The sequence below is a fragment of the Marmota flaviventris genome, chromosome 10 (assembly GCF_047511675.1).
Source record: "Marmota flaviventris isolate mMarFla1 chromosome 10, mMarFla1.hap1, whole genome shotgun sequence".
NCBI lineage: Eukaryota > Metazoa > Chordata > Mammalia > Rodentia > Sciuridae > Marmota > Marmota flaviventris.
The window spans coordinates 36,422,547-36,491,493 of NC_092507.1; the positions used below are offsets into that span (position 1 = coordinate 36,422,547).

Consider the following 68,947-nt stretch of genomic DNA (forward strand, 5'->3'; position numbering starts at 1 on the left):
TTTTTTTTTTTTTTTAATATGTTTTGGGACCAGGATTGAACCTAAGGATGCTTAAACACTGAGCCACATCCCAATCCCTTTTAATTTTTTTTTTTTTGAGGCAGGGTCTCACTAGGGCCTCATTAAGTTGCTGAGGCTGGCTTTGAACTTGTGATTCTCCTCCCAAGACACTGGGATTAACGGCATGTACCACCACTTCTGGCTCCTTTGCAATCTTTAATCTACTTTTTCTAGTTTTATTTTTGGCTTTATAAAATTTCCCATTCTATAGCTGTGAGTGGAAGCTTATAATATTTGTCCTTTTGTGGCTGGCTCATTTCGCTGAGCAGACTCTTATCAAGGCCATTCGTGCTACACCATACATCAGATTTCATTCCTTTTTATAACTCAATAATATCTTATTGTATGTATAGGCTGTATGTTTGGTATCCATTCATTTTTTGATAGACACTCAGGTGTACTCCACCTTATGACTCTTATGAACAATGCTGCTATGAACACTGACTTACCAATATCTATTTTAGTGCCCATTTTCAATTATTTAGGATAAATACCTGGTAGTGGAATTGCTGAAACCTACACTAATTCTTTTTATAACTTTCTTTCTTCCTAATTGTTTCTATCTTGTTTCCTAAAGCTCACCTTTACCTGTAATGGGTAAGAGTTCCATAAGAGTTGTGCACATTCTGTCCAAAATTTCTTATTCTCCTTAAAAATTAATTTAATGCACCCTAAGGGGTGTCTTATTATGGGTTTGATTTACATCATTAGTTTAACAACAAGTGATGTTGAGCATCCTGTCCTTCTAATGGCCATATGCCCATATTATTCAGAGGAAGTATCTATTGAAGTTCTGTGCCTATTTGTTTTCATGGGATGATTGTGTTTTTGTTGTTAAATTGGGGTTTTTCATATATCTTCATTTGATTTAAAAACATGTTCTGCCCTTCTGTGGGCTCTCTTAACTCTCCAATCCATTTTGGTTATTTTATGTGTATGGAAGTGGTAAGTACCGAAGTTGCTCATTACATGTGGACATTCAGATTTCTCCCTCTTGCCCACCTTCTCCTGCTCTTGGGTCAGGGTCAGGTCTCCACCTCTGGGACTCAGACATTGACACTTGCCCTCATGTGCAGCTCCTCCTTTGCTTCCACAGGACTGAGTGTCATAATGGTAATTAGCTCCCCTTTGTCCTCTGCTCTCTGAGCATGGCCAGCATGAGCCCCCCACCCCGTCCCACCTGATGCCAGAAGACTGCCATTCAGCCTGTCCAGGACCCTCCCATCTCACTCTCCTTGCTTCATTCATACTTGAATCAGGCAGTTCATGTTCAGTCTGCCCTCTCTGGTTCCTTCTTAGTGCAGGGACATGGGAAGTCCGGGAAGAATATAGGGAACAGATACAAGAAGTAGAACCCAAGTAAGAAGCCTTAGCACCCAGGCAATCACCAGATGTAAGCATGGTCAGTGAAGCCTTCCTCCCTCAGTATGGCCACTCAGGTTTCAGTTACCTCCACTGGCCCTCCTTCTCAGCTCAAGTCTCTAACTTAATATGATTTAGAAAAAAATCTAGTGTGAGGAACACTAGTCCTTGAATAGAATTTTTTTAATTGATTTTATTTTTTAAATAAATGACAGTGGAATGCATTGCAATTCTTATTACACATATGGAGCACAATTTTTCATATCTGTTTGTATACAAAGTATGTTCACACCAATTCATGTCTTCATACATGTACTTTGGATAATGATGTCTATAACATTCCACCATCATTTCTAACCCCATGTCCCCTCCCTTCCCCTCCCATCCCTCTGCCCTATCTAGAGTTCTTCTATTCCTCCCATGCTCCCCCTCCCTACCCCACTGTGAGTCAGTCCCCTTATATTAGAGAAAACAGTTGGCAGTTGTTTTTTGGGGATTGGCTAACTTCACTTAGCATTAACTTCTCCAACGTCACCCATTTACCTGCAAATGTCATGATTTTATTCTCTTTTATTGCTGAGTAATATTCCATTGTGTATATATGCCACATTTTTAATCCATTCATCTACTGAAGGGCATCTAGGTTGGTTCCATATTGTAGCTATTGTGAATTGTGCTGCTATAAACATGGATGTGGCTATGTCCCTGTGGTGTGCTGTTTTTAAGTCCTTTGGGTATAGACCGAGGAGAGGAATAGCTGGGTCAAAAGGTGGTTCCATTCCCAGTTTTCCAAGGAATCTCCATACTGCTTTCCATATTGGCTGCACCAATTTGCAGTCCCACCAACAATGCATGGGTGTGCCTTTTTCCCCACATCCTCGCCAACACTTATTGTTGTTTGAATTCTGCTTTCTTTCCCTAACAAGTATGAACTTCTCCTTCTGAATTTCTATGGAAGAGACCTTGTCAAAAAGCTGAGGCTACATAGAGCCCTCAACCAGTGGGCAGGTGTGGGACATCAGGGATCCTATGAACAAGGTGACCTGGAGTGGGTGGGCTGCATCTGGTGAGGCAGGGTCCTGGCACCACAAAGCAGATCTCATCTCCTCCTCCTTCCTCTGTAGTGACCTGTCTCTTCTCTTTTCCCAACCGTCCATCTTTTCCCTCCATCTTCTTCCAAGGGAAGATAGGCACTTCATCCAACTAATAATAATAATATTAGTGCTAATATTATTAATGCTAAGTGAAGTTAGCCAATCCCAAATGTGAATGTTTTTTTTTCAACCTCATGAATGTTGTTGCAGGAAGGAGGGAAATTAAGAGATTTGGGTAAGAGATGTACAGGAGAGACACAGATACAAAAATTGGGTGACAGGAAGGAATGTGTTAGGCTGAATATGGCTCACACAATGTACACATCCTTGACCAGGGAGAATGATTATTATGTCCTGTATTATCATAGTGGACACATTGTAATCACAAAGGTCCTTGTACTAGAGATTTGATGTGAGGACAGAAGTAGAGAGATTTAAAGGTGTTGCAGGATTTGAATATTGACCATGGGTCCTGAAGCCCAGCAATGCAGCTCTAAGTAATGGAAATGACAAAAGGAAGAGGCACACTACTGCCCTGGATATGTAGAAACAGCACAATTACTTTGGTTGCATCTCAAGGAAACCCATGATAGAACTTTGATCTTCAGAACCATAAGGAACTAGATTTCTGTCATGCAAAGTCACTGAGGTTGTTGTCATTTTTTAAAATATTGTTTTAAGAGAGAGAGAGAGAATTTTTAATATTTATTTTTTAGTTTTTGGCGGACACAACATCTTTGTTTGTATGTGGTGCTGAGGATCGAACCCGGGCCGCACGCATGCCAGGCAAGTGCGCTACCACTTGAGCCACATCCCCAGCCCCTTGTTGTCATTTTTTATAGCAGCAGTAAGAAACTCATAGATAGACAAACAAACAGCACAAGGGAAAATGATTGGTAAAGGACAGACAGGGTGGTAGGCAGGCAGGTGACCAGGAGATAAAGATACAGGCAGGAGGGTGAAAGTTATAAAGAGAAGCAGGTAGAGAGCCTGGAGTTAAGTGAGAGACAGAGGGCCAACAGACAGGAGGACAGGGGGCAGGAGAGCAGGCAGGTGGGAGAGGGGCAGGTAAAAAGATAGAAAGTTTTGTAATGTTTTGAGCAACCAATAATAATAATAAAAAAAGAAAAGTATGTCATCTACATAAAAAAAAGATAGAAAGCAAGATGTTGGGGCAACAGTCAGGGACCAGAGCAGGTGACAGGTAGCAGCAGGAGGCCCTCAGAGCTCGCCCTTGGCCTCACCAGTATTATTGGAACTTCTTGAGATGCAGGTGGATCCCACTCATGGGCTTCAGCACAAAGTGTGCCAAGGGGAAAGGAACCTGGTGGAATCTGGCAGCAGCTCAGAATGGAGCAGGGTCAGGGCCACAGCCACCTTCATTCATCTCATTCATGCAAAATTGCTTCCAATGCAGTGCCTAGGTCAGGCAGGGACAGTGAAAGAGAAGTGGCCTCAGGCCCCATTCTGATCTGGACAGGCATTGGCCCCTAAGTCATAGCCCGGAGCTGGTCATGCAGGGGCTGCTTTATGGGGCCTAGCTAACACCTTCTTTACAGGCTACTCAAACCTCTACTTCAGACCATTGTTCGCAATCTCCAGACCTTTGACAAGGCCTCCCACACTTTTTTGTGCTAACCCTGATGCTATTTCTGCTCTGATGGGCATAAAATCTCTGTGAGCACACCATCGAACTCAGAGGGACAGTGTCCAATCATACGAGTCATCGAGAGTTAATTATTGAATAATTCACTGCTCCACTAAGTTTCTAGTTTGCCAGTGTGAAAAACATTTGTAGAGTCACATGGGTTGGGGGAGGGTACCACATTCCCAGGGATCACCATGTAGTGGGACACACAGGGACCCAAATTCTCCATCTCAATCCTCCAAATTGGTGGGAAAGAGGAATTTTTTGTCAACCTTCAGTCCCCTTCACCTGCACTTCTGGGGTCTCCCTGACTCCCCTCCCCAAACGCTCATACACCATTCCCTTCAACAGGTAGGAGAGTGTCCAAATGGCTCAGCTCCCTCCACATCTGCTGTGCACTGCTGCCTCAACCACGCCTTGTCTCTCCAGTCGCCCTTCCTAGCTTAGCTCCTGCTATTGGAATCACTGAAATTGCCCTCCTCACCATTCAGACCAGTGACCAGCTGGCTCTCACCCTCTGCTGGAGTCCTTCTCCCTCCCAGGCCCCTAAGCTGCCATCCCTGCTTTATTCAAGGACACCATTATGTTTTGGATATGAGATATCCCCCAGAAGCTCATGTGTGTGTGTGTGTGAGACAATGCAAGAAGATTTAGAGGAGAAATGATTGGGTTTTGAGAGCCTTAACCCAATCAGTGAATTAATCCCATGACAGGATTAACTGAGTGGTAACTGAAGGCAGGTAGGATGTGGCTGGAGGAGGTGGGCATTGAGAGCATGCCTTTGGGGTATATGTTTGTATCTGGTGAGTGGAGTCTCTCTCTGTTTCCTGATCATCATGTGAGCCACTTCCCTCACCGTACTCTTCAGCCATGATGTTCAGCCTCCTCCCAACCCCAAGGAATGGAGCCAGCTATCTATGGATTAGACCTTGAAATCGCAAGCCCCAAAGTAAACTCTTTTCTTGTCAGGTCTTTTAGTCACAGCAGCAAAAAGGTGACTAAAATAGACACACCACAGTCCAGGGCTTCCAACAGTGCCAGAGACATAAAACCTTCCATATGCTTCTCAGTGAGTGAATGGAGACTAGAAAAAAAATGAAGAAAGGAATCATATCTGTCTCAAATGTTGGTGTCTCATCCTGTACAACACCCCTCTACTTTTGTTGCTGAACTTGGATAGAATCCTATATCTCTGTGTTTCTATCTTTGAGCACAATATAGCATAGAAAAACATACACTTAACTTCTTTTGTGTTTGAATTAATTTAGTAGAACTTCAAAAATAAATTGAAATGCAGTGGAAAAAATGAAGGATAAGTATTTCCAGCTAGTAATTGAGCTATCTAATATTCTCCTGCCCTCAAATGGTAGCACCATGATTTATAGTTAATGTCTAAGAGGGAGTTCTCAACTCCAGGAAAAACTTTATCCTAGAGAGATGGATTCTCTAGGATAAAGATAAACCATTTAATACTGGTTCTGTGAAAGTTGGCTTGAAATTGTAGAATTCACAGAATTATTGACTTCTATTAATTATTTAGTAGGTTCATGGCAATGTGTATTTCTCAGGCTGATTCTTGCAGCCTTGGTGGGTTTTCTCAGCAGCTCTTTTGAACTGGTCCTATCCAGCTCAACAGCTATTTCAGGTGTATTTGGGAGTACACATGACATGTGCTCTGTGTTTAGCATCCTCATTCTTGCCAGTGTTTGACTAGGTGGGCCATGACACTATGGTGTAGAGATCCTTCTCCACATGCAGAATTTTGCTGACTGGGAAAGTAGATATATGTAATGAGTAACATGCAGTGAAATATTTTTTGAGCCAGAAGCTAAAACTGTGAGACAACATTCACTGGTGTTCAGCCTTCTACAATGGGCTGAAAACTCTCACATGCATGGCTTCAGTAATAGGACCAGAAAGGCCTGTATGATTCTTCTAAATATATGGAAATATTTCAATGATAAATTGTAGTGGCCAACTAGGGAATTAAACAGAAAAGGTGGTGGGCTCCATTGACAAAGTGGGAAAAGAGAGAAATCCATCCTTTATGACATCTGTAAATTGATAAAAAGAAACACAGGAAGGTTAGTTTACATGATAAAAACTCATTCTGAAAATCCATACTCCAGCAGTGAGGAAAACACCAAAATATCCTGAAATTTGAAATGTTCACTGACATTGATTTTGGATGACCATTGGAAAGGGTGGGTGGAACAAACTCTCCATGATATGCCCTGGAATGCTACTTTGGTACTCAGAGACCCCCACATGATGCCTGCTTCCAGCAAACACCAACAATAGTGGCATACCTGAAGATGTCACAAAGAAACATAAGGAATTATAGAGGGATGTGACCATAGACTCCCTGGTTCTCCATCTCATCCTGCATGACCACATGGAGGACACCTCACCTTAATCCTCCTGAGAAGATGGGAAAGAGGGGCTGGGTCTAGCAGAACCAGATATACAAAAGGGTAAGGGTTAAACATCTGCAGGGAGAGAACCAAGGCCAGGACAGGTAGGGGTCAAGTCCCTGGTTTCAACCCATGAGGGCACAGAATGCCCAGAGGTGGGAGAAGGAGGAAGTGTTGGTCCCAGAGAATTCCTCTCCTACCTTCTTCCCAGGGTCCTCTTATCTCTGGCTTTGGCCATACCTTTGGGTTGTGGTGAAGGGTGTAAGTGAAGAGTGTGACTGTGATACTTGTGAAGCAGATAGGAGACAGTGAGAGACTGATTTTGCCAGAGAGGCCCTAGCCTCTCAGCCAGCAGGAGACCTGCACACAGAAAGAGCCTGGGACCATAAATCATCATCATTTTGATCAAGGTGGTCCTGTTAGAGGGAGACAAGCTGGGTTTGGCAAAATACCTTGGAATGGAAAAGGAACAGAAAACTACCAACTCAGGAATGAAAAGGAAGCAATTATCAGAGTCTTATGGTCTTTACTAATTAAAAAGACAATGCACATTCATTAAATGCCTTCCAAGAGCTTTTGGAGGATGTACATTAACTTACCCAATACTCAGAAGCACCCTCCAAGGAAGACATTATTTATTCTCACTTTTCAAATGAGATCCTTGAGTCTCACAAAATTAATTATTCTGTGTAAGTTTCCATAGCTAGAATGTGGCAGGACTGAGAACATACGCAATGGTGAATGTTTCAACTGGTGGCTTCCTCCCACAGCTGGGGTGTCATCTCTGGTCATCAGTTGCTTTATTCCATCAACCTTAGGGCTCTTCAGAGACTGTACTACATCTGACTCATGACACAGGATTTCTTGATCTCCCTCATTTCACTTGACACCATAAGAAAAGCCCACTTCTCTTTCTGCCTTTGCTTGTTTCTCTCTTTATCCTCCACATCTTAGGGAATGAAATTTTAGGATAAAGTTTTAGGGACAGATACATAGGTAAACATTCATTTACTGAGCTTTTGCTGAAGTAAAGCTCAGTATTTCATAAGATGCATCCTAATTTCAAAGTGAGACTCCTTTGCCATATCAATAAAGGGAGACCCAGCAAGTTTCAGAACTGGTAAAACACATTCTAATCCTCCTTGGTCCCTTGGGAGAGTCTAGGTGAGTGAGTCTGGGAAGTGCATATTTTTGGGTAAGGAACACTCACCAGGGAAGGTGACAGGTTTTGCTGAGTTCTCTGCTCAGAGCTGGTACTGATGGATGGATCCTCAGGGCCTCTTTGATGCACATGGTGGTGTAGGGCATCTGGTCCAGGTAGTCACTGAGGTGAAGGCCATCCTGAGGGCCTGGGCAGACCAGCACCTTGTCCCTACCAGAGGCAGGGCTCTCCCACCTCTTGAGCTCTCACTCACCAGGTGATGGAGTCTCCATCCCCCAGGAGGCTCTGGACCTCCTCCCTGCACTTCTTCTGATGCTCAGGGTGTGTGGCCAGAGCATAGAAGATCCAGGAGATACCACTGGCTGTGGTGTCATGGCCCTCAAACATGAAGGTGTCCACCTCGGCACGCAGGTCCTCATCAGACAGGCTGCTCCCATTCTCCATCTGGGGAGGCCATGGCTGAGAAGGCAGGGTCTATCCCTCCCATTGCTCCTGGGCAAAGCCTCAGGCTTCTTTCTTACACACTCACTTTGGCCAGAAGGAGGATGTCCTGGAAATCCAACCATCTCTTCCTCCAGCTCTCCCTTGTCCTGCTGAGCCTCTGCCTGATCACTTGCTCTGTCCCAGGACAGCAGTTACCAAGCAGAGCAGACAGCAAACCGCCAATAGGTGCATGTAGCCACTGTCATAATCTGAGTGCCCTATAGAGCTCAAGATGCTGGTGGGGGTAGGGATGTGGGCAGGGTGGGAATCCAACACCATCTGATGCATGTGAGACCTCCACTCAGGAGCACAATTCATGGAGCTGCTGTTGAATGTGCTGGGATGGACCTTATTCAACACCCCCAATACAATGGCACAAGTAATCCCCTATATAGCACCTGACACCCTATAATCTGGACTCACAGACAGTCAACTAGGGAATTATGCCAAATGAGTATACCCAGCCCCTGCACACACAGGGGGGCCGGCTCTGCCTGAGGGGTCGTGGCCAGCTCATTTTAGCTGAGTCTGTTAAAGGAGAGAAAACAGAAGGAGGGGACAAAAGCTGTGTGCTCATAGGCCATTGGAGGTCAGTTTATAGATCCTCTCATTACCATAAAAGGCATTCCTTACATGGGAAAGGCCAATTAAGTCCAAGAAGGGAGGCAGAACATACTAGAAATGGGAAGGTCTAACTGGGAGGCATTATGGGTTCTGGGTGAAGATTCACTAAAACTTCTGTCTTACAGCTCCTGTGACCTGCAGGCCTTTAAAGAATGACATAGCAGGGCTGGGGATGTGGCTCAAGTGGTAGCGCGCTCGCCTGGCATGCGTGCGGCCCGGGTTCGATCCTCAGCACCACATACAAAACAAACATGTTGTATCCGCCGATAACTAAAAAAATAAATATTAAAATTCTCTCTCTCTCTCCCCTCTCTCACTCTCTCTTTAAAAAAAATAAAAATTAAAAAAATAAATAAAAAAAAAAAGAATGACATAGCAGCCAGGCTTTCATCCATGTTAGGGATCAGGGATCTGCGGCTGGGACAGGGTGGATCTGGTCAGAAATTAGAGCTTGACTTAAGGCGTGGGTCAAAATCTCACTTTTGTCACAGATCCTTGTGGGTATATATATATATATATATAATGAATGATGGCTTAGTTATTTCATTACGTAAACAGGGAAAAATTAGAAGTTTCTTTTTTTTTATTGGTTGTTCAAAACATTACAAAGCTCTTGACATATCATATATCATACATTAGATTCAAGTGGGTTATGAACTCCCATTTTTACCCCAAATACAGATTGCAGAATCACATCGGTTACACATCCACATTTTTACATAATGCCCTATTAGTGACTGTTGTATTCTGCTACCTTTCCTATCCTCTACTATCCCCCCTCCCCTCCCCTCCCATCTTCTCTCTCTACCCCATCTACTGTAATTCATTTCTCTCCTTGTTTTTTTTTCCCATTCCCCTCACAACCTCTTATATGTAATTTTGTATAACAATGAGGGTCTCCTTCCATTTCCATGCAATTTCCCTTTTCTCTCCCTTTCCCTCCCACCTCATGTCTCTGTTTAATGTTAATCTTTTCCTCCTGCTCTTCCTCCCTGCTCTGTTCTTAGTTGCCCTCATTATATCAAAGAAGACATTTGGCATTTGTTTTTTAGGGATTGACTAGCTTCACTTAGCATAATCTGCTCTAATGCCATCCATTTCCCTGCAAATTCCATGATTTTGTCATTTTTTAGTGCTGCATAATACTCCATGGTGTATAAATGCCACATTTTTTTTTATCCATTCATCTATTGAAGGGCATCTGGGTTGGTTCCACAGTCTAGCTATTGTGAATTGTGCTGCTATGAACAAAGATGTGGCAGTATCCCTGTAGTATGCTCTTTTAAGGTCTTCAGGGAATAGTTCGAGAAGGGCAATAGCTGGGTCACATGGTGGTTCCATTCCCAGCTTTCCCAGGAATCTCCATACTGCTTTCCAAATTGGCTGCACCAGTCCCACCAGCAATGTACAAGAGTACCCTTTTCCCCACATCCTGTACCCTTTTCCCTACATCCTTAGAGGTTTCAAACCAAAGTCCACATGGATATGAAGTTTGTTTTTCAGTTACAGGACAATGTACCTAACAGATTACCTCATACTGTTTTTCTAAAAAAGTGGGAAAAAGGCAAAAAAAAAAAAAAATCCAGCTCACTCAGCTGTTTTACATGTCCAGTAAATATTATTGGTATATGCTAGGTTGTATCCAGGGAGAATGACAAATAGATTTTTTTAGATATTGATTAATGAATTGCCACTTTTTTTCAAGACTTTCACAGACCCAGGACAGGTTCTCCAAAGGGAAGAGATGAAAACTGCTGAGATGGGGTTTCACTCTCACCTGATCTCCCCAGAATCACCCTCAGGTAGTCAGGAAGCTCCCCAGGAACCACAGTGGGCAGGCACTTGGGAACCCATCTACCCATATTGTGGGAGGCCAACCTTACATGTGACTGAGTTACACTCCCCTGCTGGGTGCTGAGGCTCTCAGTCACAGAAATGTGGCAGAGCTTTCCCCACCCTTCTTGGGTGCGAGGGTCGGTGTCTCGTGCATGGGTGTGTCTTGCTATAGCCCCATGGGTGAAGCTATGCTCACCTGTTCCTTTGTAATATAACCCCTTGCCCTATTTAGAATAGAATCTTCCATGGAAGTGCCTTGTGTGTGTCCCCTTCTCTTACTGTGCCCTTGGGTGTGGGCTACCCAGGTGTCAGTCAACCTGCTGACAGTGGACATCATGAAGATAGACTCAGCCCCCTGAAACCTGACCCCTTGCCTCATTTAAATAACCTCTCCTCAATAAAAGGGGTCAGCGCGTGCTCTCGCTCTCTCTCTTTCCGCAGACCCTTAAGGTCAGAGAAGCTGTCACAGCAACCCCAAAGAAAAAGGAATTTGTGTCTCTTGTGTGGCTATTTCGTGCAGCCCAGTTAGCCCAGTTTAACTGGAGTGACCCCTGAGCCTTTTAGTCTTAAGAACAGAAATTAGGTACCATATCAGAATGTATTGCAACTCCTGGTTCTCTTGGACTTGATATCAGTGGAAAGACAAATCTTTAAAAATCATCTTTTATTTCAAGGTTTGAGATTAGAGAGTAAAATGACCACAGGGACATATTTCTGGATCTTTCAGCAGAAGTGAGGGACTTGGAGCTGTTTCTGCTGAGCTGTGGGGGTCAGAGCCTCAGCTCTCTGCATGAGCTTCATATCCTCTACCTCCTCTTAAGTGTGGTCAGCACACAACCCCTTACAGAGCTTCTCTCCCTGCTGCCCCTTACTGAGCTCTGTGACCACGTCAGGGCTGGCAGAACAGGGAGTTGACCCTGTCCCTCTGCTGCTCTCAGGCTGCTTTTTCCTCTTCTTCCTCTAACTCCACACATCATGCCCAGCTCTGTTCTGGGCACTGAGGTTCAGGAAGGGGTCAGTGCACTTGAGTTCAAGGAGCTCACCATGCACATTATGTGGGAAGAGAGCTAAACCTATCTCTTTTATGAGGCTACTCTAACATCAGTTCCCCTCACCTGCAGGACATTGTGCCACAATTCCCCTCATGTGTGTCCAGGACCTTTATTGTTTCAAAATCACCCATTTTGTAAATTCCTTCAGCCTTGGGCTAACCCAGCTAGTTGGTCACTGTGGGGAGCCATTCTCACATGTGACTGGGCAACTCCCGGTTTGGATGTGAGGCGCTCTGGGTAAACTGTGTCGGAGCTTTCCCGACCCTCTCCTGGTGTGAGAGCCTGTCCGTGTGGGGGTGTGACTTGACCACTGACCCTGGGGCCAATCACTGACCCTGACCTTGGAGTGCTGCCCCCCTCAACCTTCATTGGATGGAATTCTCCCCTGAATTTCTTGTTCCCCAATAAAAGGCTACTCCCTGGCGTGCTCTCTCTCTCTCTCCTGCTAGCCCTGAGTAATCCCTGCTGCCCTACCGGGTGGTTCGAGGTGTGAGAGAGAGCCGTCTCGGACCTGGTCATAGAAAAAGGTAACTGAGTCTGTGTGTTTATTTCGATCTCACTAGTTAACTTTTATGCCAAGAACCTCTTTAATGAAACCAGTGTGCTGGTCGCATGGTGGAAGTCTACTCGACATTTTTATCACAGAGCCTGGGGTTGGGTTCTTTGTCTCCCAAATTCAAAGAATGAAATCCACAGACACAAGGGCAAAGTAATAGGATTTATTAGAGTAATATTAAGAAAGCAAGCAGATCTCCCAAAAGCAGAGGGGCCCTAAGAGAGGGATATTCTGAGTGGCCATTTTCTAGGAGTTTATATGAATCTACAGAGTTAAGGGAGCTAGCCCCTACCAAATTCTGGGTAAGGTGCTCAGCAACCACAAGTTCTTCACATGTTCTTGGTTCAATCAGGTTATCATGGCCCTCTTTTTTGATGGGGCTCCAGGAACTGGATGGCAGATGTCTCACTACCATTTTTTTCCTGCTTATGCAGGAGTCAGCCTGACCTTGATGTGGCCTATCTTGTGTCTACAGTTTCTCAGCTCTGCTGGGATTTTGAAGGAGTTCAAGTTTCCTCCCTCTTCATTTTAACCCTTTCTCCTGCCTCAACATCACCCACCCACCCTGGCAGAACAAGCTCTTTTCCTGTGTTCTGACACCTCCTACAATTCATGTCCATTGTCACCACATACAACATATCCCACAGGGAAGGGAATTCCATCACACTGATATCTGCGCACCCAGGGAAGCACAGGACTAGGCACAGAGGATATCGTTGAGAGACTGGGGCAGGAAACACCGGAAAGCCTGGTTCTTTGAGAACAGCTGAGAGAACTAGAGGTGCTCAGCCTGGAAAGAAAGAGACTTGGAAAGAACCAATCCCAGCCCTTCATAGGTGAAGTCAGGTCTTCTTGAGGAAGGAGTGTATGACAGAGCTGAGTAACAGCATGATGGAAAAGCCTCACCTGAGAGGTAAGGTGGATACTCCTTGGAGGTTATGTGCTCCTCATGCCAAAGTCTGTCCTGTGGACTTGCTGCCCAGGCTTTAAGAGCCCCAATCCTTCTACTCCCCTTACCCACCTTCCTATGCTCAAAGAGCCAGTTATGCTCAAAGAGCCAGTGGGTGGGGCCAAATAGGAAGTGCTGGCGGGCTTTGAGCGGCCCCACCTATGCAATTAGTGATGGGCTGCTTTGAACAGCAGCAGAAGCAGGCCAAGCAAGGAGCCCAGAGATGATGTTCATGAATTTGGAAGGGCTCAATGCAGAGATGCTCATGGAGCAGCAGCTTCTGTGTTACTCACTGTACCCCAGTGTCACTGACTTCTGACCCCCACTGCTAATGATTTGGGGTGATTGTCCTACCTATCTGTGGGATAAGAAGGGTAAGGACCAAGCTCAACCTCAAAGTCCAGAGTTGATTAACCTTCTTGATCCACCTTGGGAGTCAGTGAGAGCAAAGCTTTAGCAGCTGACAGTGGTAATGCGTGCACATACCCACGTGCATACACACATGCGCACACACACACACACACTTCACCTTCTCTATATTGTTCACAAATATTTAGTGAGTACCTATTATGTGCCAAGCAGGAGGCTAAGTGATGGGGCGAACCTCCAAGAAAAACAAACAAAAGCCCCAACTTCAAGGAAATCTTAATCCAGATTACCAAATGTTCTGTGGGTGTGACCGCTTATACCAGTACCATGATTTCAGTGATGAGAAACTGATTAGACAGAGGTAAATGATGTGGTCAAGGGAAATGAGGCACTGAGAGTCCAAGATGATGTTAGAACCCTTCTTTGTTGGACTCCCAAAATCCCTGCTCCACCTGCTTCCAAAATGTCCCCTGGGTCTTTTCATATCTACTCATTTGTAGCCAGGAGCTTATCCTCTCTGAGCCTCACTGTCTTTTTTTTTAAATTTTATTTACTTATTTATTCTAATTTGTTATACATGACAGCAGAATGCATTTCAATTCATAGTACACACATAGAGCACAATTTTTCATGTCTCTGGTTGTACACAAAGTAGAGTCCCACCACTCATGTCTTCATACATGTACTTGGGGTAATGATGTCCATCTCATTCCACTGTCTGTCCTAGCCTACTACCTCCTCCCTTTCTCTCTCTCTCTTTTGACGGATCTAAAGTTCTTCCATTCCGCCCATTCTTTCCCCACATCCCCATTATGGATCAGCAAACCAATATCAGAGAAAACATTCAGCCTTTGATTTTTGGGGATTGGCTTACTTCACTTAGCATCATATTCTCCAACTTCATCCATTTACCTGCAAATGCCATGATTTTATTCTCTTTTAATGCTGAATAGTATTCCATTGTGTATATATACCACAGTTTATTTATCCATCCATTTACTGAAGGGCATCTAGATTGGTTCCACAACTTAGATATTGTGAATTGTGCTGCGGTAAACATTATGTGGATGTGTTACTACAGTATGCTGTCTTTAAGTCCTTTGGGTATAGAACGAGGACTGGGATAGCTGGGTCAAAAGGTAATTCCATTCCAAATTTTCCAAGAAATCTCCATACTGCTTTCCAGATTGGTTGCACCAATTTACAGTCCCAACAGCAATGTATGAGTGTGCCTTTCTCCCCACATCCTCTCCAACACTTATTGTTGTTTGTATTCTCAGTAGCTGCCATTGTGACTGGAGTGAGATAAAATCATAGAATAGTTTGGATTTGTATTTCTCTAATTGCTAGAGATGTTAAACTTTTTTTTTATTGATTGGATATCCTCTTCTGAGAACTGTCTGTTCAGTTCATTGGCCCATTTATTGATTGTGTTATTTGATTTTTGGTGTTAAGATTTTTGAGTTCTTTCTATATTCTAGAGATTAGTTCTCTATCTGATATTTGTATGGTAAAAATTTGTTCCCATTCTGTAGGCTCTCTATTCACCTCTTTGGCTGAGAGAAAGTATTTTAGTTTGAATCCACCCCATCTATTGATTCTTGATTTTAATTCTTGCTCTATAGTCTTATTAAGAATGTCAGGGCCTAATCCAACATGGTGAAGATTTGGGCCTACTTTTTCTTTTATTAGGCACAGGGTCTCTCATTTAATTCCTAGGTCCTTGATCCAACTTGAGTTGAGTTTTGCGTATGGTGAGAGATAGGGGCTTAATTTCATTTTGTTGCATATGGATGTCCAGTTTTCCCAGCACTGTTTGTAGAAGAGACTATCCTTTCTCCAATATATGTTTTTGGCACCTTTGTCTAATATAAGATAATTGTAATTACGTGGGTTAGTCTCTGTGTGCTCTACTCTGTACCATTGGTCTACCAGTCTATTTTGGTGCCAATACCATGCTGTCTTTGTTACTATTGCTCAGTAGTATAGTTTAAAGTCTGGTATAGTGATGTTACCTGCTTCACTCTTCTTGCTAAGGATTGCTTTAGCTATTCTGGGTCTCTTATTTTTCCAGATGAATTTCATGACTGTTTTTTCTATTTCTATGAGGAATATCATTGGGATTTTGATTGGGACTTCATTGAATCTGTATAGTGCTTTGGTAGTATAGTCATTTTGACAATATTAATTCTGCCTATCCAAGAACAAGGGAGATCTTTCCATCTTCTAAGATCTTCTTTAATTTCTTTCTTGAGTATTCTGTAGTTTTCATTGCAGAGGTCTTTCACCTCTTTCATTAAGTTGATTCCCAAATATTTTCAATTTTTTGAGGCTATTGTAAATGGGATAGTTTTCCTAGTTTCTCTTTCTGAAGATTTGTCACTGATGTACAGAAATGCCTTTGATTTATGAGTGTTGTTTTTATATCCTGCTACTTTGCCAAATTCATTTATTAATTCTAGAAGTGTTCTGGTGGAATTCTGGGGGGGTCTTCTAAGTATTGAATCATATTGTAGGGAAATAGTGCTAATTTGAGTTATTTTTCTATTCATATCTCTTTAATTTCTTTCATTTGTCTAATTGCTCTGGCTAGTGTTTCAAGAATTATGTTAAATAAAAGTGGTGAAAGAGGACATCCCTGTCTTGTTCCTGTTTTTTTAGAAGGAATGCTTTTAATTTTTCTCCATTTAGAATGATATTGACCTGGGGCTTAGCACAGATAGCTTTTATGATGTTGAAATATGTTTCCATTATCTCTAGTTTTTCTATTGTTTCAAACATTAAGAGGTGCTGTATTTTGCCAAATGCTTTTTTCTGCATGTATTGAGATGATCATATGGCTCTTATCTTTAAGCTTATTGATGTGATGAATTACATTTATTGATTTTCATATGTTGAACCAACCTTGCATCCCTGGGATGAACCCCACTTGATCATGGTACACCATCTTTTTGATATGTTTTTGTATTTGATTTGCCAGAATTTTATTGAGAATTTTTGCATCTATGTTCATTAGAGCTATTGATCTGAAGTTTTCTTTCTTTGATGTGTCTTTGCCTGATTTTGGAATCAGAGTGACATTGGCCTCATAGAGTGAGTTTGGAAGTGCTCCTTCTTTTTCTATCTCATGAAATAATTTCAGGCGTATTGATATTGATTCTTCTTTGGAGGTCTTATAGAACTCAGTTGTGTATCCATCTTGTCCTGGGCTTTTCTTGGTTGGTAGGCTTCTAATGGCATCTTCTATTTCATTGCTTGAAATTGATCTGTTTAAATTGTGTATCATCCTGATTGAGTTTGGGCAAATAATATGACTCAAGAAATTTTTCAGTGCCTTCAATATTCTCTGTTTTATTGGAGTAAACATTTTCAAAATAATTTCTAATTATCTTCTGTATTTCTGTAGTGTCCAGCATGATATTTCCTTTTTCATCACAGATGTTAGTAATTTGAGCTTTCTCTCTCCCTCTCTTCATTAGCATGGCTAAGGGTTTATCAGTTTTATTTATTTTCTTCAAAGAACCAACTTTTTGTTTTGTCAATTTTTTGAATTGTTTCTTTTGTTTCAATGTCATTGATTTCAGCTCTGATTTTAATTATTTTCTGTCTTCTACTGTTTTGGTGTTGATTTGTTTTTTCTTTTTCTAGGGCTTTGAGATGTAATGTTAGGTCATTTATTTGTTGACTTTTTCTTCTTTGGGGGGGTTTCTTTTTTTAATTTTTTTATTCGTTGCTCAAAACATTACAATGATCTTGACATATCATACATTTGATTCAAATGAAGAATGAATTCTTATTTTTCCATATGCACAGATTGCAGTATCACTTTGGTTATACAGCCACGTTTATACAGAATACAACAGACACTAGTATGGCTGTTTGTATAAACATGACTTTTTCTTCTTTTAAGGAATTATCTCCATGCAATGAACTTTCCTCTTAGAACTGCTTTCATGGTGTCCCAGAGATTTTGATATGTTGTATCAATGTTCTCATTTACCTCTAAGAATTTTTAGTCTCTTCTTTGATGTCTTTTGCAACTGATTTTTCATTCAATATATATTATTTAGTCTCCAGGTATTGGAGTAGCTTCAATTTTTTATTTTATCATTGATTTCTAATTTTATTCTGTTGTAATCTGATAGAATGTAGGGTATTATCTCTATTTCTTTGTATTTGCTAAATGTTGCTTTGTGGCATAATATATGGTCTATTTTAGAGAAGGATCATGTGCTGTTGAGAAGAAAGTGTATTTGCTCATTGAAGGATGAAATATTCTATGTTCGTCGGTTAAGTCTAAATTATTGATTGTATTATTGAGTTCTATAGTTTCTTTGTTTAGCTTTTGTTTGGAAGATGCATTCGGTGGTGAATGAAGAGTGTTAAAGTCACCCAGAATTATTGTGTTGTGGTCTATTTGACTCTTGAACTTGAGAAGAGTTTGATGAATGTAGATGCTCCAATTAGGGGAGTGTATATATTTATAATTGTTAAGTCCTGATGGTGTATGGTTCCCTTGAGCAGTATGAAATGTCCTTCTTTATCCCCTTTGATTAACTTTGGCTTGAAATCTACTTTATTTGATATGAGGATGGAAATCTCTGCTTGTTTATGGAGTCCATGTGAGTGGTCTGATTTTTCCCACCTTCAGTCTGTGGATGTCTTTTCCTATGAGATGAGTCTCTTGAAGGCAGAATATTATTGGGTCTTTTTTAAAAATCCAATCTGCCAGTCTATGTCTTTTGATTGGTGAGTTTAGGCCATTAACATTCAAGGTTATTATTAAGACATGATTATATTCCCAGTCATTTTTGTTTATTTTTGGTATTTAACTTGACTTGGTTTCTCTTTTGATTGGTTTCTCCTTTATTGTAATACCTCCCTTCACTGATTTTCATTGTTGTTTTTCATTTCCTCCTCATGAAATATTTTGCCAAGATGTTCTGTAGTGCAGGATTTCTAGTTGTAAATTCTTTTAACTTTTGTTTATCATGGAAGGTTTTTATTTCATCATCAAAACTAAAGCTCAATTTTGCTGGATATAAGATTCTTGGTTGGCATCCATTTTCTTGCAGAGCTTGGTATATGTTGTTCCAGGATCTTCTAGCTTTCAGGGTCTGGGTTGAAAAATCTGCAGATATCCTAATTGGTTTCCCCCTATATGTAATCTGATTTCTTTCTCTTGTGGCTTTTAAAATTCTCTCCATATTCTGTATGTTAGACATTTTTATTATAATGTTCGTTGGTGTGGATCTGTTGTGATTTTGTACATTTGGTGTCCTGTAAGCCTCTTGTATTGGATTTTCCATTTCATTCTTCATGTTTGGAAAACTTTATGATATCATTTCATTGAATAAATTGTTCATTCCTTTGGTTTGGAACTCTATGCTTTCCTCTATCCCAATAACTCTTAAATTTGGTCTTTTTATGTTATCCCATAATTCTAAGTATTCCACTTATGGTTTCTTATCATCCTCAGTGTGTGGTCTGCATTCTTTTCATGATTATATATTTTGTCTTTATTGTCTGAGGTCCTGTCTTCCAAGTGATCTAATCTTTTGGTGATGCTTTCTATTGAGCTTTTAATTTAGCTTATTGTTTCTTTCATTTCAAGGATTTCTGTTTGGTATTTTTTCAGAACTTCTATTTCCTTATTGAAGTAATCTTTTGCTTCCTTATTTGCTTATGTAGCTCTTTATTGAAATAATATTTTGCTGCCTATATTTGCTCTCTTATATCATCCTTTAACTCACAGAACATTTTAATTATATACATCCTGAACTCCTTCTCTGTCATTTCTTCTTTTGTGCTGGCCATGTATTTTAATAATGTAATATCTGGGATTGTTGGGGAGGGCACTTTCTTCCTTTGTTTTTTCATATTCTTTTATGTCTTCCCTTCTAGCACTGTGGATCTGAGGCATTATTGTTTTTACCCTATATGCTTGTATGTCCCTGAAGGTTTCTAATACCTCTCCTTTAAGGGGGAGAACAATGTGAACAGATTCCAATACAAACAATGTACAACTTTAAACCAAATAGCTGCTTATTAAGGTGTTTACAGTTTTGTCACAATATACAGAAATGATGAATTCAATTATTATCTACAATATAAACAGTAGGTTTGCAAAAGGGTCTACAGTTTCTGATGGTGAACAAAGAACCAGGGGTGAGGTATAGGATGAGATGTTAAGGGGGTAGGAGGTGAGGATATAGAGTAATTAGATCTTAGAAAGTGTGAAATAGAATCTAAGAAATTGGTTAGTAGCAGGAGAAGAGAGAGAAAGTAATTTTGGAGAGACAAGTAAGTGGCCAGACAGTAGAGTAAAAAAACAAACATGAATATTATGAAAAGTAAAAATAGGAGATAAAAGAATATAGAGCACCACTGTAATATATTATTCAGACAGCCCAGTCCTCAGTAGCCCAATTATTGAAAAGTACTTGGTTTCACAAATGTTGGGGGTGTGAGGGCGGGAGAAGAGAGAGAGAAAAAAATCTTGAAGAAAAATACAAGGATAGCTTTTGTTGGAGATCAGTATCTTTCCAGCTTCCCTTCTCATCCAATAGGTGGGGTTGTCAGTTACTTGCTGCTATCTCCTCCCTGAGGATGGTGAAGGTTATTAGAGTGGAAGGTTTGGTCTTGGGGGTGTGGGTCCTGGAGGTGGTGTATAGTACTTGCTAACCCAATGGGAGACTCCAGGGTGGGTCTGCTGGTTGGCGTCTGGTCCAAGCCCTGGGGCTGGGTCCTGGGATGGGTCTTTCCTCAGTGTCTTCTTTTGCAAGATGAAATAACAATCCTTTCCCCAAATATCCCATAGGACTTCTCATTCAACTAATATTTCCTGACCTCACAGTCTAGTAGCTAAAATTAGAAAGGTACATCAGTACAAAAAAATAGTGTACAGCTGTACTGGACAAATGCAATGTTCACCAAGAAAAGAGAAATCTTCAAAGAAATAGAGTCTCAAAAGATTAATAGGTGTTTATCAAGTGAGGAATGCTGGGTAGGGAAAGGACACAGAGATCATAAAAGAGCAGCAGTTAACATGCTTATATCATTCTCATCCTCACTTTTTTCATGATTATCTCCCCCAAGATCTAATCAAATGCCCAGAATTCAATAAGTAAAACTTTAAAGATCTTTCAAGATGAATTCCTAGTATATCACTCTCCCAGGGCCATGAGTTTCCTCCTGACTGGTTCCGTCACCCAGGTAAACTCTTAACCTCCTTTGCCTTATCTAATGACAGGTTATTTATTATACAACCCAGGTGGCAAGAATTCTTTTCTTTCTCCCCTAAATCCTGGGCACTGCTGAGCAGTGGAATTCAACCACCTATATACCATCCCACCTAAACTTTCCCCTGTTTTGTGGATATTTTCTGTCCTCAGGGACTCTTGGGCCATCACTCTGGTCTACTTGCCTTATCTCAGTTTTTCACCCACAACATGCAGGACTATAATGGGGAAAAGTCTGGAGTCAGAACCTAGTGTTTAATTGTGGCTGTTTTCTTCTCTCTCTGAATCCTGGGTTTGTTCTTACCATTTTGGGGGCTCATAATATGGTGATAGTTAATATTTAGTGAGCTGTTACTATGTACAGGGCACAGAATAAAGAACTTTACATTCTTTCTCTCACAACAACCATACAAAATTATTTGATTGTCTCTTTTACTCTCATGGTATAGATGGGAAATCCAAAGTAGAAAGAGGTCAGATGCTCACCCAAGACCACCCAGCCAGTAAAAAGTACAGCCAAGATTCCAACCCAGGCAATCTGGCTCTAGAGAATTTACTGTTAAACATTGATGTAGGCCAGGTATGTAGCTCAGTTTTAGAGCATGTGCTTAGCATTTGCAAAGCCCTGGGTTCGATGACCAACACTCCACAAAAAATATAATGTAATAGAGGAAATGATTAGATTGAACCTCTATTCCATATGGCAGCAACAAATTTTCCAGAGAGTATTTCTTGTTTTTTATGTTTCATCCAACTTTTCTGAGTAGCAGGAAGATGTAACAGATTATCTACACCACATATTGGCACAAATGAAAGCTTCACTATCAAGGGAGTCTCCTAGAGAAGATGTATGACAAACTAGGTGACTAGGTGCACATACCCATTGAAAATGATGTTTACAGAGAATTTGGAAGGATATGGGTATAATTTATTTAAAAATAACAAATAATATAGAACTTTATGTAGAGTATGAGCTAAAACCTTGGGGAAATTGTGCTTGCTATTGTCAAGACTTATTAACAAATAAACATCTTCCCACCTTTCTGGTACCCAGACACCTCCACCAAAGACCCCTGGAAGGTTGTAATATGTCTTTATGTTTCCCATAGCATGGAGAAGTAGCTGTGCCTATTGATGCTGATCAAAAACTACTTGCTAACTTGTATAATGAGGAGTTGCTGGTCAAGATTTTCTCCCATTTTGTAGGCTTTCTCTTCACACTCTTAATAATTTCCTTAACTGTGCAGAGGCTTCCTAGTTTAATGGCATCCCACTTGTTGATTGTTGGTTTTATTTCTTGTGATTCACCTCCAAAAATTCTTGCATCATCTCATACAGAAGCTTTCATAAGACACCTCATATCTAAACCATAACACCATAAAATTCACCTATTTAACATTCAACGGTTTGGACATATTATGTAATTCGTTTTTATTGTTGAATACATGTAATAAAGATTTTAAACTTTAACCAGAGTACAATTCAGTGGCACAAATTATATTCACAATTTTGTGTAATCATTGCTGCTTATTTTAAAAACTTTTTAATAACTCAACTAGGAAATTTATAACCATTAAGCAAAAACTCCTCACTGCCACCTCAAGGTGAAGCTGAACTCCTCTACTCCCTGGTAATTTCCACTATACTTTTCTTCTTAAAGTTCAATATAGCAGTATTTGAGCAACTTAAGGTAAATATTGAACAAATAAACCTCAAGATCAAACATACTTTTAACTCTATGAATTTGTATATGCTAGCTACCACTGTATGTCATTATTGGAAAAAAGGAGTACAATAAGACCCATGTCCCTAAAGTGCCCCCTCTCCATTCCCAAAAACCTAGAAAAGTTACAGTGAGAGCAAGTCTGGGATGGAATGTCCAGATAAATATTATTTTGAAGGGCACTGACTTGCTCTTATGTATGCTGGAAGTAAGGCACATTAGTGCTGGTTTAGTCAGCTTTTTCACTGCTATGACTAAGACCTGACCAGAACAATTGCAGAGCAGGAAAAGTTTATTTGAGAGCTCAGGGTTTCAGAAGTCTCATTCCATAGGCAGCTGGCTCCATCCCTCAGGGCTTAAGGGGAGGCTGAAAATCATGGAGGAAGAGTGTGGTGGAGGGAAGCAGCTCACATGATAATCAGAAAACAGAAAGAGACTGCACTCACCAGACACAAAATATACACCCCAAAGGCACCCCACAATGCCCACCTCCTCCAGCCACATCCTACCTGCCTTCAGTTACCACTCAGTTAATCTTATCATGGGATTAATTCACTGATTGGGTTAAGGTCTTCATAACTGAATCATTTCTCCTCTAAACCTTTTTGCATTATTTCACACATGAGTTTTGGGGGGACACCTGACATCCAAACTGTTGGAAGTCACCCCGGCTCCAAAGACTAACTTCCCCATCCCCCAAGAAGAGCTGTCCAATGGTGAGCCCTGCTGGCTCACATGATCCTTACCCACCAATCAAAAAGCACCCCATGCCAACTGTCAAACCCTTCAACCATTAAACTGTTATAACTTTCAAACCACCCCCGGCTCTATAAATATGCAGAGCTGTTCCTCACTAAATGGGCATTTTCTCCGGCGGCAAGCCTTGATCGTTCTTTCACAAACCATAACAGTGCTCTCTGAAGAAAGCTGTTTTCTTGCATGCATGTCAAGTTCCCTGGGATGCTGGTTGCACAATGGAGCAAAGCAAACTAAGTTAATGATGTCACTACCTCTGTAACCTAGTAACTTAACCTACAAAAACCTTGCTCCCTGTTGCAAAAGCACCATGCATAAGGAAGTCCTTGTTCAGCCAGTTGCCACTGGACAAAGAATCATGGGGGAATGGAAGCACAATTTTCTGATGAAGTACTGTTCTTTCTACTGCCCCTAGACCTTCTGGTGAAGTACTTGTCCAGCATATTTCCCCTAGACTTTCTGGTTAAAAACACTTATCCAACCTGTTGCCACTGGATTTTCTCTGTAAGTATTTTTCAATAAACCTTATGCCTCACATCCCATTTCTGGTGATCTCTCAGCAACCTCTCCCACTGCCCTAGCACAACAGGGCTGTGGACAGTATACCATTTTTCACAGGGGTGACTGAGGCTTAGAGAGGTTGCTACTTGCCCAAGCACCACATGAGTCCAAGGGTTATGTTCTAGTCACAGATGTGACACACTTGCAAACAATAGATCAGCAGCCTTTGATCTATAAACAAATTGAACACAAGGCAGTACAATACTCCAATTTCTCTTTCCCATTTAAGGATACTCTCTCTAACTTTCTTGCCACAAGGAAAGCTTAATGTAGGGCAGACAAGAAGGGAAAGCAAATTCCTTTCCATCTTTTTGTTTTCCTAATGACTAAGGTTTAGATCATGTGATCCCAACTCTGAGGAAATTTTTTTTTAATTTTATTTATTTTTTTAATTTTTATTGTTGGTTGTTCAAAACATTACATAGTTCTTGATATATCATATTTCTGAGGAAATTTTTAATCAAATGAATTATAAAGCATTGTTTTTTATGTAATTGATAATTGATTATTTAAAATTATAATTATGATATTATAAAATTAGAATATTTCTAGAATTAAACTCTAATGCACTCTATGCAACTAAACACACCTGCATTTCTTCCTCTAACCTAATTATTTCAAGTGAATTAAAACCTATTGTTAAAAATGGGGAGATGGCAAGAAAAAACAAGTGACCCATCAGAACTATTACCAAAGTAATTAACACTTTGAATAAAATCATTAAAAAAGAAATTGAAAAAGTAATACTTCTGCAAATTTTCTGAGATTATTATAAACACAATACACATGTAAGATTTCCAAGGTACAATCTTTTTTCTAAATTTTTTGTTCTTTTTAGTTATATATCACCATCTCTCCAAGCTGGTGACCTATGCTGGGTTCACAAAATTGGACTATTCCAAAAACTTAAGAAAATGATAAAGAAAGCACTCAAACACACAGAAGTACCTTTTCTAAATCCGGGGATGACTCTGTGACCTTAGAGGTCCGTGGAAAGAGAGCAAACCACTGGAATTCTTTATTCTTTTATAGGGGACACACAAGGGGAGGTTCCATGGAACATTCTATCCCAAAAAAAAGGGCAAAGAGGTAGGATTACAAAGGAACAGGTGGGTGTAATTCAACCCCATCGGGTGACACCCACTCCTGGAGCCACACCTTCCTTATCTAAGAGGAGGTAAAGCCCAATGTATTGCAGGGTGCACTAACTGTTCAGCACCCCTTTACTCAGGACTTACAGGTGTGCACATAGCTTTTGTCGAGAGCAGCTCCTGACAGTCATACATGGTAGTGGAATGTATTTCGACATATCATACATACATGGAGTGTGACTTCCCTTTCTTGTGGTTGTACATGATGTGGAGTCACTCAGGTCATATATTCATACATGGACACAGGAGAGCTATGTCCCATTCATCTATTGTCATTTCAATACCCATCTCCGCCTTCCCTTCATTCCAAAGTACATTCTTAATTGAATTTATTTTGACAATTTCCATCTTTGTATTTTAGCACAGTATCCTTCTCCATATTAAAATTTTAAGAACTACTGAAGCAACACAATGGGATGATGATATCTAGCGACTGTTCCAAATTTCTCCTCTGCTAGGGCACCCAATCTTCTGCCTGGGAAGAAGATGCCTTGAGATCCACTGGCCTCAGTAATCTCATCAGTCCATCTCTCCTCCCATTATTCCTCTTATGCTTCTAATGTGTTGCTTTTCCCAACTTGGATCACTTCAAAACTACTTCTGTGTTGATTAAGAGCAGAACAAAGTGATCACTTCCCACCCTTGATACTTTCATAAAAGTGCTTAGAACTCACAATGAAATTCCTGTGCCCCATCCTATTCATCCATTCTACCTGATGCCTTATTCACCTCCTGAAGGATTCCCTGGCCTTATACTTTCTCTCTTACTGACCCTCTCTTAGAACCTGAAAGTCTTTCTCTTGTCATTTTCCTTCAGAGCAAGCACCAAATTTCTTGTCTTTACAATAACTATCATTTTACTTTTATTCTCTCTTCACCTATGTTCCCACCTGCTGCCTTATACTTATCCCCTTAACAGACAAACTTCTTGGTCTGAAACACCTCCATTTATTAATTGCCCACTTGTTCTGTAGATTCCTGATTTATGTTTCTCACCTGCTCTTTCTTATATCTTCCCTAGATCCAGTATGTCTCCCTCAGTCAAGTGAATTAAACAACTTCATGAAATAGCTTCTGTGTGCCTACCACAAACATGGGCTCTGAGAAAATCCAATAAATGGGGAAAAACAGCATTTGAGCTGCCATACAGTTTTAAAACCTGATTAGAAAAATAAGTGGAAGCCTAGCACAGTGGTGCACACCTATAATCTCAGCTTCTCCAAAGCCTGGGGCAGGAGGATAGCAAGTTTGAGACTATCCTGGGCAGCTTAGTGAGACCCTCTTTCAGTGATTTTTTTTTTCAAAAAAGCTGTGGGTATGTATAGCTCAGTGGTATACCCACTGAATGGCTCACTCTCTTTCCACAGACCTCTAAGGTCACAGAGCCATCCCTGGATTTTGAAAAGGTACTTCTGTGTGTTTGAGTGCTTTCTTTACCATTTTCTTAAGTTTTTGGAATAGTCCGATTTTATGAACCCAGTTTAGGTTGCCAGCTTGGATAGATGGTGACATATAACTAAAAAGAACAAAAAAATTAGAAAAAAAGATTGTACCTTGGAAAATAAGAAGCTCAGCAAATAATCACACCTTGCCTAGTGTGTGTGAGGCCCTGGGTTTGATTCCTGATACTACAAAAAAAAAGGAATACAAAAAAGAAAAGAATAAAATGAATATACAAAGAAATGTATTGTAAGTCTGCATTGGATTGCTGAATGTGGAAAGAATAACAAATAAATGAGAACATGAGTGAATGAAGTGCCAAATGAAAGGCATCAAAGTACATGCTTTAATTGTCCACAAGATAGATTCCCATGGGCTGGGTGGTTAGGGAAGTGTTTGAGGAAAAGGTAAGTCTTGAGGATTACTCGGAGAAATGCAGAAGCCACACGAGGGCAGGTGGTGGGGATGTGGTAGGGGTTAGGGAAGACTGGCTCTTTTTGCTCTTCCTATCTCAGTGAATAGAGACAGATTTCCCTGGGCTTCTTCCCTGTCACACGTGGGTGTCACACAAGGGTGTGACAGGGAAAAAGTCCAGGGAAATCTGGACTTCACCAACTCCCATGAAAAACATACCCCAATATCTCTCCCACACATTCTGGCTTTTTGTCCCTCTGCACACCCTAGTCCAGGCCACCATCATGTCTTATCAGAATACTGCAATAGCATTGGGACTGGTCTCCCGAGGTCCATTTGTGCCACTACCCTCCAATTTATTCTCATAAATGTTAAGGTCTCAGGACCTGGAGTTAGACAGCTTGAAGTCAAATACTGGCCCCATTTCTTACCCTCTGATATCCTCAGGGCAAGTTCCACAATTTCTCTGTGTCTCTGTTTTCATATATGCAAAATGGGACAATAGTAATACCTACCTCAAATATTTCTTATGAAGATTAAATAAGTTACTAGATATAATTTACTTTAGAATAGTGATTTTTTACATAGTAAGTACACAATAAAAATATTTAGCTGATCTACTATCTAACCATGTCATTTCCCATTATAAATCCTATAGTGGATTCCCATTGCCTTAAATAAGGTTCAAACTCCTTAAATGGGCCTCCCAAGTTACTGCAGTCTGACTTTTGCCCTATATGTAGTCTTAACACCTATGCTACTTACTGAGACTTGAAAATCCAGCCATGCTAAACAAGCTAGTTGGCTTGGACTGCTTCATGCTCTGTTCACACATTTTTTTTCTGCCATGTGGAACACCTTTTCCCATTTTGTCCACCTATGGGATACCTGTGGCATTTTAAGGCATATCCCCACTAGACTTTAAGCCACATGAGGGCAGAATCTTGTCTATTTTACTCAGTGGTAAGGGCAATGGATGAGGGAGTAATTGCTCAGTGAATATCTATAAATACACAGATGAAAACATCTCCTTAGCTATGAAACTTTCCTGCATTCTCTCCTGCATCCTTTTGCCTTGTTAGACAGTTTGGATTCTCCTTTGCCTACCTTGAATATCAGTACCATTTATATGATGACTACCTTAAGAGTACATAAGCAGTCCTCATCTCCCCACTACCCTGAGTTCCCAGCATGTAGATGTATGGGGTCTAAGACACAGTGAACATCCTACACGTCTACTAACTGAGCAAATGAGTGAATCTCTGGAATCCCACATTGGTAGGTAGCAATGCTGTCCTGGGAACCAGCACCACAAATGTCTAGATTTTTATCCCATGGTTCCATGTTCCAAAAAGAGTTTATCTCTAAAAACTTACTTATTATTGAGAAATAATAATATTTCCACGTTTTAATGGATCAAAATTATGTGTTTCTGTGCTGAGTTATAACTTTGGTCAAAAGCTTGTTACCTTGCACTGCCATATTTGTAGATAAATGTATAATTTTCTGCAGATTTTGTACAGTATTGAGGTAGTTCCCTGATGCCACTAACTTCCTGTCTCTTGTTTGTCACATGGTAGAAGCCATAAGATGCACATTGGAAGAGGTTGAAGGACTCCTTCTGGCAATCTCAGGGCATTGTTTTCATCAAAGGACGCGGCTCGTTATCTATATTTCTGGGACTTTTCATAATTCCCAGTCCCCTGTACTGTAGGCAAGGCAATTCAATTTAGTGGTAATTCAATTCAGTGCCAAGAGCAGTAAGGAGTCACTGCTCAGCTTTTGGTGTTCAGAATAGGATTTTGAGTTGTGGTAAATATTGAAAGCTGGTGTTTGTCAAGAATAAATAATTTTCAAAATTTATTTATCTTCCATTAGCATGCCCTGTTGGAGTAGCTTATAGATCTTCATTCTCAATAAGAGACAGAGTGAACACGTAGAAAAAGTACATTTCCTATCACATGAAATGAAGATGGAAGGAAAAAGTACACCTCTTGCAGTAAGGTAAGGAGAGGCAGAGGTCAGGTATTTAGAGATAGGAGGGTTTCTTTTTCCCATAGAGACTAAAATCCTACAAATGGAGGTTTGGACAGTATATTATATCAGCTTTCAGTTACTATAATGAAATTCCTGAGTCAAGTAACTTATAAAGAGAAAAGGACTATTGACTTACAGTTCTTTAGTTTCTGGGCCAAGATCAGGTAGCCCCAATTCTTTGGGCCTCTGGTGAGTTGGCACATCATGGTTGAAATACATGGAAGAACATTGGCTGGGGTTGTGGCTCAGTGGTAGAGCGCTCACCTAGCATGTGTGAGGCCCTGGGTTAGAACCTCAGGACCACATAAAAATAAATGAATAAAATAAAGGTATTGTGCCCAACAACTAAAAAATAAATATTTTTTTAAAAAGAAATACATGGAAGAACAAACTGCTCACCTATGAACCAGAAAGCAAAGAAAAAGAAGAAGAGACAGAGTTCTACAATCTCTTCAAGGCATTCACCCAGTGACCTAAAGACCTTCTACTAGGCCCCACCTACTAAAGGTTCACAGCATCTCCCAATATTACAGCCTTGGAGACTAAGTCTTTAACACACAGATCTTTGTAGGACATTCAACTTCCAAGCCATATCATTCCTCTCAATGTCTCTAAAGTTTCATATATATTTTGGGGTTCATATCTATCTTGGCTTCTTTATATCAATACTAGCAACTGCACCCTCCTTGACCACACCTTTACACAATGCAAAATGTGCTCTCTAACCCAAGAGTCCCTAAAATCTAAACTATTACAGCAACGTCCAAAAGTCTGTCTAGGACTGGGGTTGTGTGTGGCTCAGTGGTAGAGTGCTTGCCTAGCACATGTGGGGCACTGGGTTCGATCCCCAGCACCACATAAAAATGAAATAAAGATATTGTGTGTCCACCTACAACTAAAAATAAATAAATATTTTTAAAAGTCTGTCTAAAGTCTCCTCTGAGACCTAAGGCAAAGTCAGCTATGAGCTCCTATATAAATAAAAAAGAAACATTTTATATAATTCCAAAAGGCAATGCCTGTCCCACACAGGCACAAAGTAAATATTAACAAAGAATAGTAAAACAGGGCTGGGATTGTGGCTCAACGGTAGAGAGCGCTCGCCTAGCATGGGTGGAACCTGGGTTCGATTCTCAGCACCACATAAAAAATAAAGGCATTGTGTTGCATCCATTTACAAAAAAAAAAAAAAGGTTCTCTCTCTCTATCTATCTATCTATTCTCTCTCTCTCTCTCTCTCTCTCTCTCTCTCTCTCTCTCTCAAAAAAAAAAAAAAAAAAGAATAGGAAAACAGTAAGGACAGATCAGACTCAAACAAGATTGAAATCTAGCAGGGCAAACATGAAATCCTAAAGCTCCCTGTCTGACATCCATGGTACACTGTGACAGAAGGTGGGCTCCCAAAGGCTTGAACAGCCCTGCAGCCTTGCTAGTTCCAACCCACATGGCCACATTCTCAGGCTGGCTTTGCACACTGCCCATAGATTCCCTTTACAAGTGCCACACACCCTGGTACCACCTCCTTCCTTGGTTCTCCATTACAGCTTTGGCTTTGTTTCTATGGCTCCATTACACGTGGCCTTGTTGGGGACTGCTTTCAGGGACTCTCACCCCACAGCTCACTGCCTTTTGGGAACATTAAACATCCAAACTATAGAAGATAGATAGAAGGAAAAGTTAAAAGCATAGATTTTTGACTTGCTTCCTCTGGGAAGGAACCAGAGTGACAATGGAGTGAAGAAGAGAGAAGACCTGAGCTAACACCTTCAAGCTTCTCATAGGCTACTTGTGTATACTGCAAAAAGTCACAAAGTAACTTTGTTACCTCCAAAAGAACAATGGGAGTGATTCTGGGTGGGAGAAATTGACCCTGGAGCAGAGGGGTTACTTCATCAACTGCTAAGACCTCAGAGGAATTCATACCACCAGCAAGAGCCTGGGTGGGACCAGCTCTGACCCTGAGGACTAACTAGAAGTTCACCAGTCACACCCTGTATTAGCCAGTCAGCACAAGGGACACAAGGACCAGACAAGGCTAAATATCAGGACCCTGAGGTAGAACAATGATCTAAGGTCTTTAGCCCAGGATCACCATGTGGTCACATGAAGGTCACCATATACCCATCATGGTTTGGGCAAGAAGCAGGATACTAAGGTGTCTTGAGTTACCCAGAAGAAACTAAACCAGAAGATTCACAGACACTCTCAAATATCAATGTCCAGGGCTGGGATTGTGGCTCAGTGGCAGAGCACTTGCTTTGCACATGTGAGACACTGGGTTCAATCCTCAGCACCATATAAAAAATAAATAAAAATAAAGATATTGTGTCCATGTCTAACAAAAAATATATATTTAAAAACAACTATAATCAATATCCAATTGAGGGATGGAGGTGGGCAGGAGGTGGAAAGGTCTGGGGAAGCTGGAACATTTACTGATATGGTATAATGGAATATGCAAGAGGCCAGAACTTGGTCCAGGATGAAGTTGCCAGCCTTAGAGACTGTTTTAACCATGTACCTGCCAAATAAAATCCCAAAGACTGGGAGGAGAGTTGGATGGGGTGGGTACTGACAGAGAAGAGAATAGGAAGCTGTAGAGGAAATTGGGTTTATTGTTCAGGGCTGTAAATCCAACATCTGAATCATGCCTGCCTTCGCATAAGTAAATGAACAAATGAATAGATGATGGGCAACACCTACAAAGAAGGCTGAGAGGAGGGACAGAAACTGGGGCCTGTAAAATCCTTGTTCACCATCTAATAGGAAATAAATTCTAAAAACTCACACTTTGTAATTACAGTCTTCTCTCAGTATTCATGGGGGATTGGTTCCAGGACCAACTCCCCCGGAAGGATACCAAAATTTACAGGTGTTCAAGTCTCTGGCATAGTATTTGCATATAACCTAACCACGTCCTCCTGAATATTTTGAATGATCTCTAGGGCACTTGTAATGCCTAATACAATGTAAATGCTATGTATATAATTGTTGTACTGCTTAGGGAATAATGACAAGAGAAAAAGTCTGTACATGTTCAGTACTGATGCAATTTTTTAAAAATATTTTCAATCCACAGAGGATTTACTGTACATATATTATATCATATATTTGACATGTATCAGCAGACTCTTGCTTGTAGAAACTGGTTTCAGCATTGGTTACAGCTGCAGTTGGACCCTGAATAATTCTGCACCCATCAGCTCATAGCTTAGGATCCAGGTACAAAGGACAGAAAAACAGAAGCACTGTGACAGCAAAGATGGTATTTTACTCACTGCTTTATCTCCAGCTTTGAGAACACTGATTCATGTGTTATAAGTGATCGATATTTGTTGAATGAATAGGCTTTCAACAAACTATGTTTAAAACCCTTGATCCACAAGATTTGGGCTTTAATTAGAATAAGATAAATTCCATGCATGTATAATTTTATCAAAATGGACTCTAATGTCTTCTGTAACTAAAACTTAAAATATAAAAATTTCACATAAAAAAGAATGAAGAGAACACAAGACATTCTCTAGAGTACTGAGAAGGGGTGAGAATATCTGGTAGTTGGTTAAAGCATTCTAAAAGTCATTGACTGTTTCTTTAATTATTGTACAACAAGCCACATTCTATGAAGGGCTGACTGTATTTAACAGTTTACTATTTTCTGTGCTCTTGAGGTTGTTTGTTGCATCCAGGGCTGGCAACTTCATGGACTGCGACCTGAACAGTACCCAGGACCCTAAACTTTGAAGGGCATTTGCTTGGTTTAAAGTTTTTCTGTTATCTGAAAATTATAAAACTTTGATCCTACGTTTATTTTGAACTGAGAGCCACAAATTATGTAGTAAGCCCTGATTATATCTGAATGGTGGAAATACTATATGATGATGTATTGTTTTGTGTCTCTTTCCAATTCAGGATTCAGTGCCCTCATATCCACAGTATGAAACATTGTAGACGCTGGTACTAGTCACAAATCGGCGTGAGAAGCAATTGTAAAACATTCATCAGCACACTCTCTATAAGCCCACATGACATACATAAAATCATCATACACCTCCCTTCCCCCTCTCCAGCGCCTATAGCTTTAGATAGGATTCCAGAGTGGGAAGGAAGGTCTTTTTGCATAGCAGCTTATTATTTATTGATGACAAATAGAAAAAAAAAAAAAACAATTAGCTCAGCCTAGGCGTTATTTCAAAATCTAAATTCGGATCTTCCATGATTGAAATACTACACCGCAGAACAGTGAAAGAAATTCGCCTAAAGCAAGATGCGCATCAGTGGATAAAGGGTTAGGAATCAAGAACGCGCTCCTGCCTCCTCTCCCTGGCCTGAGCCGCCCCTCCCACCGTCCTTTCTCCTTCCCCGGGAAATGCAGGGCTGAGAGGCGACAGCCTGAGTGATGCTCGCCAGCTCTGGGCTGGTGAAAGCGCACGACCTCCCTCCCGGTCCCTGGAGCCTGCTAGTGAGCCTGGCGTGCGCAGAGCGATGGAGGCCTCCTGGCTGGAAACGCGATGGGCGCGGCCTTTATACCTGGCGTTCGTGTTCTGCCTAGCCCTGGGACTCCTGCAGGCCATCAAACTCTACCTACGAAGGCAGCGACTGCTGCGGGACCTCCGCCCCTTCCCGGCGCCTCCCACCCACTGGTTCTACGGGCACCAGAAGGTAGTTGGAAGGGAAGGGGTCTTAGGTGGGTGCCAGAGACAGCCTGCGGATGGCGAGGCGTCTGCTGCTTTTCCTATCTCCAGACCCTCGGTCCTGCACGGAGCCCCAGCTCAGCCTGTGACTCTCAGCACCTTTTCAGCAGCCCCACAGGGAAAGGTCATTAGAGAAGAAACAGTGGGGGATCGGGAGGGAGCTATTGAAAAAGCGAGGGGTAACCGCCAATTGCTTCACCCATCTCTTCCATGTATATATGTACTACATTGTAAAATGCCTTCCACATATATTGTTTAAAATAGTATGTTATTATAAACAATACTTATTAATTGCATAAAATGTGCAACATTAAACACAATTGTTGGCACCCTTTAGTCCATTCTAACCAAAGAAAATTAACTTTCTTTTCCAAAGATTCTTGTGAAGCAGGGAGCTATCCCAGCCAACCTCTCAAGAAATATGATTGATTGAAATTTATCAAATAAAGAGGGAGACTGTTGCTTTTGGGTCTCTCCTGTTCTCTAAATCTGCTCCCAGTCCTGATTTTGTTTTTAATTCAACCAATTTTGAGTGGCATTTGTGTGATAGATACTAGAATTACAAAAAACAAAATGGGCCCCTACCTTCAAGGGGCCCAAGTCAGGTACAGACTTAGGCCACCAAAAGAAATGAAAATACAAAGTAGAAAGTGCTTCAATGGAGGCTCATAGAGTCTTGGAGAATTCCTAGGAGAGGAAAGAATGTCTGTGAAGGGCTGTGCAGAATCTTAAAAGGACGGGTGGGGCATGTAGGTTTTCATCTTCTAATGTCTTCTTCAGTTTCTTTCTTTGGTGTTCTATATTATTTTGGTTGTGTGAATCCTATTTACTGCTGATCTAAATGGTCCAGGCTGATTTTGACCCTTTTCTACTACAGCTCCCTCCCCTATAGTATGGCTAACTTCCTCAGTTTCCCATGTGCTTAGATTTTCAATATCTGTTATGCTTTTTATGGAAATAGCTTTAATAGGGCTATCACACACATCTCAGTATTTTCAAATATTAAAATATACCAAGTAATCTATCAGGCCAGATGCTTTTCTGGAGGCATTTCTCCCACAGCCCTCTCCTCCCGCTCCAATCCAGTTAGGCCTGGTACATAGCTGTTGTTCCAGGACCTCCTATTGATGCTGTCCTGTGTCACATCTCATGTCTCCTGGTCAGTATGGCTTCTTTTGTTTCCTATTTATTTCATCATTTTTATGGTTTGATTCTTGGGAATGAGTGAAGGATTTTTTTTTTTGAGCTGTTAAATGGCTATTAACATTCTAATTTCAAACATGAATGGAATTAAGTTTGGCTAGGTATAGAATTCTTTAGAAATTATTTACTCTCAAGGCTGGCATTGTGGCTCAGTGGCAGAGCGCATGCCTAGCATGTGTGAGGCACTGGGTTCTATCCACAGACCACATAAAAGTAAAATAAAGGCATTGTGTCTATCTACAACTTAAAAAAAAAAAAAGAAATTGGTTATGCCCAAGCCAGGGGAGGTGGCTCATACCTGTAATCCCAGCAGCTGCAGAGGATGAGGCAGAAGGATCATGAGTTCAAAGCCAACCTTAGCAACTTAGCAAGGTCCTAAGCAATCAACAAGACCCTGTCTCTAAATAAAATATAGAAAAGGGCTGGGGATGTGGCTTAGCCCCCTGGGTTCAATCCTTGGTACCAGAAGAAAAAAAGAAAAAAATTGTTTATTCTCAGAATTTTGAAGGCGTTATTTCATTGTCTCTACCTTTCAAGATGACTATTGAAAATGCTGATAATTTTCTGATTATTTTGTTTCAGGTTTTAATGTATATGTTTAAGGTTAATAAAATGATGTTTTAATATATGTATCTTGATAGGCATAAGAATAGTAAGGAGATTAATATAGTCAAACAAATTAGCATTTCCATCATCTCATATAGTCACCTTCTCTCCTTTTCTTCCTCTTCTATCCCCTCCCAACTCCTTTTTATTTTCCTTTAGTTTTTTATTATTGCATTATAATCATATGTAATAGTGGGATTCATTTTTTTAAATAGAGAGAGAGAGAATTTTAATATTTATTTATTTATTTTAGTTTTCGGTGGACACAACATCTTTGTTTGTATGTGGTGCTGAGGATCGAACCCGGGCCGCACGCATGCCAGGCGAGCGAGATACCGCTTGAGCCACATCCCCAGCCCAATAGTGGGATTCATAGTGTTATATTTATACATGCACAAAATTTGATAAATTTCATTCCACAGTACCTCCCTCTTCCTGATCCTTTTCTTCTACCCTAAGGGTCTTCCTCCTATTTTTATAAGATTTCCTCTCCACTCCAACCCCACCCCTCCTCACCTTTTTTTTTCCTCTCTCTCTAGCTTCCACATGTGAGAAAAAAAACATATGGCCCTTGACTTCCTGAGTATGGCTTATTTTACTTCACATAATGTTTTCTAGTTCCTTCTTATAAGTGATATGATTTTATCTTACCTCATGGCTGAGTAACTCCATGTGTATCTATATCATGTTCTTTATTCACTTGTCCATTGATGGACACTAAGGCTGCTTCCCTAACTTGGCTGTTGTGAATTGCAATGCTATAAACGTAAATATGCAATTGTTGGTAGGACTGAAAATTAATACAACCACGCTGAAAAGCAGTATGGAGACCCCTCAAAAAACTAGGAAAGGAACCCAGCTATCCCAATTCTTAGTATTTATCCAAAAGAACTAAAATCAGCATACTATATGATACAGCCACATAAATGTTTATAGCTACACAGTTCACAATAGCCAAATTATGGAACCTGACCAGATGCTGTCAATAGACGAATGGATTAAAAAAATGTGATACACACACGTTTTACTCAGCCATAAAAAAAGAATGAAATCATGGCATTTGCCAGTAAATATATAGAACTAGAGAACATCATGCTAAGTGAAATAAGCCAGATTCAGAAAAATCAAAGGTCAAATGTTTTCTTTCACATAGGGAAGTTAGAACACAATAAGGGGAAAAAAGGAAGGATCAGCTATCATAAGGATATGGGGAAGATCAGTGGAGAAGAAGAAGGAAATTGAGATGGAGGGAGGAAGGACTGGAAAGGAGAGGAAAAGCAAAATAAACTTAACAAAGTCATGCTCTGTGCATGTATAAATATACCACAGTGAATTTCAAGTATAGTATGTATAGTATTTATAGAAAGTATATATATATAGAAAGTATATATATATATATATAGACTTTCTATAAATTATATAGAAAGCAAACAATAAAAAATAAATAAACAAGCAAAGGACGATTAGTAAAGGAAGGAAAATAGAGAAAGGGAGGATGGAAGGGAAAGTGGGGGAAATAAGGATTGAAATGGAATAAATCAAATATCATGCTTGTATGATTTTGTCAAAATGAACACAACTACTATGTATAACTATAATGCTAAAAATAGTATACATATATATGGTATATATATATATGCACTTATTTCTTTACATATATATATATATATATGACATATATATGCACTTCTTTCTATGTATAGCTATAGTATGCTACTTTAATTATTTTGGATAAATATCAAGCAGTGAAATAGCTGGGCCATATGGTGGTTCTATTTCTAGTCTTTTGACTAGAAATAAATTATTATGGAGCCTCCATAATAATTTTCTTAGTGGACATATTAATTTACAATCCCACCAACAAAATGTAAGTGTTCTTTTTTGCCACTTCCTCACCAGCAATTATTATTATTGGTATTCTTGATGATTGCAGTTCTAATGGAAGTGAGATGGAATTACAATAAAGTTTTGATTTGTATTTCCCTGATGGCTAAAGATGTCAAGCATTTTTTCTGATATTTCTTGTCCATTGTTATTTCTGATTTTTGAGGAATATGTTTCATTCATTTGTCTATCTACTAATTGGGTTACTTGGTTTTTTTCAGGAGGTGTTAGTTTTTTTTTTTTTTTTTTTTTTTTTTTTGAATTCTTTGTATATTCTAGATATTTATCCCCTGTCAGAAGAGTAACTGACAAAGATTTTCTCCCATTCTGTAGTTTCTCTCTTGACACACTTATTTCTTCTTTTCAGTTTGATGCCATAACATTTGTTAGTCCTTGGTATTATTTCCTGAGTTTTGCAGTCCTGTTAAGGAAGTTATTGAGACAGGACAAGTCCAGCCAGTTCTCTAATTTCCTTTATTTTTTCTTTTTCTTCTTTTCTTCCCTGCAGTTTCTTCAGGAAGATAAAATGGAGAAGCTTGAGGAGACTGTTGAAAAGTATCCTTGTGCCTTCCCTTGTTGGGTTGGGCCCTTTCAGGCATTTTTCTTTATCTATGACCCAGACTATGCAAAGACATTTCTGAGCAGAACAGGTAAGACAAGGGGCAAATCCTCCTAGGAGTGAGATGGACATGACCCACAAGCAGGAACTGAAGCAGAGATTAGTACTGGGTCTTTTAAAAAAACAAAAAACGAGGGGTTTTATTCATGAGGGAAAACTGTGGTTAGGACACAAGCCAGCAGGTGGTCACAGCCTCATAATACTGAGTGTCCACCTGCAGGGTGGGGGGAAGCACGAAGGGAATACACCCAGAAACCCCATTCCACTCCTAGAGACCCAGACACACTCCCAAGTGACTCAAATGACAGGTGGGGACAACAATTAGATGGAATAGTGGCCAGAATGAGGACCTGTGAGACCTGTGGAATGTGGCAGGTACAGAACCCCTATCCATTCAGAAATCTCTTGGACCCCATTTGTCTTCGTCTTCAAGGATGTCTTGAAGGTCATGTGCAAGTGTCTTCAAGGCGGCTTCTAGTTGCTTGCCATATACCCCGAGGCCCCAGCCATGGGGCTCCCCAGGAAAGGCTGCTGCTGGGACACTCTCCTGGGTACTCTCTGGAAGGTTCCCACAGGCCTGGCCCTGAATGGAGAAGCTTCTGGGGCTTCTTGGGCTGGGGAAGTGGGCGTCTTTGGCAGATGGGCATGTACAAGACAAGCCAGACCAGGGGGGGCTTGCCCAGGTTGGGCTTGCCCAGGTTGAGTGTGCCCAGCATGAACACGAGGGCTGCGAGGGCCGGTAGGGGTGGAATTCAAAGTGGTGACAGCCTGGTTCCCAGTACCAGTATGAACACTGCTGCACCCTAAACCAGTTCTTCATGTGTTGCTCCTCTAGGCCGAGGTGGGAGGCCAGGGGCACCAGGGCACCCAGGGATGGAAAGGGGTCCTTCAGGAAGTGTGCTTCTAGCTCCTCCTTCTGCTGCTTGCTGGGGATCAAAATAGGCCAATCCAGGGCCTATGGGCCCAGTATACTGCGAAGGCTTTGGATATTAGCCATGGCAGTGGAGGCTCCATTCAGAGGAAAGGGAGTACTGGGTCTTTATGATACCCTGGAGCAAGTGTGGAGAGGGGACAGGACTCTGACCAAGTGAACTCCTTATGTCCTTCTCAGTCCCTAGTCTAGTTCCCAACTCCAGAGTCCTTTAAAGCTGAGCTGTCATTACCAGACTGGCCTTTGCCCCTCTCATTTTTGTGACTTCCCTTTCATCAATACTCCCGACTCCCATCTGTCCAGAACATAAGCCTCCAGGGGAAATCAGAAGTATCCCCGCCCCTGTAGGCTCAATACATAATTCTGGATGTATATCTTTCCAATACCAGCCCAACCTCTTGATTATGATCCAGTTTTTTTTTTAACCTTTATGTATGTTACTCAACTATGTTCTTTTGGGGGCCATGAATCAGTTGCCTCCTCTACCCACCCCTTTTCAAGGCCTCCACCGTGAATTATGCATAGCACAGAACTAACATGGCCAGTGTTTGCTCTGTCAACTTTGCAAAACAAGTGTCTCATATTCTAACTGTTCTTCATATTCCTCATCCTTAGTAAAACCTTATAAAAGAAAAGAGCCTTTCCCTGAAAGTCTCCAGGTTTCCCATCCCCCTCCTCTGATTTGTCTCAAGTTCAACTCTTAAGAAACTCCATGTCAGAGTCACAAGAGCAACAGGAGGCGTTCGTATCTCACTCTATGGTGACTGCTGGTGTGTCTCATATTTAATATACCTTTCACAAAGGATATATGTTGTGCTACTCCTGTTCTGGAAATGTGGCAATCCTCTGGCAACCACTGTTTCTGTTGGTGGAAGAGAAAATGAGGGAAGAATCTGGGTTTGGGTATCTGTGTGTCTCCCCGGACTTGCTGTTCTCTGGTACTGAACCAAGACCTGTGTTTCCCCCACCTCCCAGGGCTCCCATTTGCTCCCTGTTTGTGGTGAACATGAGCAAATGATAAAAAAAAAAAAAAAAAAAAAAAAAAAACCTTCACTGACTGGTAATGAGTGCTCCCTCTAATGCTGTCTTTTGTTTGTTTCCTCTGCTTGACTCTGCAGACCCCAAGTCCCAGTACCCATACAGGTTCATGACTCCGTGTCTTGGTATGTATGTGCCAACTTGTAACCTGCTTTCCCACTAAGTCCCCTTTGCATGGTAGAGCACTTCAGAGACTCAAATCTGACCTCAAAAGTATCAAGAGTGAGGTTGATATATACTGGGAGTTATCTAGGGGAAGGTCACAGGGGAGCTTGAAGGTCAACTCAGAACTTCCTGGAAAGCCTTCTCATCCATTTCTCTCCTCAAAGTCCCATTTTCAAGGCATCATAGGGATGAAACTGTCTCCTCAATTTCTTTTTTGTTTTAATAGAGACATCACATTTTTATTGTTTGTTTTAGCCAACATTCATTGACTATGTGCATTCCAAGAACTGTTTTAAGCACTTTATATTAATAAAGCTTTTTTTTAATCCATGACATTGCCAATATGAATGAAGCAACTGAAAATGATATAATATATTCCAAACAAGACATAAATTTAAACTAAATCAGAATATCTATATTTTGTTTTTGTGTATCTAACCTACATTACCTTCTCTTTCCTTAAAATTGTAGCTTCACCATTCCTACTCTGAGAGACTCCTTTGGTCTCTCTTGTTTCCTTGGATTTTTTTTTCTTTCTTTTTTTTTTTTTTTGTAGTTCTCTTATTTTCATATGCAAATCAATGAATTTTATTCTGAAGTACAGTTTGGCAATATTCTATGAGCAGATAAATTAAGCTCTTTAGTCATATAATCAATGTGTGTGCTAGACCAGGAAAGAATTAAATGAAAGAATCTAGGCTTTGGATCCAGATCCCCTTAGATTTGAATCCTGCCCCCCATACCAGTAGACTAATTGAATGTGATTTTAAGGAAGTGATTTAATCTCTCTATGCCTTAGTTTCCTCATCTTTGAAAATGAGGATAAGAATCACTGTTATAGCTGTTATGAGACAAATTAATGTGTATTTCTAGCACTTTATGTAATGCCCAACATTGTACCAGAGCCAGACTATGCATCATGAGCTTGGCATATTTTAAGCACTCAATGAATAGTGTCATTCAGACTTTCAGGTCCTTTTAAAAATAAATCCTTAATGAACACTCTGGCAATAGATTATGGTGAGGTATTAGCCTTGATAAGTGTTTACATGTGTGTCATTCATAGACCAGGGCTCAAGAGGGTGGTATCTGGAAATACAGTTCCTAGTGAATTTGTATTTCACTCATTTATGAATTGGTTTACAGTGGAGAGGAGATGGATATTTGTTGTGTTTCTACTGTGAGCTAGGGCAGGACTAGGTTTTGTATCTTATTATACATCTCCATAGAATCTGCATGACACAGTAAGATTGGTATTTATTATCAAAATTTATTATTGAAAAAAAATAAGCCTCAGAAAGTTTAATCAACTTCCTCAATTACTACATAGTGATTTTAGTATTACCACTCTCATTTCATCAGACTTTGAAACTTATCAGACTTTGAAACTCAGGATGTTAAATTCATCCATCCCAGATATAAGCAACAAAACTCGCTACCATCTTAACCTATGAGCCCTTCTTTGATATTATACTATTTCACTCCATGCTATTCTTTATCTTTCCTTTTTCTCTGATCTAATAAGTGGCATGGATTTATGTCTTTTATTTCTCAAGGAAAAGGACTCTTGAATCTAGATGGGCCCAAGTGGTTCCAGCATCGTCGACTACTGACTCCTGGATTCCATTGTGATATCCTGAAAACATATGTCGATATGATGGCCCATTCTGTGAATACGATGTTGGTAAGTAGGGTGGGGAAGTGAAGCTCTGTTGCATTGCAAGGGGCTTCTAACTGGAACTGTATTAGGCATACATTTCATGGATAGTGAAAATCAAAAGTCAATTTCTGAAATTAATCCATGTATAAGTACCCACTGAAAAATAGATGTTTGTGTAAGCTTTTGCTGTTTCTTTGGGTGATTAAAATAATAATGAAAAGATCTAGTCTTCTGACTTGGTGAATTGCTATAGAATCTCAGAATATATATTGATATTCATGCAGTAAGTGCTGTAGGTGACAAGTAAGAAAGCCAAGACCAGCTATGGCAGCTTCTGATTCCAGAGAGACTAAAATTTACCATGAAATATAAATTAGATGTGTGTATATGTAGATAATATGATTGAGAGAGTTCTAGATGGAGCTGGTCAGCATGAACAAAGATTTGTAGGTTGGAATGGATTTGTATGAGGGCCATAAAGAACTAAGCAGAGGATTAAATGTCTTCATTGAAATCCGGATATGAAGTTCCCCTTGTAGATAGTGAAGGATCACTATGAGGTGATCTACACCCCAAAGGAGAAGGAGGTCTTTGCAGAGGAGCATTCCTGGGATCGTTTCTGATTTATAGTTAGCTGTGCCCAAGCTCTACTTTTAAAAAGCTTTTAATTTTTAAATTGTATTTCTTTTAATTGGATGAATAATTCATTAATACAGTTTCATCGTAAATACTTCAAATACCAAAAAGCCAAATTCCCTTCACCATCATCTCCAAAATCATTTCTGTTCCCAAGGAATCACTGTTTCCAGTTCCTCTACTGGCTTCTCAGCCAAGTTCACAGAATCCCATTTAACCCCTGCCTGGATGGTGGTGAAGTCATTGGTGAGGCCTTGAGGCAAAGACCCAAAGACTACCAGGTACAGAGTTAGAGAGGGAAGAGGGCACCCTCTTCCAATTCTGGTGCTGCTCAGCGACCAACACAATTTCAACCTCCATTTCTAGGAGCTATTTCTGCCTTTCCTGTTTCTCAGTCCATTTCCATGAGTTCCTCTCATACTTCCTCCCCCTGCAGAACAGTTCCAGAGTGCACTGAACTTCAAAGACTGCTCTTGCTCTCATCTCTTCTAAACGTAACATTTGTGCTCATTGTGCACACTGTATACATGTGTTGAAATATCACATTGAGCCCCATTAATAGATTCAACTAATGGAAATTAATTAAAATATTTTTTAAAGTAGCTAATTCAGATGCAAGCTACCTGACTAAACAATTGACACTTTGGTATAAGGTTTTCAAACTCTACATTTTATTCAGACTCCTAGTCCTTGGGAACTAGCTTAGCACTTGTAGATGCTCAACAAATGCAGGTTGACTTGAGCTTAAACATTTCCATTTATTTGCATTTTTACACAAAGAATATTTATATTGACAATTACATTTACAACTGGGGACTCTGTGCCAGTTTGGGAAAGTCAGGCAAAGCATTTCAAGCCGTGTGAATAGGTCTCTTTGTGGGGGGAATTCAGGTGGGCACGGGTTGCACCTGGCTGGGAGCCAGCTCCCTGCAACTATTCCACTGCCCAGCTTCTCTCTAGCCCAGTTTCTGAATATAAAATGTTTTTGAAAATGTTGCAAGTATCTTTTAAGTACCGTTACTGTGGCTGAGAGTAGTGGCAGGGTGTCTAGCAAGTTGGGGACTGAAAGTGAAGGAAGGAAACCCTTTGTACTTATGGGGCCTGCACTAGCAATGCCTATTCTACAGAACTCTGATCTATGTGGAAATAGTAACACTTGAAGGACCATTTACCAGATATGCAATTTATTACATGTTTTTTATCACTCAGCTAGATGCATATTTTTCTTCTTCAAGCCCAAAATAAGCACATGGCTCATTTGCTTTCTTAACTTTGGTTCCTGAGGGGTCAAAATTGTGTCTCTTATGTTATAAGGGCAAGGTCAGGGAGGAGACTGCAAATGAAGGCATTTTGATGATAGTGATGATGTTGATCTTGACATCCTCTGCCAGGATAAGTGGGAGAAGATTTGCAGCACTCAGGACACAGCCGTGGAGGTTTTTGAACACATCAACTTGATGGCCCTGGACATAATCATGAAATGTGCTTTCAGCCGGGAGACCAACTGCCAGATAAATGGGTCAGTGACAGGAGAGCAAAACAGATATTTGTTCATCATTATCTAAGTCAATTATTGACACAGTGTCCTAACTTTATTTTCTAGCTCCCTTGATCCTTATGTAAAAGCAACGGTTGAACTCCGCAAAATTATATTTTATCGCATGTACAATTTCTGGCACCACCATGACATAATTTTCAAGTTCAGCCCTAATGGCCACCTCTTCCAAGAGTTAAGCAAAGTGCTACATCAACACACAGGTAAATACATGGGTATTTCTTGGATTTGATTTGCCCAAGTCCATATATCATCATTAATTGTATTGTGGCTATCAAGAGGGATAAGCCTCAGTGTGAACAGAAAAAAATTATTGTTCTTAATGGAGCTTTTATAAGGACACTGCTCAAATGAAATAGAGTTTGAGTCCTTTAGAAGAGTTTGCTACATCCATTGTAGTAATTAGTCTTCTCAGGACTTCTCCTTATGTTATGCAGTTTTTATTATGTGCAGTTATTAATACAAACATAATAAGTGGACACTTAAGATTTAAAAACATATATAACATATAGCTTTTGTGCAGTTATTACAGTAATAATTATAAGTTAAAAGTACTCATGCAATGTAGGAATGGATGGGAGAAAGAGTAGACATGGAAATGCACACAAAAGAAGCTTAATTCAAAAATATGTTTATGTTAGCAAAGTGTAAACTCAAAAATTAGAATAAATTTTTTAAGCAATTCAACATTACTTTTCATAAGTATCATAATAGAGAAAACTCACCCAGAGGTCTATCCCTCATGGACTCCATCATTAACTAGCAGCCTGACTTTGGACAGTTACTGCTTTGTTTCAAAGTCATCTGAAAAATGGTGATTTAAAAATAAACCTATCTCATAGGTTTCTGGTGATGATGAGTGTGCTAATAAATGTAAAAGACTTGGGATGGTACCTGGCATTGGATAAATATTAAATATAAAGTATAGTTACTATATCAAATATCTTTGCCCCCAGGAAACTTTCAAGACTCACCAATACATGCATATTCACACTTACATATACATATAGATACTATAAGGAGAACATTCAGTGAAGCAGGTTAGAAACAATTTAAGATACAAGTGGGCATTACATCTTTATAGCAATAGTCCTCAAATATTTTTGCATCATGGATCACAGAAAATATTAACTTTTATATGGTTATTGGAGTAAATAGGAGTGGATTTGAGGGCAGCTACATATGACTTAGATGATTCTTTACATTTTCATTATGTATAATTATGATGAAAGAACAAAATCAAAATTATTAGAGAAAATATTAAGTGTCCAGGTTGCTGAAAACTTTAAAAACAAAACATTTTCAGTTGTGTATGGTGATGCATGCCATAGTCCCAGTAACTTGGGATGCTGACGCAAGAGGATTGCAAGTTCAAGGCAGTCTCAGCAATTTATCGAGGTGCTGAGCACTCTGTGAGACCCTGTCTCTAAATAAATACAAAATAGGGCTGGGGGTATGGCTTAGTGGTTGAGTGCCCCTGAGTTCAATCCCTGGTACCCCCAAAAAAAAATTTTTTTAAATAACCTGCTGGGGATTTTCATTGTGAGTGTGTTGAATCTAAAAAATCAAGTAGGGAAGAAGAAGTGACATCTTGACAATATTGAATCTTCCTATCTATATACATACACGGAATATTTTTTCATTTATCTAGATAAATTTTATTTTTTTCTTCAGGTTTTTAAAGCATTCCTCATAATAGATTTGCACATCCTTTGTTACATTTATATTAAGTATTATGTTTTTCAGAACTAATGTACATAATATTCTATTTTTAATTCAAATGTCAATTGTTTGTTGATAGTATATAAAAAATCACTTCTATTTATTAACTTCATATCCTACAACCTTGTCATAATTACTTACTAGTTTCAGGTGTTTTTTGTTGAATCTTTGAGATTTTTCTACTATCATATCATCTGTGGATAAACATAGTTCTGTTTATTCTTTCCTAATCTGTATACTTTATATTATTTTGTCTTATTGTATCAGCAAGGATTTCCAGTAAGATGTTGAATAGGAGTGGTGAGAGGAGACATCATTTTTTTATTCCTGACTTCATTGAAAATATCAAGTTTCTCATCATCTATGATATACACTTAGGGGTTTTGTAGATATTCTTTGTCAAGGTGAGGAAGTTTTCCTTCTGTTCCCAATTTGCTGGGATTTCTTTTAAACATGAATAAGTGTTAGATTTTGACAAATGGCTTTTCTGTATTTACTGATTAATCGTACTCTTTCTTCTTTACGCTGTTAATTAATAAGTTACATTGATTGATTTTCAAATATTGAACCAGCCTTGCCCACCTGGAGTAAATACCACTTTTGTTGAATTTTTGCATCTATGTTCATGAGAGATATCAGTCTGTGGTTTTCTTGTAATATCTCTATCTTATTTAGGTATGAAGGTAATGCTGGCTTCATAAAATGAGTTAAAGTATTCTACTTCTATTTTATGGAAGACACTGTATAGAATTCATTTGATTTCTTCCTTAAATGTATGGTAGAGTTCACTAGTGAGATTATCTGGGCCTGTTTTTTTTTTTTTTTTTTTCCTGTTCTGGAAGGTTCTTAATTATTGATTTAGTTTCTTTAGTGGATATAGACCTATTTTAATCTGTCTCTCATGTGAGTTTTTTGAAGATTTTATCTTTCAAGGATTTGGTCCATTTCATCTGGGTTTTTTCTTTATTGGGTGAAGTATTCCACATATGTCAATTAGATTCAGTTGATAGATGATGTTGTTGGTTTTAACTGTGTGCTTCCTGATTTTTCTACACTGGATTTATAATAGAGAGACAGTGAAGTATCCAAATATTCTATCAGTTTTTGCCTCTCGTATTTGGATGCTTGTTGTTATGCAAACACATTAAGGATTTTTGATGTGCTCTTAGAGAATTAACCTCGTTATCATTATAAAATACCTTCTTTATTGGGTACCTTTCCTTGCTCTGAAGTTTATTCTGCCTGGAATGAATATAAATACTCCAGCCTTCGTTTGCTTATTTATTATGGTTTACCTTTCTTCTTTCCTTTACTTTTAATCTGTATGTATCTTTATATTTAAGGTAAGTTTCTTATAGGCAACATATAGCTGTGTCTCATTTTTTATGTACTCTGACAATCCGTCTTTCAATTGGTACATTTAGATCACTGGTGCTTAAAAAAGATAAATGATATATATAGTTGAATTAGTAGCTACCAGATTTATTACTGCTTTCTACTCTTTGTTTTTGTTCTTTGTTCTTTGGTCTTCCATTCTTTTCCTACCTTCTGTGGGTTTTTAATAAAGTTCTTTTTTTTACATTTATTTATTTTTTTAATGTGGTGCTGAGGATCAAACCCAGTGCCTCACACATGCCAAGTAAGCTCTCTACCACTGAGCCACAACCCCAGCCCTCCTTCTGTAGTTTTTAATTCAGTGTTTTCTATGACTCAATTTTTTTCTACTCTGTCAGCTTATCAATCATACATCTTGCTTTTGTCAGTGGCCATACATATCCACAGTTAATCCAAGTCTACTTTCCAGTAACACTACACTACTTCACTGGTAGTGCAAGCACCTTCTGGCGGAGTATTCCCGATTTCTCCCTCCTGTCCCCTATAGCATTACTTGCCATTTATTCCACTTATCTGGAAACTATAATCATTAAATATATTGTTGCTGAAATTACTTGAGACAAACTGTAATCTGTTAGCTCAGTTAAAAATAGGAAAATCAAAAGACCTACATTTTACCTTCACTTATCCCCTAACACTCCTTTCTTTGGGCAGATCTGAACTTCTGGTCTGTATCATTTTCCTTATTGCTGAAGAACTTCTTCTTAACATTTCTTACAAAATATTTTTTTAATATTTTTTTAGAGAGAGAGAATCTTAACATTTACCCATTTTTTTCAGTTTTTTTGGGACACAACATCTTTGTTTGTATGTGGTGCTGAGGATCGAACCCGGGCCGCACGCATGCCAGGCAAGCACGCTACTGCTTGAGCCACATCCCCAGCCCTTACAAAATATTTCTACTGTAACAAATTTACTCAATTTTATATGCCTTAGAAAGTTCTCTTTAATTTTTAAAGATGATTTCTCTGGGTACAAAATTTTAGACAATGGGATTTTTTTTTCTTTCAACACTTCAAACATTTCACTACACTTTCTTTTTGCTTGCATGGCTTCTAACAAGAAGTCCAATGTGATTCTCATGCTTGATCCTCTATAAATAAGGTGTTTTTCCTGTGTTTTCTTTAATGATTTCCTGTTTGTTTTGTGCAGTTTGAATATGCTGTGCATATGTGTATTTTTTTTATATCATCCTATATGGCATACTCTGAGCTCCTTGGATCTGTGGATTGGTGTTATTAATTTTGGAAAGTTCTCAGTCATTTATGGCTTCAAATATTTCTGTTTCTTTCCTCCTTCTCCGTGTGTGTGTGTGTGTGTGTGTGTGTGTGTGTGTGTGTAGAGGTAGGTAGCACCTTCATATTTTTATCCATTTCTTCTATGAAAGTAAATTGTTTTTTCTGTTTCTATTTCAGTCTATTTTGTTACATTTAATTTCCATTTTATTTAAGTTTTAAAATATACGTGAGTAGCAGGAAATAGTCAATTGTAACTCAAAAATATTTCTGCACATCAAAGTTATTTTCCTATTACGCTGGAGGCCTTTGACTTAAACATATGCAGGCAGATTTACTTTTGTGCTGCCTGATGGGAGTTGTAATTATAGATTATTTAGGTAATAAAAGAGTTGGTTCTGATGGGCGTGAGACAAAATGGCCTAGTAGAAGAACTCTTTGAGGAATTTGGCAAGTCACAAGAGTCAAGGCCACAAAGGGGAAACTATTCCAAGGAGAGAAAGAAGAGAAACTCCAGGAATCAATAAATGAGTTACAGAAAGCCTAAAATGCATAGAAACAGAGGAAAGGCAACTCTGAGTAAAGTACAAAGCATTTTACAACCTCAGCCCTCACTCCCCAGCTGAGGGAGGTGAACCCAACCCTGCAAGCCCAAGGTAAAATGGTCTGTTACTTGAAGTATATATCTTCTTAGCGATTGTCTTGTGATATCATGACTTTTAGTACTAAAAACTGAATCTTGTTCAATAAGTTTTGTTCAAATTCTACTTTGTCCAATATCAAGATTACAACCCTGCTTCCTTGTCATGTATGATTGTCTGATATAATCTCACCTATCCTTTTATGTTTAGCCATTCAGAATTACTTTGTTTTAGGTATGTTTCTTCTATGCAGCACATAGTTGGATTTTATTTTATGAGCCAGTTTTAAAATCTTTTTATTTCAATAAGCATATTATTCTCATTCTCATTCATTGAAATGACTGTTATACATGGTCACAATGCTGTCATATAGCTACGTTATCATTACTGTGTGTATTATGGTATAATTACTGTATTTATTTATTAAAGTTGTCATAACAAGTGATCACAAACTAGAACCGATGTTTAGAATAGACTTCTTCTCTATCACAGTTCTGGAGGCTAGAACTACAAAGTATTGGCAGGGCCATGTTTCCTTGGGAAGGCTCTAGAGAAGGCTCTTGCCTTCTCTTTCTGCCTCCTAGTGTCTGCTAATGATCCTTGGCATTCCTCAGCTTGCAAATGCGTCACTATTATTTCTGCCTGTCTTCAAATCGTTGATTTCTCTCTGCTTCCAAATTCCTCTCTTCTTTTAAGAATACAAGTCAGTGAGGTAGGTCCTACTCTAATCCAATACAACTTTATCATAACTTGATTGCTTCCACAAAGACTATATTTTTGAAATAAGGCCTCCTTCACAGCTCTTAGTAGATATGAATTTTGGGGAGACATTATTGAATCCACTATATAGTTTCTTTATACAGCATGTAATCTTTGGTCTTTTTATATATACTGCCTTTGATATTTAAGTTGTTTATATTTTTTAATTTTTTTATTTGTTCTTTTTAGATACCCATGACAGAAGAGTGTATTTTGACATATTATACATACATGGAGTATAAAGATGTTTATGTTTTTGTTCTGAGGCTACCATAGTATTTATTTCCTTTGTAGAATCCTTAGTCTCCTACTTTTCTTTATTTAACCTTTTACTGTTCTAAGAGGTCTAGCTTGCCAGTTTTTGTATTGTGGTAAAATGTATATAATTTAGCATTTGCCATCTTAACCTTTTGCAAGTGTACACTTCAGTGACTTCAAGTATATAGACATAGTTGAGCAACCAACTGCACTTTTAATGAAGTAGTCATCTCTGCAGATTTCTCAGAATGGGTTCATGAGCACAACATTCCCTGAGTTCTTCCATGTTTAAAACAAGTTTTTTTCTATAGCCTTGATACTGGAAGGACAGTTTGTCTACATATAAAATATTTATCTCATACTTCATTTCCTTGAGTTTCTTGGAAATGTTCTACTATTGTCTTGATTTCTTTACTGTTTGTCTCAAGTTTGAGCTAGCCCAATTTTCTCTTCCCTAAAACTCATTTAATCTTTTTGTCAGAAGTCTCTGAGGATTTTTTTCCTCTGTCTTTAATGTCAAATATTTTTACTAGATATATATCACAATTGGTCATTCTGTTCCAATTTTTCCAGGCAGAGACTAGGTCCTTTAATATATAGATTTCAATTTTTTATTTCTAGAAATTTTTCTTGGATTATGGTTTTTAACTATAGCTCTGTTCCATATGTTTTTGGGGTTTTCCTTTTGGTCCCTTCAAACAAGCATGTGTTGGAGGTGGGGGGTTATTTGTTTATTCTTGGTCATTTTTCCATTGTTTTGCCTATCTTCTATTTCACCTGATAATTTTCATGAAGATGATATTTCAGAGGAAAAAAAGAATGATTGATCATTTGAATCTAAATTTGAAATTATCTTAATTATATTGCTTGCCTACTTATATAAACTATATCTTTGGTTTGTTGTATTTTATTTTGGAACTTTGATCAAAAGTTGTCCATTTGATGGAAAAATAAGTCATCTGTGAAAATTAAATCAACTTAAATGTAATGTACCCAGTCTGGTCTCTGAAAAGCCAGCAAAATCTGAAGTTATTCATGGGTCCTGACTTACTTTATAATTTACTTGACTTTGATTGACTTTGCTGCCACTTTGGTAATGGAGAGATATTATTCTACCCAGAAAAGGTAATCCAGGACAGAAAAAAACCCCTCAAGGCTGGAATGAAGCAGGATAACACTCAAAAGAAAAAGTACCAGGATTTCCTGGATATTATCCTTTCTGCCCAGGTAAATCTTCCAAATATCTTAGACTAATTAATCATCCAGTTAACTATGTGTGTAGGTGGATAAGAGGGGATGCGGTGGAGAAAAAAGCAAAGCTGATCCAATAAATTTAACAGTACTTTTAATTGAGAGGTTGGCTCCATGAAGGTTGGGGTAAGGATAGAATTCTGCACCTGTCACTAGACATAGTCATTGAAGACTAAATTATGTATTTGACAGGATTGGGGATTATACAGATACATAGAATTTAGGGAATCAAAGGAAAATGGGTCACATGAGTAAGCATGTAAAAAGAGAAGGAGTTGGCACTGGAAAATCTGGATAGATCTGGGAGTCTGAAGAGAATTCCTTGGGCCTGATGAGTGGAAAGCACTTTGCAGTCTGCTTTTCCTGTCTAATGTTGGTTCTCCTTTATGCTCTGAGTGAGGTATCACTCATAGAATATATTTGTTGAACTGAATAAAAATTGAAACTTTTTTTTAAATCTCTAAGTCTTCCCCTGGAGCCATTAATTTTAATTGGGTCTCCAAAGATCTGTAAACTCGCATTTCATTAAAACATCTCTACTGTACATTCTAGGCTGAAAATGAAGACAGCTTCTCCAATGCTGACCTGCGGTCCGAGGTGAACACGTTCATGTTGGCTGGGCATGACACCTCGGCCGTGAGCCTCTCCTGGCTCCTCTACTGCCTGGCTCTGAACCCTGAGCATCAGGAGAGATGCCGGGAAGAGATCAGGAGCATCCTAGGGGACGGATCTTCCATCACCTGGTAAGATCTACCTCCCTAATCATTTCATTCTAGTTCTCCCCCTGGGATTCTGCTGTATTTTTTGCCCTGGTTCCTTGATAATGACAGTGACTCGTGATATGTGTATGTGGAAGCAGAAGAGGTAGGCTATTTCTCTATTCTTTCTCAAGAAAGCCCCAAGTTAGTGCCTTGTCTTTTGCAAAAATTCATTCATCCAGAAATTGTCATTGCTTTTCTACTCAGTGGTGTATAAAATGACCCATTTCTTTCTTTCACCCAATCTCTGGCACATTGGAAATGAGGACCTGACCGGAGGCTAGCATTTAGAGTTTGAATGGTTGGGCCCAAGTGGGACTCCTGAGAGAACTGAATGAACAGCTGCATCATTTAAGGCTCATTGTGGACACTCTAAACCATCCCCTTGTCATCAATTTCATTCCTCCAGGTGACTTTGGACTTTGAACATGGTATTCAGTAGGAAGATTTAATGTGGGTTCTGCCCTCAGTGAGCTCACAGTCTAATGCGGACACAGAGCTCCATAGAACAAATTGAAATATAGCGTGATAAGGACAATGATAGAGATATGTGCTAGCCACCAGAGAGACTTAGAAGACAGGCACCTAGCCTGGCATGGGGGCTCAAAGTGATTTCCTTAGAATTAGTAGAAGTTAACCACATGGAAAACTTCAACTCTACTTTGCTAGGTTTAAGTGTATCTTGTTATTAATAAAATCCAGTTTATGGATTTGCTCCTCAAATATGCTGTTTGGAAAGAAACAACATGTTTCTGACATAAATCACACCCTTCATCCTGCCTGGTAAAAAGGAGCAGAAAGATAGAAATTCTAAGGGTCACTGAGCCACATGACTAGGAAAACAAACATCGTATTTCATATGAGAGGATTAGCTCAATTGAAATATTTGTAAAGCAAAATTTGAAGTTATAAAGGTATAGTAGAGCTATCATTTTATAAGGAATTATAATGATTTCTTAACACAAATTAAAGGCTTAATTTATATAGCATAAAATACAAAATTGGACAGTCATTTTTATTTTTTGCCAGGGGTGGGGTGGGGTGGGGTGGGGGGTGGTACTAGGGATTGAACTCATGGGCACTCAACCTCTGAGCACATCCCCAGCCTTATTTTTTGTGTCTTATTAAGAGACAGGGTCTCGGGCTGGGGATGTGGCTCAAGCGGTAGCGCGCTCGCCTGGCATGCGTGCCGCCCAGGTTCGATCCTCAGCACCACATACAAAAAAAAAAAAACAACAACAACAATGTTGTGTCCGCTGGAAAAAAAAAAAAGAGAGAGAGACAAGGTCTCACTGAGTTGCTTAGTGCCTCACTTTTGCTGAAGCTGGCTTTGAACTCACCATCCTCCTGGCTCAGCCTCCCAAGCTACCGGGATTACAGACATGCACTACCTCATCCAGCTCATTTTTATTTTTAACTGACAAATATGCACGTGATGTTTTGATACTTGTATAACTTGTGGGATAACTAAATCAATCAGTGGGCATATCTATTAACTTACATACTTATTTTTGGTGATGAGACATTTCAAACCTGTTAGCAGTTTTCAAGTATACCACAAATTGTATGTTGTACTTGCAATGCTACCATAGAATTGCATGATGTGCAATGTATCTCCTGAATTTATTTCTCCTATCTAACCAAAGTTTTGTATCCTTTGACTAGTATCTCCTTGTCCTTAGACCCCTGAAGCACCATTCTACTCTCTGCTTCTAGGAATTCAACTTCTTCAGATTCCTCACGTGATTGAGATCATATGGTCTTTGTCTTTCTGTGCCTGTTTTATTTCACTTAGCATAATGTCCTCCAAGTTTTTCCATGTTTTTGCAAATGATAAGATTTCCTTCTTTTTTTAATATACTTTTAGTTGTAGATGACACAATACCTTTACTTAATTTTCATGTGGTGCTAAGGATTGAACCCAGTGCCTTCCACATGCAAGGCAAGCACTCTACCACTGAGCTACAACCCCAGCCCAAGATTTCTTTCTTTTTAAGAGTTAGATGGTTTCCTATTGTGTATGTTTGCCATATTTTCTTTATCCATTCATCTGATGATGGACACTTAGGTTGATTCCATATCTGGGTTATTGTGAATAATGCTGCAATGAAGATGGGAATGCAAATGTCTCTTTGACATACTGATTTTGCTTCCTTTTGATATATATCTGGAAATGATATTTTTGGATAATATGGTCATTCTATTTGCAATCTTTAATGGAACTTTCGTACTTCTTCCTATAGGACTGCATTAATTTTCATTGCCACCGATAGTGTACAAATGTTCCCTTTTCTCCACATCCCCACCAATGTTTATCTTTCTTTTTTATTTTATGATAGCCATTCTAACATGGTTAGGTGATATCTCATTGTGGTTTTAATTTGCATTTCTCTGATGATTAGTGATGTTGAACATGTTTTTTGTATGCCTGTGGCCATTTGTATGTCTTTGAGAAATAGTGTATTCAGGTTCTTTGCCCATTTTTTAATTGGATTATTTGTTTTCTTGATACTGAATTGTGTCAGTTATTATACATTTTGGATATTATTCCTTTATCATATATATGGTTTGTAAATCTTGTCTCCCATTTTTTAGGCTGTCTCTTCACCTTGTCGATTGTTATGCATAAGCTTTTTGGTTGATGCAAACTCATTTGTCTGATTTTGCTTTTGTTGTCTGTGTTTAGAAAACCATATGTAAAAAAAAAATGTTGTCAAGACATGTCAAGAAGCTTCTCCCTTTTGTTTTTTAGTAGTCTTATAGTTTCAGGTTTTAAATTTAAGTCTTTAATCCATTTTGAGTTGATTTTTTTATATGGGGTGAGATAAAGTTCTAATTTTATTCTTCTGCATGTGCACATCTGGTTTTCTCAATCCATTTCTGCCATTTCTCCACCGTGTGTTCCTGGCATCTTTGCTGAAGAATAATTGTCCATAAATATGTGGATATATTTCTGGGCTCTTTAACCTGTTCTGTTGGTTTTTGATAATGTGCCATGCTGTTTTGATTAGTAAACTTTATGGTGGTCATCAGATAAGGTAGTGCTTTTCACAAAGCACTTTTGCCTGTGAATGTCTGTGGGAACTTCCTATTCTCTTATCCTGCTGAGTGATCATTCTTTATTTATTCATTGATGTGTTAACAGTGAATATCACTTTCCAACATGCCTTAGATATTTTAACCTTCACTAGGGTAAATACCTACACAACTAAAATATCACCCTTTCTCATTCTTGTTTGGCCTAAATGGGAAAAGAGTAAGTAACTCTCTGCTGGCTGAGAAAACAAAGTCTAGATGATCTGTTAATTGTCATTTATTTTAATGAGACAAAGGGCAAAAATATTACAAAGAACAAAATGTCTTTTTTTACTGTCACATGTATTTATAGTAATGACATTGGGATGTGGTATTCTGAGAATTTACAATTCCTCTAGACAGGTGCTGCAATCATTCTGCAAAAAGCAATTTATGGGAAAGCTGGATAGTTGTCCAAGTTTTTCCATTTGGCTCCTTGTCAGACCATTTCTATGTTGGATTAAAATTCTTTCCTAGTTTTTTTTTTTTTTTTTGCACCATGATTGAGGTGGGCAAATTTTTTATTCTTAATTATACAAAATGCCAGTGTAAGAATTATTTTTTTTTATCTTTAGCTTAAGGAAAGAGTTCAAAACTAAAATTTCATATTACCAAATGGACAAATTCTGCATTCACAGTAAGTAATAAGAAAAGAAAATATGGGCTGGGGTTGTAGCTCAGTAGCAGAGTGCTTGCTTAGCATGTGTGAGGCACGGGGTTTGATTTTAAGCACCGTATATATAAATAAATAAAATAAAGATCCATTGACAACTAAAAATATACTTAAAAAAAGAAAAGAAAATACAAATACAAAAAAGTGACTAGACTAAATATACGAAGTTATTACTTTTGAACCAAACTGATTAACTAGAATGCAAATTAAAAATACAACTTTATTCTTCTGCTGACACTTCAAACTTGCTCTATGGAGCAAGTTCTTTCATCTCCAGAACAGAATCCTGAGATCGCATAGAGGTCTCATCCATTTAAATCACAAGAGTAGTCTCACGTCCATGATTAAACTGTCCAGCCCCATATAATAGTGAGACCTTCAAATACTCATCCCCTTGGAGCATCTCCCTCCATCCCAGTTTGGCACTTCTTTGGGCCTGGAAGCCAATAGAGAGTGAGGACTTTTTTGCTGTCTTGTCCTTACTGATCAGCTCCTCCTCTACCTGGAAGCTGCTCTTTCTGACTCTTCCAGGAATGATTGGGGCTGGGGAGAAAAGAAGGGGAAAAGGTCTGTAACTACCGTGATCCTGTTCAGGGGGGTTGGTGGATATTTAATGCTTCCCTTTCTCTCGCATCTGTGGGTCTCTTGGAAACTCCATGATTCCCAGGGAATTCTGGTCCTGGGCAGAGCCTTTCTCCAGCTGAATCTGGAGCTCTCCCTCCCTCCCTCTGGTCGGTTTGTTGGTCATAGGACACATTGGCACATTTCTACTGTGCAGCTGCTCTCCCCTGCCTCTCTGTCCATTCTGAGCCTCTCGTATCAGTCCTGTGCTCCCCAAACTCCAGGGAGCACTCATCAGACCATCTGAGTTGCCCTAGTGAAGCTTCCCTTTGTGTGTTGGAGGTGGGCCAGCACCCCCTTCCATTCTCCATGGCACTCCAGTATTCCAACAAATCTCTTTAAAGGATGTTTTTTTCTCTCTTAAACTTCTCTAGTCTTTTCTCCTCAATCCTTAATTATTCCTTATACAGTCTTGCCAGGGTAAGAAGAATTACTCTTTTTTTTTTTTATCCTAAGCATAAGGAAAATGTTCAAAACTAAAACTAGAATTTCACATTACCAAATGGCCAATATGATGAGCTAAGGGTTGCAAAATTGGTTTTCAAAAATCTCCTTGGCAAGCCTTTTGCTGTTAGATGAACGCCTCATTATATAATGAGGGTATGTGGCCCCTCTTTTTTTTTCCTCTACCTCTGGGACCTCACCTGATCCTGAGGTGGAAAGTCCCATTTTAACGATCTTATACATAAACCCATGACAAAATAGCTTTAACCTGAGAGTAGTGTTTATTAGGAACAAACAAAAGGTAGGAAACTATCATTATTTACAACCAGATATGAAGTCTGAGACCCTTCCCTCCCTCCCTCGTCCTCACAGGGACCAGCTGGGTGAGATGTCATACACCACAATGTGCATCAAGGAGATGTTCCGATTGATTCCTCCAGTCACGTCCATTTCCAGAGAACTCAGCAAGCCCCTTACCTTCTCAGATGGACGCTCCTTGCCTGCAGGTCTTTGTATTCTTTTCCTAAGCAGTTCCTAGAGACCATGGGATCTTGGGGACCACAATGACAATGATTGGTGGGTTTCTACCCTCAGGGCCTATGGCTTATGTTTAGGCATCTATCAATAGCTCAGAGGATAATTCCTTGATCAGATTTCAGTTTCAGTGACTTTCCCAAGGCACGTAGCCAGTTACTGCAAAGCTAAGCTCATAACCTACATTTCTAGAATCCAGCCCAGGCTTTCTCCCATTGTAAGGTATTTTTCTAAGATAATATTTGTTAGGCTGATTTTGAGACCCAGATGAGACTTCATGGGAGATGAGCATCATTATCTTATTCTGAGAGGCCCAGAGGGATTTATTTTTTTGCCTCATCATCATAATATCACCCTAAGTTTGAAACATTTAATATACATAGGGCCTTCAAACATTTTCTCATTTTCACCCCTTGGAATTTGACTTCTACAGTGTTTTACAGTTTAAAAAAAAATTTTAAATACTTTTGATGTCACCAATAACCTGGGAGAACCCCAATGTACAGATGAGGTTAATTGATATAAGCAAAGCTAAAATTCATGCAGACTCCCCATACTCCAAGCTTAGGTTTCTGGGCTGGGCATGTAAGATGCAGTGGGATCACACAAGACACTCTCACTGTCTGCTTTAGTGCCCCACTAACTGCCTTAGGAAGCTAGTCAACGGGATTGCTTGTGGAAAACACCTACAACCTTCCTGTAACTTGGTTGATAGATCCAGAATTAATTTACCAGAATTATTTCTAGTAACAAAATAAATCTCAAATTCTCTCTCCTTTGTCTTTTTTATCCCCAAACTATATGAATATTTGCCAAAATTCCCCATTTTCCATGTCTGAACTGCATCAACAAAAATTGGCCACTGGATCTGCATGATACAATTATAGTTCTGTTCTTAACATACCCAAGTTGTTGCTAGTGGGTGCTTTATATTCCATTTACAGACATTTAAGTAATTTCCAAATGTGGAAAAAACATAAGCATAGTTTAGCATTTCGATATGACACCAAGAGCTCCCTAGAATAAAATCACGAATTAAGTAAATCATTGCTCTGAAAACTAGGGTATAAATCTAAGTCTCCTCTTTCCCTGTATCCCTCTCTGGTGGCATCAGCTCTGCCACACAGCTCTGCCAGGAGCTAGCTCTCCTTCCAGAATAAGCCTTTCAGAGGAACAGTATAGCAGTAGTCCAATTTATTCTTTCTCCTGTATTCTTCTTTATTTCCCTCCTGCCTCAGGAATCACCGTGGTTCTCAGTATTTGGGGTCTTCATCACAACCCTGCTGTCTGGAAAAGCCCAAAGGTATGATTCTCTTCCAACAGACACACTTCAGAGTACAAACGCTACCCAATTTATTTGGGGCAGCTGAGCATGAACATGGCTCTACAGTTTAAGCAAATAGCTGAAAGCAATCAAAAAATAGGCATAAAACTCCAAAATGAATAGAACTTGACCACTAATGGGAACTTACCCTCTTTCCCCACTCCTGCTTTACCTTTGCTTTGAATGAACAGATTGACATAATGTCCCACAATCTCCTCTAAATTGCCGCAGTTTCTATTTCAGCCATTTCCCTGTAAAGCTCTACCCAGCATTTACTTAGATATCTCCAAGACTGAGGCCTGACAATAGAGTTATTTAGGAAACTCAGTCTCTCTTTTGCAGGATGGAACAATAGAGATCCTAGCAGAAAATCAATGACACACTCAAGTTGGGTGATTTGAATGTGTTGTAAGGAACTATTATGAGGATGTGGGCAGGGTTTAGGAAAAGCAAATTAGAACAGACATCTGCCAGAAGTGTTTATCTCTTCTAGGCCTGATGATACCCAGGAGGGAGGGTTACAGAACCTGGAGAGAATGAACTTCAAGGGGAAAGGCCATCAGATAGGAGCTGTGGTAGAGATGCAGCCAAGCGGAGGCAGCAGGCAGAGAGGAGCCAGGGAGTAAATACAGGGAACTCTATCCTCCCACTCTCCAGAGCCCTTATCAGTGTCTATTATTGTCCAAACCCAATGGAAAACCACGTGTGACAGCTTCCTGGGGCCCAGAATAGTCTGGGAAATAGAGAGAGGATCTAGACAGGCAAAGAGGAGATGTGTTGCAGCATTGAGTTCCTTAATTCAATATTTTTGAAACTCAAGTACTCAAGTACCAGTGCTGTCTTTACATATGCCAGTAGGGTTTCAGCTCTAACCTAGTCTACCTGTCCTGGTAATTAATAACTATGGATTTATGTGGCACTCTCACTTCCAAAGTAAAAATAATGCCACTTGTCATATTTTTGCTTCCCCTTTACTCTGACTAGCAGACAAGTCAATTGGTAGCCAAAGTCTGCAGGTCTAGAGGTGCATTGTGAGTGAAGCAGCTACTAGCCTACACTGAGCTACTGCACACTTGAACGTGGCTAATCAGGATTGAGATATGTACTTTAAAGACGTAGTACCAAAACAATGTGAAGTATTTCCTTAATAATTATTTATACTAATTATATTTTGGAACAATAGAATTGGGGGGTTAAATAAATTCTACTATAAAGAGTAATTTCATCTTTTTAAAAGGTGCCTACCAAGGCATTTTAAATTGCCTATGTGGTTTCCATTGTTTCTGTTGAGCAGTATGTAGTAACTTTAAGAAATATGTTAATATTGTTTTGGGGATGGTTGTGGGGTTGTCTTCTTATTGCAGATCTTTGACCCATTGAGATTTACAAAGGAGAATTCTGATCAGAGACACCCTTATGCCTTCTTACCATTCTCATCTGGACCAAGGTGAGGACAACATGAAGTTGCTGAAAATATACAAAAATGTTCAGTTAGGAGTCACTTCCTTTTAGACCCTCAGCGCTATAAATTCTTCCATGGAACCTCATTGTCTCATGAGGCAGATATTGGTTTTTACAAAAAACCTCTGAAAAGATCAGTTAGTTTCACAAAGGATAACACGATTATCTTCACATGCCTCAGAAAGAGATCATACAATGTAAACTATTGCTCATGGACTCCAAAGATTCCATCATCAATGCAGAAGAAACAATTCTGTAGGTAATTCCAACTGCCGTCTTATGTAGGGAGGACATCATGTTGGAGCCTCCCATTCATCTTCTTACAGGGAACAACATAAGGCTAGAGTCCAAAAGTTTCAGTGGCATTTAATGTGAAAAAGTTACTTTACTATAAACTTTAGACTTGTGATTCTAGAAATTAATTATTAGAGTCAGGTGGAATATTATTGCTCCAAGCATCACTTTCTCTTCCCCTGTGTCTTCAGGAACTGCATCGGGGAGCAGTTTGCCATGCTGGAGTTAAAGGTGGCCATTGCCTTGATTCTGCTCCACTTCAAAGTGACTCCAGACCTCACCAGGCCTCCTGTCTTCTCAAACCACATTATCCTCAAACCCAAGCATGGAATTCATTTGCACCTGAAGAAATTCCCCAAGTGCTAGATCCACAAGTACAATGACTAAATATACTTTGTTTTTAAGTTACATTTACAGCTAATGGTTCAAGCAAATAGAGAGGAATCAACATGCAGTAAGAGGGTTGGAGATAGATGGATTAAGGGATATCTGTAGAGCTGCACATTCCCTAAGGACATTTCCAGGTAACTCCTAACACTGTTTGTTTGTGTGGTTCCAACTATCATTAACACTATATACCAAGCACTTTGCTAAGTGACTTCCAAACATATTCTGTTGTTTTTTTTTAAAGTTTTTAGAATGACTTGATAGGTGGATATATAAATATTTGCTGTAAAAGAAATTCAACATTAGAAAAGCATGTAGAATAAATTAAAAATTTCATTTTACCTAGCCCATACTGAATGCCCTGATCAATCCTATCACCTTTAAAAAAAAGAATAATTTGGTGTGTATTCTTTCATATTTTTTCCTATATATTTCACGTATATACACATAGGAATGTATTCTTACCAATGGGTTCATATCAATATTGTTCTTGCTTTTCTCACTTAATAAAAGTCCATCTTATTCCAAGGACTTATGGTTTTCTGTAATATGAATATTCTATTACTTATTTAACTATTTTCCTCAGTAGATATATGTTAGAGTCTGTAAACAAGTCAAAAATAACACCTGGCATTTTGCCAGGGGAATGTTAGAGTTCGTAAACAAGTCTGGATGGTGCCTGGCAAAATGCCAGAGGGAGTGGTTTGAGAAGTAACAAAAGAGAGCCATTAAGTGTAGAGATTCCTTATTGGTTGACTGATGTATCTAGTTTATGCTAATTAGATAAGCTGTGTGGAATGTATAAATACTGCTCCTGTCCTGCAATAAACGGCTCCTACTCCTGCTGTATCAATCAACACAAGTCGTTCGTCACCCCCCGGTTATTTTGCCCAGCCAGCCGGGCTGCGGCAGATATATAAGTTATTATAATTTTTTAAATGTGCCTATTGGTCATTTATGTGCCTATTGGCCATTCATCTTTGATTTGTTCTCTGTGATTTGCCTGTACATAATCTATGTTTGTTTTCCTATGATGTTGTATTTCTCGTATTTACTCATATATGTTCTTTATATATTGTGGATAATAATCCTTGATTATAACTTTTTGTATTCTTTTAATTTATTTTAAATTGCATGTATAATGTCTTTTACCATGCAAAACATTTTCATTTTCATGACCCAAGACATATACAAGTTTTTCCTTATGTTTTCTGAGTTTTGATTCTTGAATAAGAAAGCCTTCATTTTTAATATTACAAAAATATTCCACATATTTTTCTGGTGCTAGCCATTCCTGTGAAGCCTGAATGGGGGAATTTCTTAATAATTTCCAGATCCATCACTCATTGAAGCCTAATCGGAAATCTAGACTTATTTTTAAGGGTTAGGGAAGCCCTTTAAAAGTTTTGCACCATAGGTAGGACTTGGAGTTAGAAAAGTGTGCATTTGTTATATGGAGGAGCAAGAGTGGAAACAGAAAGAAAAGGGCCAGTCAAAAAGGTATTATGATCGTACAGGTAAGAGATGATGCTGCCTGACAAGGATGGTGGCAGTGAAGTTGAAGGTAAATGGATGTGAGAAGGATTTTGATGGTGTTTGGTAGAGTAGATAGAATTTGTTAATTGGTTGAAAGTAGAGAATCAGTAAAGGGAGATAACCCAAGATTTGTGAAGCCTTGGTTACAAGACTGTCACATCCAACCATAGAAACACTTTCGATAACACTCGTGATCACCAGACATCTATCAGTGCTTTGCCTTGTTGACATTTTGAATATAGGGAAATCCTGTAGTGAAGGATATCAGACCTGAGGGCTGTAATAAGAACAAAAGTTTAGTGTGAGGAGAGAGTAACTTATGGGATCAAGAATTCCCTTAGCCACATGGAAAATCCACCATCTTGGATTTAATGAAATCCGTATACCGCCAAAGATGTATGAGGATATTGATAGGATTTTGCCCTCAAATATAGTGATTCCAAATGCCTCCTAAAAAAATATCTAGCAGGTTCACATAATTCTGACATAGTTTCTACTTTCTTTTTGTCTCCTCTGTATCCATTTGTATGATTGTAAAAGACCCTCAACTACCAACTTCACTGGTTTAATTGGTAATCTATGCACAGTGCTTCAGTGCCGTGCCAAGTGCCAAGGACAACAGAGGAGCTTATGTGATCACAGTGGCTGTCGTCATGAGTGCTTAAAGCATTCTGGAACTTACAGCAGTCATCATATTGTGATGGACCTGGATGGAGATTTCCTTTATAAATTAATGTGTATGTCTGTTGGAAATCTGGATGATTACTGATTACTGAACTCTAAATGTTGTGAATATGGTGAACCCTGTTCCAGATACTATTTCTATTTCTATTTTAAAAGCCCCATCTCAGTCCCTTCTTCAATGGCCAGTTGATTGTGGCAGAGATGACTTAGCAACATTCCTTCCATGTGCTTTGTTCACTCCTACAGAAATAGAAGGTCTAGCTGAATGCAAAGCTGCCAGCTACAGATTGTATTGTCTAATCTCCTTTTCAATTAGATGCCTGCTGAAACTAGATTTGGGGCAGAGCTGTAAGCAGAAGTGATATGCACAACTTCCAGCTAATATCTTAAAAATAAAAGGTCCATGATCTCCCTTCCCCCTCTACTGCCTTCCTACTTTACTGAAGGCAGATGTGGTGACAGGAGTGTTAGAGTCTGTAAACAAGTCAAAATAACACCTGGCATTTTGCCAGGGGAATAGAGTAGAACCACTAGCTCAGACCATTAGCTGGAGGCTTTGTGTTCAAGATGCAGAACTAGATAGAAGGAGCCTCATGACTGCAGGACCCTGTAGAACCACCTTCCTACCTCTGGGCCACCCACCTCCTTAAGACTACAATATTACCTCTCTCTGCCCCAGCTCATTCCTTGGGCCACCAAATGTCTGGGTTTATTTTCTTCCCAAATATAAGACATTTACCCCTTCCTCAAGGAGGCTAACAAAATGTCTAGCTAGCTAAAGGACCAATATCTCTAACTTATGCACATTTCTCTTCATCAGGCCTGGATGTGACTCTTTGTGTTCCAGGGGCCTATGAACAAAAGGCAGGGTATATTCACCCTTTGCCCAATATACATGATAGAGCCGAGAAATTGCAGTGAAAACTCCCAACTCTATCCTATTAAACTATATTTTCCAGATGCTCTTGCTATACATGACTGTGTCACCAAGTTTGGACCAATGGATATAAATAAATTTGATGTGTGCAACTTGGCTGCTCATCCTGAATTTTTTTTCTCCTTTTCTGTCTTAGTCTGTTTTCCATTGCTATAACTGACTATCAGAGACTAAGTAATTTATTTAAAAAATAAATTTATTTCTTATAGTCCTGAGGCTGGAAATCCCAAGGTCAAGGGGCTGCATCTGATGAGGGACTCCTTTTTGAAAGCAATTCTGCAGAGTCCCAAGGCAGCACAGGACATCACATGGTAGATAGAGCAAATTTGATAGCTTGGGTTTCTCTTCTTCTTCTGAAAAAGCCACTAATTGCATCTTAGAGGTTCCACTCTTATAACCTCATCTAATTCTCACTACCTTCAAAAGGTCTCACCTCTAAATATCATTAACAGGTGATTTGAGTGATTTAAGTTCCAACACACACCTTCTGGAGAACACCCCAAACAGCAGCACCTTCCCAAGGGCTGGAAAGGCAAAACCTCAGTCTTGACTTAGAAGTGAGATTGATATTTTAGGGGAAGGTAGATAGACATGGAAGAAAGGTGGGTTCCTGAAAACTTCATGGACCATAGCTTCTCCACCAGCCTGGACTGTCCAGATGATTGATGACGTGAGAAATAAATAATCATGTCTTTCGGAGCTCTGGGTTTTGGTCTCTGTTACCAGTTGACCTTCACCTAAATTAATATATTCCTCCAATTCCAAAAACCCTTCCTGTTCCCCAAGAGGTCAAGATTTCCTGACTTCTGTGATACCTTCCTTTGTTTTAGAGTATAGTTTTAATGCTTAAGTATGCAACTTCAAATACTGGAGTTTAGTTTTTCTTGCTTTTGAAGTACACATGAATAAAATCATAATTTTAATTTGGCTTGTTTTATATCCATGTCACACCTTTTTTAAGAGTAGCTGTTCTTTAGTCATTTTCATTGCAGTATAGAATTCCATTATGTATTCACCACAATTCATATATCCCTTCCAGTCTTGATGAACATTTAGGCTATTCCCAGGTTTGGTTCAGCTTTTGATAGTATAAATAATGCTTCTATAAAGCAACCTCATTACATGTATCTTAGTACACAAACACACATACCCTTAACAGTGGGATTGATAGGGTATAACATAATTATATATTCAAACATAGTATATAATATGTTTACAATTTTTCCAATAATGTATGAAAGTTCCTTACTGATCCACAAAAATCCCACCATTGCCACTTGGTGCTCCTGACTTTTTTAACTTAATTTGGTGACAGTGTATCTCTTTACGGTTAGATTTTTTATTTCCCTGGTGGCTAATGAAGTTGAACATTTTCACATGTGTTAGGTCGATTGGCAATCCTCTTTGCAATGCCCTTGTTAGGCTCTGCCCATTTTCCATTGAGTTTTTTCTCTTCACATGGGTGTCTAGGCATTTGTTATACAGTCTGACCTTGACCCATTTGTTAGTAATATCTTGCAATTACCTCCTTTCACTGTGTGGAATACCTTGTCATGTACAAACAGCATCCTTTCATTAACATATGTTCTTAAATCTCATATATCCAAATTTATAAAAATTTTTATAGCTAATGTTTTTTTAAATCCATTTGAGAAGTCCTTCTACTTCCTGATCTTTTATAAACCCTGGCGGGAGGTGGTTGTATTATTTTTTGGCCTTCACTTACAGATTTAGAAGTCACCTGGAACTGATTTGTCTAAATACTGTGAGGTAGGAATTACATTTCAATATTTGTTTCATCTGGATAATCAACGAACCCAGCCCCATTTATTGAATAAGCTATTTATTTCCCAGTGCTTCCCAGGGCCCTATTTTTCTGAATCAAGATTCCATACATATTAGGCCTGATTCTGTGCTTTCTATTCTAAATTCTTATTAGTACATCCTCGTGCTAATACCACATTAATTGAGTACCATACATTTATAAAAACTTGATAGCTGATGAGATATCTTCTCTCATCACTTTTTAAGAGTATTCTTGATATTCTCACTTAATACTTTCTTATAAAGAATAGAATCAATTTTTCCAAATTCTACAGTATCGTAGTTCCTATTTTGATTGGGAGTTTCATGAATTTATAGACATGTGAGAAGAAACTGATATTTTCACCAAATTGACTCTTGCAATGCATAGTGATGGAATATCCCTCCACCTGTTTTGGTGTTCCTAAGTTTGTCTCAATTACATTTGATAGCTTTTATGAAGAAACCATATGCATTTTGTTAGGTTTATTCATGGATATTTGACATTTTTAGTGAAAAATAAATAAATTATATGCTTGTTTAATTTCTGAGAATGTGTTGAAGTACAAAACACAATTAATTCTGTTTGTAGATGATATAGCCAACAATCTGGTTAAGCTACTTATCTATTTCTCTAGATCTTCTACCTGATTATTCCACATCATCCCAAAATAATGTTTTATTCCTTTCTTTTCAGTCCTTATGCTGTGCACATGTATTTGTATGCAGCTTTTGTATGAGGATTTTTTTTTTTTTTGCATTTCTGTATTTCCTAGGAAATACAGCATATTAAATGAAAGTAGATAGAGTAGTGGCTATCTTTGTCTAACTCCTGATCTCACGGGAATCTTTCAGTATTTCACCATTAAATATCATTATGGTTTAGAAATGAAAAAGCTCATGTATGAGTCAATGCAAGAAACTTTAGAGGTGAAATGATTGGGTTATGAGAGCCTTAATCTAATCAATGCATTAATCCACTGGTATGGATTAACTGGGTGGTAACTATAGGGTAGGTAGGGCGTGGCTGGAGGAGATAAGTCACTGGGGGTGTGCCTTTGGGGTTTATATTTTGTTTCTGATGAGCAGAGCTCTTTCTGCTTCCTGATTGTCATGTCCTGAGCTGCTTTCCTCAGCCATGCCCTTCTGCCATGATAGTCTGCCTCATCTTGGACCCAGAGCAATAGAGTAGGCTGTCTAAGGACTGAGACCTCTAAAACCATGAGCACCAAATAAACTTTCCTCTTCTAAAATTGTTCTTGTCAGGTCTTCTGGTGATAGTGGAACAAAAACTGATTAAAATATGTATAATGTTGCTTTGGGTTTTTTTTTTATAGAAGTTCCTTATCAGATTACATTAATTATGTACATCCTATACCAAACTATCCCAAGATTTGCCCGTTAATGCAATTGTCTATTTCTCACAGTTTCTGAGGGTCAGGAATTCATGAGAAACTTAACTGGGTGCTTCTGACTAAGTCCTTCATGAAGTCTGGTCAGGATTTCATCAAGGGCTAACATACCCACTTCCAAATGTCTCACTCACACAGCTGTTGGTAGGAGACCTCAGTTCCTTACCATCTGGGTCTCTCCATAAACTGCTTGAGCATCCTTACAACATGTTGATTGGCTTCCATGGAAACAAGTGATCCAGGAGAGACTGAAGAGAAAGTAGGAAGCCAAAATGCCTCTTATGACCTACGAAGTCTCACACACTGTCACTTCTGCTTTATTCTTGTTAGAAGACAGTCACTAAGCCTAGGGAGACTGGGAAAGTTGAACAGGGTTAGGGAATTGAGCCCCATATTTGAAAAAGAAGACTGTCAAAGAATTTGTAGATATATTCTATTTTATTGCTTGCAGGATACAATGAAGTTATGGCTTTATCTCTCATTGGTTTGGGGAAATTTCTCAAATATTATCTCTTTAGACATTACTTTGATTCAGTTTTTTTTTTTTTCTCTAATTCTGGGACTCCAATTGCACAGGTACTAGACCTCTCCACATTATCACAATGTCTCTTACACTTTTTCCTGTATTTCCTATCTTTTGTCTCTCTGTGCCTTAATCAGAATATCTTAATGTAATATACATGCTATCTGTTAATTTTCTTCAATTTGTGAAATCTGAAGTCCATGTACCCACAAGGATTTTCTTTTTTTTGGTATCAATAATTTAAGTTGTAGAAGTTTTATTTCATCTTTTATAACTTGGGATTGCCTTCTGAAATTTTCAATCATGGGTTTTATCTCCATGTACTTAGTAAGAAAAAATTATTTTAAAACTAAGTCTCATAATCCCAATATCTGGAACTCTTATGAATCTGATTTTATGCTGTACTGTTTCTGCTGGGGGCGGGGAGGGGGGCGGGTTCCCACCATGTCATCTGGGCTTATTTTGTACCTGCCTCCTTTGTACTGTGCACCAGATTTTTGGCCCAGTTGCTTGTAGGCTTGGGCTGATGTGAGCTTCTTCCAGAGAAGATTTACATTTGTTTATGCCAGGTACCAATAATCACCCAATTCAGAATCCCCTAATCCAAATGTAGGGAATTTGGATAATTAAAAGCTGAGCCGTTGCTCTGGTAACTGTCTTCCCCTCCCCCCCCCCCCCCAGTTTACTCTTTTTAGTAGGAAGTTAACTTTGAGCTTCCAATTCAAAGTAAATGAATTCTACAGGCACCTTTCCCTGGAGAGCCTTGGAATCTGATTCTAGTCCCTGGAGCCACAAACTACCCAAAGCACTTCTGGAATTGGCAAGGCCCCCAGCAGAAAAACATCTCTGAATCCCTGGATCAAATTCCTGAATCTCCATCCCCCTCCCCACCCCCAAGACCAACATCTCTTCACTGTATTATTAGCTCTCTAATGTGTTCAAGTAGATTGCAGTGTGTGTGTGTGTGTATGTGTGTGTGTGTATACAAGCATGTGCATGCACACATGTGTATGTATTCCAGATTCTTTGGTTGTCATATTTAGTACATCATTACCAGAAACAAAATTCTAAGTTACTCTTTTTTTCTAATTCTGGATATTTATGCTTGTTTGCTTTTCTTAACATTCTCACCGGAGGTTTATCAATTCTCTTTTTTTTTTTTTATTGGTTGTTCAAAACATTACGAAGCTCATGATATATCATCTTTCATACATTTGACTCAATTGGGTTATGAACTCCCATTTTTACCCCAAATACAAATTGCAGAATCACATTGGTTACACTCTCACATTTTTAC

The 68,947-nt window shown here is 39.2% G+C and overlaps 1 protein-coding gene across 1 annotated transcript; it reads left to right on the top strand.

Annotated features, from left to right (window-relative positions):
- The first annotated feature begins 33,417 nt into the window (after positions 1-33,417).
- On the top strand, positions 33,418-60,734 carry Cyp4x1 (cytochrome P450 family 4 subfamily X member 1). The gene is made up of 12 exons (XM_027937457.1): positions 33,418-33,594; positions 37,828-37,969; positions 39,988-40,032; positions 41,629-41,756; positions 43,760-43,887; positions 43,972-44,126; positions 51,054-51,160; positions 51,737-51,927; positions 57,128-57,261; positions 58,528-58,592; positions 59,978-60,060; positions 60,560-60,734. The coding sequence occupies exons 1-12, from the start codon at positions 33,418-33,420 to the stop codon at positions 60,732-60,734; spliced, it is 1,530 nt and encodes a 509-aa protein (XP_027793258.1).
- Positions 60,735-68,947: the final 8,213 nt, after the last annotated feature.

Coding starts and splice junctions, on each gene's coding strand:
- Cyp4x1 (XM_027937457.1), top strand. CDS start 33,418: ATGGAGGCCTCCTGGCTGGAAACGCGATGGGCGCGGCCTTTATACCTG. Junction 43,888..43,971: donor ACCAACTGCCAGATAAATGG/GTCAGTGACAGG, acceptor TTTATTTTCTAG/CTCCCTTGATCCTTATGTAA. Junction 51,928..57,127: donor GACGGATCTTCCATCACCTG/GTAAGATCTACC, acceptor TCGTCCTCACAG/GGACCAGCTGGGTGAGATGT.